The 60948-nt window shown below is 44.0% G+C and overlaps 1 protein-coding gene across 3 annotated transcripts; it reads left to right on the forward strand.

Annotated features, from left to right (window-relative positions):
• The first annotated feature begins 28420 nt into the window (after positions 1-28420).
• Positions 28421-58504, forward strand: SIAH1 (siah E3 ubiquitin protein ligase 1). 3 transcript variants are annotated; one of them, XM_069456585.1, is made up of 2 exons: positions 28421-28657; positions 56746-58504. In XM_069456585.1, exon 2 carries the CDS (start codon positions 56748-56750, stop codon positions 57594-57596), a length of 849 nt encoding a protein of 282 aa, XP_069312686.1. In that variant the 5' UTR covers positions 28421-28657; positions 56746-56747; the 3' UTR covers positions 57597-58504. The 3 variants fall into 3 exon arrangements, with proteins under 3 accessions (XP_069312686.1, XP_069312688.1, XP_069312689.1); XM_069456587.1 differs by lacking the exon at positions 28421-28657 and adding an exon at positions 40328-40358; XM_069456588.1 differs by lacking the exon at positions 28421-28657 and adding an exon at positions 53969-54062.
• The last annotated feature ends 2444 nt before the right edge of the window (positions 58505-60948 follow it).

Raw genomic sequence — 60948 nt, forward strand, 5'->3', positions numbered from 1 at the left:
CTGTGGTTGGGGAAGATTCTGGAGATGTGTAGCGCCGCCCCTCACCAGCTGGACACAGAGGCAGAACCAGAGTGCAGCCTCCGGAACATGGTTCCCACAGAGGTAGGTTAATGCAAGGGGGATGCATCTGGCATTATCGTGAGATCTTGGTGAAGAGGAAGCCTGAGAAGACTACAATAAGAATTCTGAGGCTGTTACACTCAAGAAACATTTGTGGAATGCAGGGGACGGGCACCAGTCTGAACCCATGCTTTGTGCTGGATACCATGTAAAGGAGGCATCATCTCACTCAGTCCCCAAGAGAATCTCTTCCCATCGAGGGCACAGGCCCAGAGAGGTGATGGCACTTGTCCCCACCTGCCCTGGCAGAGCAGGCCTTCAAGCCCAGGTCTCACTGCCCGCCCCCCGCCTGCACCTGGGTGTCTCCCACGGCACTTGGCCAGTGCTCTCCACAGCTTGCTCTTTCCAGAAGGACGTCCATGGGTCTTTTGCTGTTCTTGGTTTCTCTTTAGTTCTCTGAGATTGATTTATTCCCCTGCAGGGGAGAAGTCCTAACCTCTTAACATGAATTAGAAGGTCCTCCAAGAACTGTCCTGTGTTTCCCTCTTCAGTTTTGTCTTCTTGCAGTCTCCCTTCCTGCCCCCGACAGACCTCCACGCCAGCCAAACAAAACCTAAAGATGACAACTAAGGCTTACGGGGTGCTTCCCACGTGCCAGGCACGGTTCTAAGCAATTACATCTATATGGTTTCATTTGAAATTCCATGAAGGGGCGAGCCACCATGCCGCACACCTGTGATCCTAACACTTTGGGAGGTGAAGGCCGGAGGATCACTCGAGGCCAGGAACTTTAAGCCAGGTGTTTGAGACCAGCCTGAGCAACATATCGAGACTCTGTCTCCACAAAAAAAAGAAAAATTAGCCGGGTGTGGTAGCACATGCTTGTTTCCCAGCTACGAGGAGGCTGAGGCAGGAGGATCACTTGAGCCCAGAAGTTTGAGGTTGCTGTGAGCTATCATGACACCACTACTCTCTAGCCCGTATGACAAAGCAAGACACTGGTCTGAAAATAAAAAATACAATACAATAAAATTCTTTGGAGGAGGTAAAATGATCAGTCCTATTTTATAGATCAAGAAGCTGAACCCAGAGAGATCGAGTAATTTGCCTGAAGTCACACCAGCCAGCAAGTGGTATAGAATTTGAACCCAGGCAGTTTGACTTGAGAAACCATTAACCAATATGTTTCTCACCTCTTACGAATACCATTTCTTTTAGTTTCGTCAGTGGGCCATCCTCCATCTGCCTTCCAGTCTTTGCACGTACAGTTCCCTCTTCCTAGTCCTCTCTTCGCCTTGCCAGACTAACTCTACTCATTCTTCAGCGCTCGGCTAAAATATCAGCTCCTCTGGGAAGCCTTCCTGCATCGCCTGGTCTGTTTGTTGCTCAAGTGTCACTCCACAGCACCCTCTGCTTCCCTCCATAGCACCTGCCACCCTTGCTGGACAGAGCTGTTTACTAACCGGCCTGCCGTCACGGCTGTGGGCCCCATGAAGCCAGGGGACATGTAAACTGTGTCCCTGCTCTGACACTCAACTTGACCCAAACCAGATTGTTTTCCTTTTTTCTTTTCAGCTTAGTTTTTTCTTTTTCTTTCTTTTTATTTTGAAACAGACTCTCACTCTGTCACCCTGGCCAGAGTACAGTGGTGTCATCATAGCTCACGGCAACCTCAAACTCCTGGGCTCAAGCCATCCTTCTCCTGAGTAGCTGGGACTGCAGGTGCACACCACCACACCTGGCTAATTTTTCTATTTTTAGTAGAGATGGGGTCTCACTCTTGCTCAGGCTGGTCTTGAGCTCCTGAGCTCAAGCGATCCTCCCACCTCAGCCTCCCAGAGTGCTAGGATTACAGGTGTGAGCCAACATGCCCAACAATTGTATCTGGCTTTTTTTTTTTTTTTTTGCTTTTTTTAAGTGCAAAGTTAGTCTCTTCAATAAACCAAAGTAGATTCTTAATATGTAGTTGTGGAATGAATGGATTTGGCAATGAACTTCTCCATAAAACCTCCACTATGGGTCAGCCTAGAAAACAAAACTCGAATCAGGTTTGCATGCCACTAGCTGCAAGATCCATGTGCGTGGGGGCAGGGGAGGAGAGGGAGGGAGAGCAGGAACCCTGTATGGCTGGCAGCGCTCACGGGCCTGCTCTCTCCCCCACTCTCATCCATCACCAAGAATTCATTGTATCAAATTTGTATGTTTTCAGCACTGATCTACATTACTGGTCCTCAACTACCACAACAAGCTGACAGCTCCAGGAGCCGGTCCATACAGGCTTTTAGTCAACAACACCATGTCATCAGAGCTGCCAAGCAGCCTGGGTGCTCCTTGAGGCTAATGCCACGTGCAGTAGGTGGCTTTGGACGGAACCGCACATGAGGGGTGAGGAGGTACAGGACAGCATGAATGACACGGCACCATTACTGCAAAAAGGGAGGGGCAAGATATATCCATACAGCTTGTGTTTCCAGAAACAAACAGGACATTGGGTAACAGTGGTTGTCGAGAGACGGCGGGACAGGGATGGGTGGGAGAATTCCTTTATCCTATAGGCCCTTTTGAAATGTTGGGATTTTATTCTTTGTACTATGGGTGTGTGTTGTTTATTTAAAAATAATTGAAATGTTGATTTTTAAAAATGAAAGTAAGTAGCTGAAATAGTTGCAGACTTCCTAACTGGCTCAGGGGTCCCGAGGCTTCGGCCCCAGCCGCTGGCCCTGGGCAGGGGCTGGGAAATGGGACCCAGCAGACTTGCAGCCTTCCCCCTCCTGACGCTGCAGTTCCTTCCTGCGCCTTCCTGGGGTTTCAGGCCCTCCCAGCTTTCCCCAATGACTCACGGAGGGTGTTTCCCAGCACAAGGCAACCCACGCGCCGCCTTCAGCCCAGCCGGCTCGGGACACCACCTTGTCAGGAACCAGTAGGGCGTGAGAGGGCTGGGTGGGACTCTCACTTTCTGTTTTCTTGGGGTTTGGGGGGAGGTGTTTTGTTTTGTTTTGTTTTCACATTTCTGTATTATTTGAATTTTTACAATGTGTATACCTTGCTTTCACAGGCAGAAAAATTTAAAGATATAAATAGTACCTGAAAAACTCCCAGGTGCAGCCGGTCCTCCCAGGGCCAATGCTGTGTCCCCTATAAGAGGCCCAGCCCTTAAGATAAGAAAGAGGGCCGGCGTGTGATTCAGAAGCACTGCCAGGTTAAAACCTGTGCTTTCAGCTGGAGGGAACCACAGAAGGTTTTGAGCTGGGGGGTGCGTGCCTGGTCCCTGCAGTGAGCGCTGTGTTCTTGCATTTCCCCTAGGCTGGCCCCTGGGCATGTGGTGAGCCTCTTGTAAACTTCTTGTAAACATTCCAGGCTTAACTTTTGATTTTTTCCAACTTTATCCTGAATACATGCCTCACCCCCAGTCTTTACATCTGTCTTAGTTTGGGCCGCTAAGACCAAATATCATAGACTGAGTGGCTTATAAACCACAGAAATGTCTTCCTCACAGTCCGAGCTCAGGGTGCCAGCACGGTCCGCTTCTGGTGAGAGCCTTCGTCCGGGCTGCAGACTGCTGGCTTCTCACTGTGTTCTCACGTGGTGGAGAGTGGGCTGGAGTCTCTTTTAGGAGGGCGCCGATCCCACTCATGGAGGCTCTACCTGCCCACGTCTGGATTCCTTCTCCAAGGCCCCACATCCTAATACGGTATCGTCATACTGGGGATTAGGGCTTCAACATGCGAATTTGGGGAGGGATGAACACAAACATTCAGTTCATGGTACCATCTTCCTAGGGCTCAAGCAAGACACTGACGTGTTGTGAGTCTTCCTTCTCTTTCACCACCCGCACACAGTGGATAGCTAGGCCTGTGCATCTCACCTCTGGAACGTACCTGCAGGTCACACTCTTCTCTCCACACACCCAATCCCAGCCCATCTCTCTGCTGGGTCACTGTGACAGCCGCTTTCTGGTCTCCCTGATGTCCCTGTTGCCCCTCTTCAACCCCTCTTGACTTAGCAGCCAGCATGCTCGTGCCCAGACACAAGTCTGCTCATTTGCTTAAACTCTTGGATGGCTCCCAACACCCATAAGATGCAATGGGAACTCTGTAGCGCAGTCCACGGGACTGTCCCCAGAACCATCCCCAGTTCCCCTCCCACTGTTTCCCCGCGTGCCTCCGCATGCCCTCTGCGCAAGGACTTCTATTGGCACTTCACACTCCACATCTCTGCACGCGCTTGTTCCCTTGGGACCCAGATTTCAGCTCCTTTTTCTGTCCCCTTGTGTTCTCCTAAAATTGTATCCACCTGAGCCTGTCTGTAGTTACTTGTAGAAAAATTAAGTATTGGTTCCTCATCAAACCCTCTCCTACTCATTGATCAAACTGATCAGTTCCTCCTAAACCTGATGAATCATCTGGCTGGTATTTTTAAAAAATTAAATCAAATTAAGGTCAGAACTCACCGAACTGGGGGATATGTTTTGATGACTCTCAGAGGATTCTAGGAAACAGTGCCACGCGGAGCGGGGTGCCTTGGTGAGGCACCGGATGAAGCATAGCTTAGAAAGGCAGTTCCAGCCTGACCTCCACTCTCTGACGGCCAGCCACCCGCTACTCCTGCGGGCCCCGTGCTGGGCAGTGGGAGAGGCATTCTTCCTGAGGCGTCTGCTCATTCTGATCAGCAGCCCTCATGATTAGAAGTGTATAGGGCTAGGAAACTAGTAATGCTAACTAACTAACTCTCAAAACATCACGTCTACCACCCCACCTTCTCTGAACCAGCTAATTTCGTTAGCCATAAAGAAATTCTTTTTTTTTTTTGAGACAGAGTCTCACTCTGTTGTCCGGGCTAGAGTGAGTGCCATGGCGTCAGCCTAGCTCACAGCAACCTCAAACTCCTGGGCTTAAGCGATCCTACTGCCTCAGCCTCCCGAGTGGCTGGGACTACAGACATGTGCCACCATGCCCGGCTAATTTTTTGTATATATATATTTTAGTTGTCCATATAATTTCTCTCTATTTTTAGTAGAGATGGGGTCTCACTCTTGCTCAGGCTAGTCTCGAACTCCTGACCTCGAGCGATCCACCCGCCTCGGCCTCCCAGAGTGCTAGGATTACAGGCGTGAGCCACCGCGCCCGGCCCATAAATAAATTCTTAAGCCATGTATTCCCTAATCCAACTCTTGCATCAATTCATGAACAAATGCACGCCTTGCTGAGTGCTAAGGAGCCTGCATTGGAAGATGGGTGGTCACAGACTGTTTTGGTATACCCTTTGGGGGTGGGTAATTTTCTGAGCCGGGCCAAGTTGCTTTGGTTGCTAAGTACCAATCCATTTTTAGTGGGAAAATTGGCCAAGGCAAGGATTGTGCAATTGTGTCCTCGACTTGACTGAGGAACACCACCGGCAGAGACTGCATAGCTTGCTGGGGCAGTCACGTGTGTAGACACGCATCTGTAATTAGAGTTCAGGAGGTGAGAGGGACGTCGCAGAACTCTTGCCTGAGTGCCAAGGAAGAGGCAGAACTAGAGAGAATAGACTCTGTGTTAGCTCAAGTGCAGAACCCACTTCCTGGAGGTCCCCACCCTTGAGCTCTGAAACCACCTCGCTGTGGATTAAGGGATGGATGAGACAGCATTGCTGAGGGAGGAGAATGCCTGCAGCTCTTGGCAGCCTCTTTCTGAGTGTTGCTCAAGTGAGCACACCATAACCCTCGGCCTCCTTCTGAACTGCTTTTGCACGTCAGGTAATTGGCTTGTGGGGCAGCCTCCCTGGCTCACCAAAGGGACTGATGAGCCCTCTCTCTCTCTGCAGGGAGTGCAGCCTCTGGGTTTGAGTCCACTGGGGAAGAATGTGTGTGTGAGGTCAGCTTAGAGTATTCTAGGCCATCTCAAAGGTCTCTCTTGACAGAGGTCTTATAAACTCCATTTAACAAACAGGTTTGTCTATTTGTTTTTGTTAAAAGAAAGACAGAAGGAGAGAAAGAAAAAAAGCTCTTACTTTTTCCTCCTAGGATTATAAGAACTGTAGCCCCAATCTTAAAGGACTTCAAATGCAAAATTTAAAAGTTAGATATTAAATAAAGGTGTGTAGAGTTTAGACCCTATAAACATGGAAGTTTCTCCAGCTCTAACATTTTAAAATTCTATGAATCTCAGCCTTGTGCCAGTCGAATATGTTCAGTAAAGCAGAATGAAGTCGGACTTCAGAAATCACCAAAATGAAAAGACTGAAGCTGTGACTCTGCCAAAGCGACGTTGGGCAGCAGGCAGGCGGTGAAGGCCCGCGGGGAACCCTCCTTCGGTGAACACAGGCGTCCAGCAGCGCCTCCCAGGTCGGCAAAGGGCGTGGGTGTCCTGGGCAGTTCCTGGGCGCTCACCGCGGCCTCCGCCCTGTTCCCTTTCTCCTCCGCAGTCGCCTTCCCTTCCTCGTGCTGCCGGTCCTCGGACGCTTGGCCATTCTTCCAGCTGTCACCCGTGGATGGCCTTCCTTCTCCAGTTAGCCCCTGACCCCCCACAGCCCCGCGCACACACACACCCATAATCAGTTAGTCCACACTTCTCGGGGACTCAGGACCCCTCCGACTCCAAGGCACGTGTCCCCCCCTCAGCCCCCTGCCCGTCTGTGCGACTCCGCCTCCCCACCTGCTCCCGGTGTTCAGCGCCGCCTTCTCCCTTGAGCTGTGCCCCCGTGAGTCCCCACGTGTGCCTCACCTCCGCTTCCATTCGGAGAAGTGTGCGCAGGTCACCTCCCTGGTGAGATGGCAGAGTCCTTAAGGTAGGGGACAGAGCTCATAGGTGAGTCTAGTCCCCAGGGGACTTAGGACAGGCAGGAAAACAATATATTTTTTTAAATGAGTGAATGGATTTTTAAGTAACTTCTCTTTGTTCTTTTTTCAGTCTAATGATTGATTCCCCCCTGGCAGAACAAAAAAAACGAACCTCTTTATAAAATAGGGGGAGGAAGAGACCAATGTGTGAAATGTTTACCAGGCCCTGAAATTTTCTTTCCTTTTATTTGCTATCAGAACTTATTTTTGCCATTATGATGAATTATATTTTACTGTTAGTATTTAAAAGTCTTTTCATTACGAAGTCGCACAGCTAATTGTAAACAAACGACAGCGACATACAAGCGTGTGTCCTGGGAGCAGAACCCCCGCCCCAGGCTGCTCTGTCAGGAGCATGAAAGAAAAGCCCAGGGCACGGAGGGGCAGCGATGTCACCCAACACCAATGCACCGAAAGACAGTTTGAGGCACCCGATAAGCCTCACCCTATTTCTTTTCTTTTCTCTCTTTTTTTTTTCTTTTTTTGAAGATGTTGCAAAATTGGCAACATCTTTGTATGGCAAAGCTTGTAAACATTGCAATGCTTTTGAGGCTCTTTTGTGCCACTGTATAGTGTTATGACAACTTCTATTATTTAATTTATTTATTTAGAGACAGGGTCCTGCTGGTCTTGAGCCCAGGCTGGTCTTGAACTCCTGGGCTCAAGCCATCCTCCCACCTCAGCCTCCCAAGTAGCTAGGACTACAGGCACGTGCCTCCATGCTTGGCTGACAGCTTCTGAAGAAACTTCCTGGAATTTTATATCCCAGAAATAGCATAGACTTCTGGGTCACTGTACCTCTGTGCTGTCCCTGGGTGCTGGAGCATAAGTGAAAGGAAGCTGCATCCCCTGAAGCAAACTTGGCTGTGGCTGTCAACAACTGTGAAAGGGGCCGGCGAGGTGGCTCACGCCTGTAATCCTAGCACTCTGGGAGGCCGAGGCAGAAGGATCGTTTGAGCTCAGGAGTTCGAGACCAGCCTGAGCAAGAGCGAGACCCCATCTCTACTAAAAATAGAAAGAAATTATATGGACAGCTAAAAATATATATAGAAAAAATTAGCCGGGCATGGTGGTGCATGCCTGTAGTCCCAGCTACTCGGGAGGCTGAGACAGGAGGATCACTTAAGCCGAGGAGTCTGAGGTTTCTGTGAGCTAGGCTAACGCCACGGCACTCACTCTAGCCTGGGCAACAGAGTGAGACTCTGCCTCAAAAAAAAAAAAAAAAAAATTAAAAAAAAAAAAAAAAAAAAAGAACTGTGAAAGGTTTGGGACTGTACCTTACTTGCAAACTAACTAGTCATCCTGCCACAATTTGGTAGATGCCAGCAGATGTGAGACTCCTGGGTCAGAGACAGGATTCTGTTACTCACAGCGGTAGCAACAGCAGAGTGTTAACGTGGCTGGTTCTCCAAGCCCCAGTTCCCACAGGGTTATCTGAAGAGGGCACTGCCGGGTCGCATTACGGAGGAGGAGCCCTGAGCCTGAGGGACCCAGATCTTTACACTTTCTCTCTCTTCCAAAGCTGGTAAGACTTGGTCTTTGTTCTGGAGGGAGGCACCATCTTTATCTTCATTTTTTTCTTTTTCACTCCCCCCCAACAAAATCATCTTTATCTTCAAAGGCTGCTCTTTATACAAATATCTTGAAAAGAGTCTGGAACCAAGGCAGTTAGTACCTCTGTGCTATTAGGAGACCCAGGGAGAGCTCTCTCCCAAAAGCAGGATTCTACTTCTGCTGATGCTTTGGGTTAATCGACGAGGGTCAGAAACAGTAAATGGGAGCAAATTTAAGCCAATCATGTGTGCTTCTTGGTGGGGTAGTCAGAAAATAAATTAATAGATAAACTAAAAGTCCTCTTTGAAGAGGTGACAAATAAAGTGAGGTCAGATTATTCAGTCATGTGAACATCAGGGGTAAGAGGTAGACAAGGGTCAGACAGGTAGAGCAGAAGTTCGGATTTTATTCTAGCGTGGTAAGAATTCACTGGAAGGCTTAAGGCAGGGTTTCGGTTTACATGAAAAAAATGGAAATATAACTGCTTAAAGGGACACATCCTTGTTCTAGGGTCCAAGAGGAGTCTCATCCCTGAGTAACTGGAACGTTCAGCCAAAGTAAGCGAAGAACCTAGTTTCTAGAGAGTTTTCTAGTTTCTAGAGGCAGAAGCAGATGATGTCACTGCATTCACAGAATGGGCATTCGGAAAGCGACCTTGGAACGGAATGAGTTGAGCCGACATTACATTCTCAGCTCCTGGAGTGTGGGGTTCTTCATGGCTGATCCTGTCTGGATGATGGGGCGTGCACAGTCCTGGGGGAAGACCCTTTGCTTCAATATATGAGACTGGGCTCCTATCTGAACCTACTCGTGCAGCTTCTGACAAGTCACTTAACCTCTCCAGGTCAGTTCCATCCTCTGGGAAGTGGGGATAACAAGGGTGACTATTTCACAGAGTTGTAAGGAGCTCACAGGCGCATGGGAGTTACTTAGCGCAGTGCCTGGCCCAAGACAAGGATTCAACCATGTTTTCAGTCAAGGGGTGGAGGGGCCTAAGGAACAAGGTTGCTGGAGAGCAGAGACTGTGAAATGTCAGTACCAGATGGAGACTCTGAAGGCCTCAGGGCTTCAGCTGCTGTTTCCAGCAGGTGTGTCGGAGTCAGTGACTTATAACTGAAAGTGCTAAAGAGCTAGGGCCATAGGAAGGCAGAGTGGCAGAAGGAGATGGACTTTGGACCCAGACAGACCTTAGCGTGAAGGCCGGCTATGTGACCGCCTATTGGCAATGACCTTGGTTGGGCAAGTCCCATTTCCTGAACGCTCTTTCCTCATTTATGAAATGGGGAAAACAATATATACCTGCTAGGTTGTGAGGATCAAGTGAGTTAGGACTGGCACGTGGTAGATGTCCAGTAAGTGTTAGTCTTCCTGGAGCTTTCTTTCAGTTGTTGGCAACGTTTGCCTGCGCACACAGAGTCAGGGTGTGCTGGGCCAATACCTTCACTTCACAGAAAGGTTCCTGACTTTTCCAGCTCCCAGGCCATGGCTTGGGAGCCGCTGTGACCCAGTTTCCCTGAGATGGAGGGGAGACCATTTGCAGTCCTCACCTAGGGGAGGAGTTGGAGAAACCTAACTCTGCTGGGAGTTTTGTCAGCTTCCCAGCAGGGCCTGCATTGTTAGTTTAATGGACTCTATTGTTGGGGGTAGGGGACGTCCCAGCCAGGGAGCAGAAAGGGACAGTATTTATTTGTTTTTTCCTTTCACTGCCTGAGTTTCACAAATGCGCATCTTTATATTGACTTTGAGGCCCTGTGTGTCAGGAGATCTATGCTTGCCCATCCCTGTTGTCATAACAACAAGGTCCTGAAGGGTGCCAGGTACACAATGTCCTGCCTTGTTCCTTGATACTCAGGGGAAAAAAATGTGACCACTCAGATTTCATACTCTTTCCAAGAAAAAAAAAATACTGTAATTAACAGAGTTTAAAAAAATCACACAAAAATTATTTGAAAGCTGCTGAATTAAAGACTTGCTTAACAACATGCCTGCCTACCCTGGGCTTTTGCTTCAAGCCCCAGCCCCGGGCACTCTCTCTCATGGCCTTCCGGTCTTTCAGTACTCAGTAAGCTGGCAAAGGATTTCTTGAAATCTGACAGACCTGCCTGCAATTCATTCTCTGATCCTCCCCTCCCCCAGCCCCTGGTACCCGGTGTCCAGGTTCAGCAGCGAGGGCTTAGTTCCTCACTGCATGAATGTCTCCTTCTCTTGGGCCCAGCATCTTGCAGGGGATTGAACACCCCAAATCTACTTTCACGTAAATATCCTGTGCTTTTCCACTAAATTTTATTCTATCAGGCGAGGATGAACAGACTAATTAAGAGAAGGAAACACTTAAACTGGGCAGAGGAACCCAACATTTTTTCCCTTAGTGTTTAGAAAACTGTTTTGGTTGACATATTCAGCCAGCAAGAACGAGAGGAACAAGGAATTATCTTCAAATAGGAGCCTTTTAAAATTCTGGAATCTCTTCAAGCTATCCCCAACACAATGACCTCTGGTTTTCTATCTCTAATCTGTTTTCATCCTATGACTTCCCTTCAAGGACTCCAAAAACTGTGAACTCAAAGCCACAAGAAATGAATACGTACTCTAAGGGCGCTGACCGGGATAACATGAAGGACATTTCTCGGGAGGTGTGTGAAGGTGCTAGACAGGTAGTTGTCCCCACACATGGCCCTGGTCACACAGTTGCTTCCTAAACATCCCTGCTTTAACCCCAGCCACAGCACAAACAAAACAGACACGTTTTGCACACCACCAATCAGTCTGAGAGAACCTTTTGGACTCTGCAGTTCCGTCCTATGCCCTTCTATTCCCCACCATGCCTGCCTGCCTTCTTTTCTTCACCGAAAACTCCTCAGGCACCTTTGCCATCTGCAGTGCGGACACCAAACACAGAGAAGTCACAGTCCCTATGCAATTTAGTCATGGCACAAGGCATGTAGACACTTAACAGAGGACACAAATGAGGGAATGCTAGCCAAACTGAGTTCCTCGTGCCTGTCTAAAAGTAGAGGGAAGTTAGTGTTAGGTCTGTTGCAAAGAAACAGGGAAGAGTTTCTGCAGGGTCTTCTTTGGATCGGCTCTGGAAAGAAATGAGGATGTGGACTGGCAGAAAGATGGCCTTCCTGGCAAGGTAGGCAACAACATATGAAGGAAGGAATACTAAAGTGAGAGGAGAATTTGGGGTACATCCAAGCTGTTTTAAAATGGAGTCTGCATTTGGGGATTAGAGTGGTCCGAGGTTTTAAAAGAGCGTTTTCTGATGCTAAAAGCGCATGATTGGTCTGTGATCCTATGGTGGGTCAGGAATACAGATGTGTCGGGCCTTTGTTCCTGGTGTGTGTGACAACCTTCTGCACCCCAGTGGGATTATGTCAGTGGGACTGGACCTTGGCGTGTTCCCTTTCCTCTGCCTAGAACTCATTTCCTCTAAATCCAGCTCTGTTCAGTGGAACCTTCTGGGATGATGGAAATGCTCTATCAACCTGTGCTGTCCAATACAGTAACCACCAGCCAACTGTGAATACTGCATACTTGAAATGTGGCTAGTGTGACTACGGAATGAATTTTTAATTGCATTTAAGTTTAATTTATTGAAATTTATATAGTCACAGGTGGCTAGTGGCCCCTGTATTGGGTAGCATGGCTCATGGCCTACTGCTTTGCAGTGTTCACGTCTCAGCTTTCAATCACCTTCTCAGAGGTGGCAGCCTGGGGTGGGCAGAAGAATGACCCCCAAAGATGTCCACATCTTAATCCCTGGAACCTGTAAATATGTTATCTTACATGGCAAAAGGGGATTAAGGTTGCAGATGGTATTAAATTGCTAATCAGCTGACCTTAAAATGGGGTGGTTATCCTGGATTTTCTGTATGGGCTCAGTATAATCTTATAAGTTCTTAAAAGTAGAAAAAGGCAAGGCACAGTGGCTCACGCCTGTACTCCCAGCACTTTGGGAGGCTGAGGTGGGAGGATGGCTTGAGGCCAGGAGTTTGAGACCAGCCTGGGCAACATAACAAGACCCTCCCCCTAAAATAAATAAATTAATTAAATAAAACAAAATTAGCCATGCATGCTGGTGCTCACCTGTAGTCCTAGCTATTTAGGAGGCTGAGGCAGGAAGATCGCTTGTGCTTAGGAGTTGGAGGCTGCAGTGAGCTATGATTGCACCACTGCACTCCAGCCTGGGTGAGAGAGCCAGACCCTGGGGGAGGAGGGAAAGGGTGAGAGCCATCTCATATCCTTATAGAACTCAAGCAGGCAAGATATAAATAAACACCATTACAGATATATTTGAAAAAAAAAAAAAACACAGATGTATAAGAAAATGGTCTGGGAGAAAATTCCCTGAAAAGCCTACAAAAGTTGTGTTGGGGCATGGGATTAAAAAAAAAGAGTAGAACAAGAAGTAGGTAGAGAAGTAGTATGGGCTGGAGATGAGATGGATGGAAAAGGAGGAAAGACTGGAAGTGGGAGAGGGAATCACCCGCCACTGCTGGCTCGGGAGTTGGAGGCGGAGCCGCCAGTCAGGCAGTGCAAGTGGCCTGGGCGAGGGGCAGGGCCCTCAGCTCGGGTGTGAGGTCCTGGGAACCTCCGTGCTGCAGCCGCAGGGACTGAACTGTGCCACAGCTGGAATGAGTGCGGGAGGGACGCTCCCGGGAGCCTCCACAAAGGAACACAGTCTGCCACCACCTCGATTTTCGTCCTGTAGGACAGGCGCTAGACTTCTGACGAACTATACGATAATAAATTTGTGTATTGTAAATTGTGTATACAATAAATACACTTTTTAAGCCAAGTTTGTAGTAATTTGTTTCAGCAGCAATAGGGAACTAATATACCACCTAGACCAGCTCTGGCCGTCCTCAGGCAGTGCCCTTAAGAAGTGAGGAGTCTAAGTGTCCAAGGAGAAGTGTCCACCTGGGGGCTCCTTCTAGATCGCGGCTCAGCAACCTGGGCCCCTGGGATCCCTGTTCACGGCCTGGGCCTGCTCTCAGGGCCCAGGTGCACCTCCTGCCTCGTTCTGCCTCCAGCAGGTGGACAGGCCTCGGGCGAACACCCCCTTAGCCCCAATGGGAAACTCAACAAGGGACATCGGTTTGGGGGTGGTGGTGAGGCCAGAGCTGGGACACTGGGCGTCAGTGCCAGAAGGAGGGCTAAGGTTTGGGCTGGCCCTGGCCTTCTCAGTGCTGCCAGGTTCCAGATGGACCTCTGGGAAGTCTGAGGATTTTAGATTCAAACCTGATCTCCCAGGTCTTTATGAGGATGCTATTTGCCAAGGTAGGAGAATAGAACGTATTTTCTGTAGTAGTCTATTGGCTTCATTTGTACTTTCAAAATATTTAGGCCTGGGTCCAGGCCTCCATCTGTGCTCTTTTGGGCCCTCACAGTGTTGGGGACAGACCTGTTGCTTACTCCCTCCCTGCGGTCTTACTCCTGCAGTCAGTCTCCTCAGCACCTTGTTTTATTTTCTCCAAAACACTTACTGTTGCCTGAGATTATCTTATTTATATGCTTACTTATATCATCACCACCTTTCCCCGTTAAAATGTAAACTCCGGAGAACAGAGCTGTCTTACTCAATGCTGCTAGCCAGGGCCTAGACAAAGTAGGTGCTGAATTGTATTTGCTGGATAAATGGGTGAGCAAATGCAAAGGAGTCCCTGAGGTCTCTTTAGGTTTTAAATTTCCAGGAAAAGGGGAAGCCCTAGTGGTTCCCGGCCAGGAGCCATTGATGTATATCAAGATATCCCAAAACTTATCAGATTACATAACAACACACATTTATTATCTCACAGTTTCGGTGGGTCAGGAATTTGAGAGTGGCTTAGCTGGGAGTTTCTGGGTAGGGTCTTATAAGGTTGTGGTCAAACTGTCAGCCAGCCCTGCAGTCACCTGAAGGCTCGACTTGGGCAGGAGGATCCACTTCCAAGATGGCACACGCATGGCTGCTGGCAGGAGGCCTCAGTTCCTTGCTGGCTGTTGGTGACAGGCCTTGGTTGCTCACCACATGGACTCCTCTGTAGGGTAACGGGATGGCAAGGGGGGCTGGATCCCCTAGGGCGAGTCACCCAAAAGAGAGAGAGATTGAGAAAAGGAGGAGGAAGCCACATGCCTTTTTTTCAACTGCCTCAAAAGTGACACACCATCACTTTTGTGTTATTTTATTTGTTAGAAGTGAGTCACTAAGTCCAAACCACACTCAAAGGCCAAGGAATTAAGCTCCACTGTTTGAAGGGAGAAGTTTTTAAGGAATTTGTGGGCATATTTTAAATGGTCCCACAGATCAAGATGATCAGCACCCAGCTCTTTTTACCACCACCTCCTGCTACCCTGGGACTTGGAGCTTTGAGTCTTCCACCATTCTCTCACTCTACCTTGCCTCTCCCATTTTCTCTGGCCCTGGGAGCACACAGATCCCAGCATTCTTAAAAGTTCCTCTTGCCTCCTAGTTGTCCCTCTGGTTCTGTGATCTGCTCCCCTTGGGAACTCGTCCTCTGCGGACTCTGCATCCTCCTTAATCTCCCAGAACACAGAGATTCCTTGAGGCCCTTTCCTTGCTCCATACGCTCTTGCCCTTGAAAATCTCATTGACTCCTATAATTTTTTTTAAGTTAACAATTTTTATTAATCTTGGATGTTTCAAACTCACGCATGGATTTCAGGTTTAGGTTTGGGATTATTACTTTTCTTTACAGTCCTCTCTGTCAGGTAATCTCCAGCCATATTTCTTCCAAGCCAAGCTTTTTCCAATTATATAAAATATTGTTAATTTTTTTAATTACCTTTTTTTTAATTTCAAAATACTAAGGGATGGCTCCTATGATTTTAACCACCCCCGAAGGAAGATGATACCCCAAAGATTACTATTTTCTCAAGTCCCATCCCCAAATTTCCTCCTTCCTGCTACACTTCTCCATCGGATACCCCAGAGACCACTCAGCATGTCACGTCTAAATTTAACCCTCCCTCAATCTGCTCACCATTCCCTGGTCTCTGAGCTCCGAAACCTTGGGCACTCGGACCCTTTCTCCCCTCTCCCTTACTTCAAATATCCATTTCGCCAGTGAGCCCTTTGGATTTTATCACCACCAGTTTCACTAATCTACTCTGAGTCTCCTAATAGTTCTTTCTGTCTCCAGGGCACCGTCCACCCTTCCTGCTTAACACGTCCAGATCCATCCTATTATAGCCAGGCTGAGTCTGTTATCCTCCCTGCTCAGAAACTTTCAGTGGCTCCTCCTGGAGACAGACTCAGGAATGGACTTTTCAGCTTGGCACCCCAGGGCTCAGTGTGTGAGACGATGGTGGTTTAATGTCTAAACTGCAACTGGCTTGAAATCCCAAGACCTGAAATGAAATCTTGGGTGTGTCCCTTGCTATCAGTGTGACCCCAGGCAAGTTGCTTCATCTCTATGAGTCTCTGTTTTCCTATTTCCAAAAGGGCATTATCTCCAATCAAATGTCTTGAGGATGGAATGAGATAACACATGTAAAGCACATATCCGTGTTCACATGAAGCTCTGAACTACATTGTGGCTGCTATCACTATTATCCCATATTAAGGTGCTTAGCAGAAAGTGCCTGCTGCTAAGGTACTCAACAAATCAGTGCTTTCCCACAGTGTTACTTGTGTGTGTTCCTCTGGGATTACTTGTATTTTAAAGTTATTTTTCCAGGACCTTTTCATTTATGATAAATGACAGGATTTCCAAATGCACATGCTAATATATTTGCTCTATATCCTAGGTTGGCAGACTTTTCTGTAAAGGGCCAGATGGTAACTATGCCAGCCGCGGCAGGCCACACGGCCTGCGACACACCGTTCAGCTCTGCTGTCAGCAGCCAGACGATACACAAGTGAATGCGCACAGCTGTGTCCCAGCAAAACTTCATTAATGAACACTAAAATTTGAATTTCATATACTTTTCATGTGTCATGAAATACTATTCTTCTGATTTTTTCAAATCATTTAAAAATGTAAAGCTCTTTGTAGCTGGTAGGCCATATGAAAGCATATGGTGGCTGAATTTCGCCAGTGGGACCATTTGCTGATCCCTACTATCAAGTGTTGTTGCAATTTAAATATAAAACAGTGAATTGATTTGAGAAGAATATGAAGTAGAGTACAGGTGATTTATGGGTCTCTATAACATTATTCTGTGCCCGTGTGTGTATGTGGTATCTGTAGAATATTCTAAAATATTTTTTTTATTTTTTTGAGACAGAGTCTCACTCTGTTGCCCGGGCTAGAGTGCTGTGGTGTCAGCCTAGCTCACAGCAACCTCAAACTCCTGGGCTCAAGAAATCCTTCTGCCTCAGCCTCCCGAGTAGCTGGGACTACAGGCATGCACCACCATGCCCAGCTAATTATATATATATATATATATATATATTTAGTTGTCCATATAATTTCTTTCTATTTTTAGTAGAGACGGGGTCTCACTCTTGCTCAGGCTGGTCTCAAACTCCTGAGCTCAAACGATCCTCCCCCCTCGGCCTCCCAGAGTGCTGGGATCACAGGCGTGAGCCACCGCGCCCGGCCCTGCAGAATGTTCTGACAGTGGTACAACAATAACCTAAGTTCGGGCAAACCAGCAATAATGTTCACTGTGCATAAACCTCTACAGTCTGGTCCAGCCCAGCTGTCCAGCTGTGTCTCCTGGGGCCCAAACTGGCTTCTCTCTCCCCCACAGGGCTTCACATTCCCTCGTTCCTTGCTCTACAGTATTCCCTCCCATCACACTCAGCACATCCTTCAAGGGCCACATTAACTGCCACCCCTGTTAAAAACTTTCCAGCGATTCTTCCTTACTGCTCACAGATGCTCTTTCTTCTCTGTCCCTTTTCCTCGTGCCCTGTCCTCTCATTTGGTGCCTTTTTGGCCCTCCATAAATGCACTCATATTATACCTATCTGGTCATTTATCTTACTTAAAACTAAGCTTCTTGAGGTCTGAGGCCTCATGTCACTCAGAATCCCACAGTGCCTAGCACATAGTAAGCGCTCAGAAAGCAGCTCTCACATTTTATTTCCTGGAATCAAAAGTGGGCTTTCTGCTATTCTGGCCACTGTGTAACTGGCGTAATGGAGTAGGGTGAGATCAGCTAGTTGAAATTGCCGTTAATGGAGCAGATCTGGAAGGAGGGGGAGCCCAGCTGGGGGAGAATCTGGTTTGGTTCTCCAGGTGGCATGGCTGATCTATCTTGGTTATACTTTCTGCAGGAAGCAGGTCTGATCAGAGAGAAAAGTAGGGCTTCCTAGAGCCCACGCACAGGAGAGGCTGAGCAAAGAACACGGTGAAATTCAACTGCTGATTCTCTCTGGGCCTCAGGAGAGCAGGGTTCTGAGAAAGGCCTCACGATACGCATCGCGCCCCAGTTCCACGGAGAGAATCAGGCGCTGACGCAGCTGGCAACAGGCCTTAAACACTAGCCCCATCTCGCAGGTTTGGTACAGACTGGCTTTGTCATTTTCTCTGAGGGAATCACTGCCATGTCTCTCCCAGGCTCAAAGCAGCTCCCCCTGCCCCATCTAAGCCCTGATGAGATGGCAGTTTAAACGGCTCCGATTCCCAGGTTTCCTTGGGTAAGGAGGACTGATTAGCAACGGTGGCCCATATAACCTCAGTGGTACAGACACTGGTTTCCAAAGCCAGCGGAAGTCTTGCCAAATTAAAGGATGTCAGGATGAGATACTTGGAATATCAGTTTCCTTCTCTGGCAGCAGAGAGGATTAATTAAATGCTTGTGAAGTGCTTCGAAAATTTAAGCTGTTAAGAATTATTGTTCTGTGTAATAAGGAAAAAATAGAATTCTTGGCTCATTAAAGCCGTGATGTTGTAAGCCTGAGGACTATTTTCAGAACATCTTTGAGAGCTACATTTTTATAAAGAGAAAGAAAGAAAGAGAAAAATGTGTCTGTGAATACATACATACAGTACACATACTGGAAAGTTTGTTGAAATACTGTGTTTCTCTTGAGTGAGAAATGGACTGGGAGAAGCTATTTCTTATTGACTACCAAAGTGTCAGTTATTAAGAATCAGGCCAGGTGCTGTGACTCACGCCTGTAATCCTAGCACTCTGGGAGGCCGAGATGGGAGGATCGCTTGAGGTCAGGAGTTTGAGACCAGCTTGAGCAAGAGCAAGACCCCGTCTCTACTAAAAAAAAATAAATAAATAAAAAAATAAAAAGAAATTAGCTGGACAACTAAAAATATATAGAAAAAATTAGCCAGGCATGGTGGCGCATGCCTGTAGTCCCAGCTACTCGGGAGGCTGAGGCAGGAGGATCGCTTGAGCCCAGGAGTTTGAGGTTGCTGTGAGCTAGGCTGACGCCACGGCACTCACTCTAGCCTGGGCAACATAGTGAAACTCTGTGCCCCTCCAAAAAAAAGAAAGAAAGAAAGAAAAGAAAAAAGAAAGATAAAGAATGAACAGGCCGGGCGCAGTGGCTCACGCCTGTAATCCTAGCACTCTGGAAGGCGGAGGTGGGAGCATTGTTTGAGTTCAGGAGTTCGAGACCAGCCTGAGCAAGAGCGAGACCCCACCTCTACTAAAAATAGAAAGAAATTATATGGACAGCTAAAAATATATATAGAAAAAATTAGCCATGCATGGTGGCGCATGCCTGCAGTCCCAGCTACTTGGGAGGCTGAGTCAAAAGGATTGCTTGAGCCCAGGAGTTTGAGGTTGCTGTGAGCGAGGCTGACGCCACGGCATTCTAGCCAGAGCAACAGAGCGAGACTCTGTCTCAAAAAAAAAAAAAAAAAAAGAATCAGTTGCTTAACTGTGTAGGGACAGTTTCACTAAAATACTAGCAGACATGCATTTGCTTTCTTTTCAATAGGATCGAGGGTCTAAAAGACAGTGAGGTTGTGTGCATGTAAACATGGAGTTCAGTGAGTTTTGATGGCCTCTTCTGTCTTAATAAAGCTAAAAGATGCAGACAGACACTTGAGCCTCCACTTTGTTGACAGATTTACCCGGGGACATTTTTGCTTTATTTCCAAATGTTCTGTGATATTTGAAAGTGTGCCATCCACAGTGACCCTCACCTCTCTCAACCCACATCGCCTGAGGACTTACACTTTCTTTCGTGTCTGTCTGGACTAGTTTCCTGTTACTGCTGTAACAAAGTACTGCAGATTTAGTGGCTTAAAACAACATAACTTATTATATTACAGTTCTGGAGCTCCGAAGTCTAAAACCAGCCTTGTAGGGCTAACGTTCAAGGTGTCAGCAGGGCAGGCTCCTGGATATTCCAGGGAGGAATCTGTTTCCTTGCCTTTTCCTCTTTCTAGAGGCTGCCTGTATTCCTGGGCTCGTGTCCCCTTCCTGATCTTGCTGAACTCTGTTTTAGTTGTCACATCTCCTTTGATTTCTCTGACGCTCCTGCCTCCCTCTGTCCCTTATAAAGACCCTTGTGATTACGTTGGGCCCACTGAGACAGTTCAGGATAATATCTTCATCTCAAGATCTTTAACTCAATCACATCTACAAAATCCATTTGCCATGTCAGGTAACTTATTCTCAGGCCCTGGGGATTAGGTTGTGGACATTTTGGGACGGGGGCATTATCATATATTTTCCAGCCCTCTTCTCTTTTATTCTGTCTACTCAAGCTGTCCAGTGCAGTTAATATCTGCCCCACTCCCACCTGGGCCCTATTCTAAATGTTTTATGTGTACTAACTCATTTAATCTTCACAACCAGCCTGTGAATCTGTTACTATAGGTGAGGAAACTGAGACAGGAAGTGTTAAATGACTTGCCTAGGGTGGCTAATTTTGTAGTCAAGCCTAGAGCTTACAGCTCTGAACCTGCATTCTTATTCAAAGATCACGCTGACTTTGCCTCTGCCCTTGAAGACTTTTTATTGTCCTTATTTTTAATTATAAAAGTAACAGAATGTATGTGGTTAAAAATAATTCGAATAAAATCATTCTCCTTTTCCTCCACTCTGTCTCCACCTAGATCCCCTCCCTAGCACCCTTGGCCAGAAACAACCCTTTTAGCCATTGCAGATTTAGTATTTCCGGTGGTCACCGCCGTACTCTGTATAATACTTATACGTTGATTTTTAAATTAACATAGTGAGCTGTAGGTAGTTGTTCAGATAATGTAAAATATATTTTTATTCATGCTTCTAAAATTATTAAAATGAAAAACCCAAATTTAAAAATTCTCATAAAGGACTTGAAGGCACTAGAGAATTCATGTGTAAACGCTCATAGATCAGTGTTCCTTAAGTGGAAGACATGGGCACTGAGCAGAGAGCACACACTGTAGAGCCAGGCCTGGATGTTAGCTTCCACGCCGCTGTTTCTCAGTATGCGCCCTTGGGAAACTCACTTATCCTTTCCATCAGCTTCTGTAAAATGGGATACCAATGCTCACCTCATCTATTTGTTAGTATTAAATTAACTAACCTGTAAACTTGAGCGTGTGTTAGGAGTTCAATAAATGCTAGTTTCTTCAAGATACTTTGGAAAAAAGGGCACATACATCCCAACGGTGAATGAAAACATGTAAAAGAGTTCAGCCCCATGGATAAAAAAAAAAATTTAAAAAAGCTTGCAAAAAAGGCCGGGCGCGGTGGCTCACGCCTGTAATCCTAGCACTCTGGGAGGCCGAGGCGGGTGGATCGCTCAAGGTCAGGAGTTCGAGACCAGCCTGAGCAAGAGCGAGACCCCGTCTTTACTAAAAATAGAAAGAAATTATCTGGCCAACTAAAATATATATAGAAAAAATTAGGTGGGCATGGTGGCGCATGCCTGTAGTCCCAGCTACTCAGGAGGCTGAGGCAGTAGGATTGCTTAAGCCCAGGAGTTTGAGGTTGCTGTGAGCTAGGCTGACGCCACGGCACTCACTCTAGCCTGGGCAACAAAGCGACACTCTGTCTCAAAAAAAAAAAAAAAAAAAACCATGCAAAAAAGAAGTTATAAAGAGATTCTAGAAATGGTCATAATTTTTCAGGGCATGGTCCTGATGTAATAGTTTTCCATCTGATCAACAAAAATTCTGAAGGCTCTGTATGTGTCAGGCACTATACTAGGCCTAGGTAGAAATATACCAGTGCATGTGACATGCCCCTGCCTTCAAGGGGCTTAGCCTACTTGTTGGCGTGTAGCAGAAGTTCAACAAATACTTAATTTTAAAAAAGGCTTAATTTTGACAGCTATAAATGAAATGAGTATGTGTTGGGGTGGGGCAGATATTAACTGCACTGGACAGATGATACCTCCATTCCAATTGACTCAACACTGACATTTGGAAAGTAATCATTGTCAATATCACCTACCTCCACAGACCACCAGGTACATAAAAATATAAATGATTTCCTAACTTTTTGCAAAATGTGGTTCCCAGCACATAACCTTTTTTCTTGAAGAAACATGATTATATTGAAGGAAAACTACAGTTATGGGCTAATGAATTTCCTGATCGTTTGTGCTTTCAGGAACTTCCTGCAGTTAATTCCAGTTTCATTCGTGGATGCTCACATTGTATTTCTAACTTTTCCACCATGTTTGGGAGAATTTGTTTTGGATGCTGTTAACACTTGCTAACCCCAGACAGTGAATGACTAGCAGCAGGCGTGTCTGATAAAGAAAACATTGTTTCTGCTCTGCTCTCAGCATGGCTGATATGTTGGGGACCTGCTTTCTTTTGGGAAGCTGATAAGAATCTATTTGGGAGGGAGCAGTGCCTCCCAGTTTCAGGCCAAGAAAGGCTCTCTGTTTGGCTAGCAGCAGAGCTAAGCTTGGAAGGGAATGCTAATATGTCTCCAGAACTATCCACCTAAGCTAAAGGATAAATGGGTATCAATGATTGAACATAAGAGGAGGTAGCAGTAGTTTCCTGGGCAAGAGACATCTATGATTGCCTGGAAACACAGCCCATCAGTGATTCAAGAGATGAGTTTGGTTTTGTGAACTGGTCTGCTATAAAATAATTGTATTGACATTAAGACACTTGGAAATCACCTGTACCGTCTTAACTGGTTTAGCCAACTCTAACAGTGTTATCTGGGATTGCTTTTTAATCCATGCAAAGAGAACTTGCTTTGACTATGCAGAGGACAGCCAGAGTGACTTGAAAGGCAGTAATATGTTCATTAAGTGAGTCAGCCAACTAATAGAGGTTTGATGGAGGAGACATTTGACAGACAGGCTTTCCAAAAATTCAGGATTGCAGAGACTCACACAGAAAGCTACTAATGAGGCCGGGCTCGGTGGCTCACACCTGTAATCCTAGCACTCTCGGAGGCCGAAGCGGGTGGATTGTTTGAACTCAGGAGTTCGAGACCAGCCTGAGCAAGAGTGAGACCCCATCTCTACTAAAAATAGAAAGAAATCATATGGACAGCTAAAAATATATATAGAAAAATAAGCCAGGCATTGTAGGGAATGCCTGTAGTCCCAGCTGCTCGGGAGGCTGAGGCAGAAGGATCACTTGAGCCCAGGAGTTTGAGGTTGCTGTGAGCTAGGCTGATGCCACGGCACTCTAGCCTGAGCAACAGAGTGAGACTCTGTCTCAATAAAAAAGAAAGCTACCAAGAGCAGCAGCAAGTAAAGGACTTAACAAAGGCAGGATTTGTTCTTTGGGAAAAGGGCACAGTTGACTGGGAGAAGGGAAAGGTCATACTATATAAGGCAAAGGCTTGAGCTTTGGGGAGCATTTGGAGAGTTACTACAGTGTTGTATTGGAGAGTTTAGAGTTCAGAATTTCACGTATCTGAGATGTATATATACAACATTTGAATTCATGTTTCTTAAATTAAGTACTCTGGGGTATCCCAAAAGCTGGCTAGATAGGCATGTCCCAGTGCTCTTCATGTACTGAATAACGGAAACATAATCATATGAGAGAACATGGAAGAGGGAAGGAATGTGTGCATGTATGGGTATTTTTAATGAATCCCCATGTAGAAGATAGTTATATCTAATTTTGAAAACATGGTTTGATTGTTAAAAATCATGGACCATTGCAAAACACTTTCTATTTATTCCACTTGTTCTTACTTCATCTCTTAATAAAATCTGACCAGGTGTGATGGAATGAATAGTTGCTTTTGAGAAGAGGCCAATAAGTTGGTATCTGACCTGTGTTAAATATCAAGTTAATATAAATTCATATAAAACCCCAAAGTAAAGATACTATTATCAGTGCCTGCTTCAGTCATAAGGGGAAAGTGAAGTCATTTACTGTCACTGGTGCATTTGCCATGGGTCAGCTACAGGACTAGTACTTTATGTTCCACCAGAGTAGATGGAATTACCACCTGATGTGACTTGAGGGGACCAGGAAGACTCCCTACCTCCATGCAGGAGAATATCTGTCTGAGATATTCTCCTGAGATACCTACCAGCCTGAGAATATCTGTCACTCGTCTTGAAATCCCATCAATTAGAGTATTATTTGGGTTGGCTTCACATTTTGCAAAATACTTTTCTACAGATTAACTGTCATGGAAGCAGAGTTGCCTCTCTATTCAGAAAAGGATGAACAGTTACCTCACAGGGGGGCTATTTTCCTTCAAATGGAAGGTAAGATGAATTTAGGGCGGTGATGTTCATGTCCCACCCGTATCTATCAGCCAGAATTAACCAAATCAGATTGAGCCCCTCCTAAAACTAGTTAAGATTTGCTGAGATGAAATTAATCCGATTAGATTAGTTTTGTATAAAAAGGAAGTGAGAAAAGGAAGAAGTAACTTTGACTCTTCTAGAGGAGAGGAGGCACAAACCAAGCCAAGAAAAGCAAGTGCGAGAATTCCAGAGGCAGAAGTCGCTTCTGGGTGGCCGATGTAAAAGCTCCAACGCTTTGAGACCTGCGTGCAGGCGTCCTCTGGCAACATGCTGTCCTGGGTACTGTGAAGTTTACAAGAATCTACTAGTTTATAAGGTAATTTCTTGTCTGTCTGCTGTGAGCCAGAGAGATACTGTCGTTTTCACAGGGACAACATACTGTTGGGAAGAAGAAGGGATGGGGGTCTGCGGGGACAAAATCTGACTTTGGCAAAGCAGAGTGTCTAGAACTTGGCTTGCCACGTTGGCAAGTTTTCTTTAGTCTACGTCCATTACGCTGTTGCAGAGAGGCCCAGAGGTTCTGGGGGGCAGGCAACACCACATCTCACCCCAGAGCTGCTCCTCCCCGAGAGCCTCACAGGGCCAAGATGGGACTCCCTTGTCCTTCACAGCCCAGGTCAAGGCTGCATGGCTATTCCCTGTGCATTGCCTGTGAAAATAGAAAATTTACCTCTCAGTTGGAGTGAACAGAACTCTACTGACCTTCTCATATGCGGAGAAGTTATAACTCCCTCCCAAAAATGTGAGAGGAAAATTGCAGTTTAAGTAGTTTAATTAGGAATACTGTTAACTTGTGTTTTGCATACATAAACTTCTACACTTTTTTGTGTGTCATGTGTTTGCTTCATGTCAGCCTGTTGTGTTTTATTTTGTTTTTGAGACAGGGTCTCACTCAGTGGACCAGGCTGGAGAGCAGTGGCATCATAGCTCACTGCAGCCGCAAACTCCTGGCCTCAAGCGATCCTCCCACCCTGGCCTCCTAAAGTGCAAGGATTACGGTTGTAAGCCACCGTGCCCAGCAATATCAAGCTTTTTTGTTTAGCCTAGCAGTTTGTTCAGATCAGAGTTAATCTTATTGCTTAAAATTATGTCCCATAATTCCATTTTGTAATCTCTAATTATGCCTTAATTGAATTGAAATAGACAAAGCTCAAAATGCCTGCTCTAAAAAGAAGCCTTCTTGGTTTTTCTCAGGGCATGTTCACCTATCAGGCACCTATGTTCCTTGTGATGCTGGAAAACCTGCCTGCATGGAACACTCAGCCGAACCCCGAAGGGCACTGATCTGTGACCTCCTTCCTGAGCTGGGGATCCTGCTTCCCTTGCTTCCTGCATGTGCCCCACACACCTCACACTAATCCTCCAAAATAAGAATTTACCTTTTCTCCTGCTGTGCTCTCTGTCACCATTTGCCATCTGACTGATGAGACGATGCACAGTGCCTGGCACAGAGTAGGTGCTTTAAAATGGTAGTTAATACTATTTCTACTGTATCTTTGTCATTGTCATCAGCCCTGGCTCTTCACTCTACCTCTGACCATCCCGAAATCCAAGTGATTCTACCCCAGATCCATCTGTCTCTCCAAGATCCTCCTCTGCATTTCCATTGCCACCTCTTGGATTCTGGCCTCATTTCTTTCCTAGACAGGTGTCCTCCCTGGCCGGCTCCCCATTAGTCTTTCCTCCCTACCATCCCTATTCAGTCTTGGAGACACTATTCTCTTTTGCGATCATCCTTTCTGCGTGGACAGCCTTTCCATCTTCATCTGGGAAACTCCCACACCCTAGGCAAGGTCCAGTTCAAACGTGACTGCCTGAATGAATCCTTTCTTGATTTCACCAGCCTAAAGTATGTTGTCCATTCTCTAATGTGCCCACAAAGCCCACAAATCCCAGCACTCTCAGAACCCCACTGGCATCCTTGTTTACACCACATCCCAGTGCCTGCTCTCCCAATCTCTCCCCTAAACTTTCCTTCCCCAAGAAAAAAACCCCACAATGGTGAGTTTTTGGTTTGTTTTTTTTTTTTCCAGCTCCTGGAATTTGGCAGGCTCCTTATCATGCTAAATTTTCCTATGAAAGGCTTTTCCCCTTATTCAGGTTCTCCACTTTCTACCCCAACCCAGTTAATTCCTTCTAATCTTTCAGTTCTTTTTTTTTTTTTTTTTTTTTTTTTTGTTTTTGTTTTTTTGAGACAGAGTCTCACTCTGTTGCCCAGGCTAGAGTGAGTGCCGTGGCATCAGCCTAGCTCACAGCAACCTCAAACTCCTGAGCTTAAGCGATCCTCCTGTCTCAGCCTCCCTAGTAGCTGGGACTACAGGCATGCACCACCATGCCCGGCTAATTTTTTCTATATATATTTTTAGCTGTCCATATAATTTCTTTCTATTCTTAGTAGAGATGGGGTCTCGCTCTTGCTCAGGCTGGTCTCAAACTCCTGAGCTCAAACGATCCGCCCACCTCGGCCTCCCAGAGTGCTAGGATCCTTCAGTTCTTTATTCAGTCACCTGTACTATTACCTACTTGTCCTATTACACACTGAGGTACCAGGCACCGTTTCTTTTGCAATTTTTTTTTTTTTTTTTTTTCATACAGAGTCTAGCTCTGTTGCTTAGACTAGAGTGCTGTGGCATCAGCTTAGCTCACAGCAACCTCAAACTCCTGGGCTCAAGCGATCCTCCGGCCTCAGCCTCCCGAGCAGCTGGGACTACAGGTGTGCGCCACTACACCCAGCTAATTTTTCATATTTTTAGTTGCCCGACTAATTTCTCTATTTTTAGTAGAGACTGGGTCTCGCTCTTGCTGAGGCTGGTCTCGAACTCCTGACCTCAAGTGATCCTTCCCCTTGGCCTCCTAGAGTGCTAGGATTATAGGGGGGAGCCACCACGCCTGACCCTTTTGCAATTTTTTCACAGCTGTTGTGATACATTTATTTATGAAATAGATTAATGTTTGTGTTCTCCAGAAGGCTGTACTGCATATATTTTTATGAGTGCACGTCCAGAGGCTGTGTATTCCCAGAACCTAGCACGATGCCTTGGCATTTGTTGAATAAATGAATACATAAATGTCTTCCTCATTTGGTAAGCTCCATGACCAAGCACAGTGTATGACAGAACATCTTAGAATCCCTCTGTAAATATCTGTTGAAGAAATGAATGATAGCACCATCGATAACTGCGTGGACATATATAACTCACCCAAGTTCTTTGACTTTTGGGCTTTGGGAATCAGCCTATTGGTAGCATATGATGCCTGTGGCTAAGAACACGTGGGTTTTTTTTTGTTGTTGTTTTGTTTTTAACTTTCTCAACCTCAAAAAACACTGTTTGGATCTGCCGATGGTCCCAGAGGAAAAGAGCAGACACAGTAAACAAAGTGTTAGGTTGAATACAGAAGTATCAACACATGAGAAATTTGCTGAGGGAAGCCGGAAATTAACCGTTTGTGTTAGTACCTAAGACAACTTTCTCTGCCTTCGGCTTGTGAGGAGAAATTTGTGTTCTCAGTGGAGTGCTTGCTTAAAAACTTCCCACGGTAAGAGATACGTTGATGGTGGGGAGGCTGGAGATGGTGGGGCGAAAACTATTCCCTGGCTTCTAAAATCCCATATAAAAAGTACCATCTTGCTTTCACATACACTATTTTTATAGATCTTCCATGGAAAGGTCCGCAAATGTCTCAGACACTAGCATTTGCTCATTGCACCCACCAAATAATTATATATGTCGCTTTCTTTATCCTAAAAGGGGACTTTGTGGATGAGTGAAGAGAAAAGGGAATGCTTCCCACCATCCACTTTTCAGCTAAAGTAAGCTTCTGAAACTCTTCCCGCTTTTGCTGAAGAGCGGCTCAGACCCACAAGGAGGTTTGGCCCGCGTCTCCTTCAGGGGTGCGGCCCCGGCGGCGGCCGCAGCCGGTTTCTTTCTCTTCGGAAGGAACCGAGCTGGGAAGGGCCGGTGCAGGCGACGAGCGGCGCCAGCGAGCGAGGCAGGAGGGGCCGTGCAGAGCAGCGGGCAGCCCTCGGGGCGGCGGCCAGCGCAGGCGCGCGTCCCCTCCGGCCGGGCCAGGGGTGGTGGTCGCGCGGCGGGAACAAAGCCCCGCGGGGGCCGTGGGATGAGCGCCTCTGACCCGGCAAGCAAGCGCCGGTGTCCCGCGGGCCGCCGGAAACAGCGTGACGCCAGCGTTTGCTGGGCGTAGGGCGTGCGGGCTCAGCAACGATAACCGCGGAACCGGAGCGCCAGCAGCCGCCGCTGGAGCCTAGCCGCGCGATGCCCGCGCGAGCCGCCGCCGGCCGGACCGGGGCCTCTGCGCCTGCGCGCCCGCAGGAAGCCCCGCCCCCTCGGGGGCTCCCGGCGCGCGGGGCCGCGCCTCCTCATGGCCGCCGCCGCAGTGTGTGGTATTTAGCGGGAGCGCGCGACGGGCTCGAGGACGCGCGAAACGGCGGCGGCCAGGGGGGAGCCGGGGCGGCCGTTGCGGGGCGCGCTCTCGAGCGGCGGCGGCGGCCCAGGGTGTCCCGTCGGTCTCGGTGCGGAGAAGAGGCCGTGGCACTGCCCACGGTGGCGGCGGTTGGCTACGGGGCGCGTTTGAGCCAGGACCGGGGTCCGAGGCGCGCTCACCGCCCACAGGTAAGGGGGGCCCGGCCTGGAGGGAGGAGCGGCGGTGAGGGCGCTCCGAGAGGAGGGCGCCGGCCCCGGTAATGGCGGCTGGCGGGAGTGCGGCCGGCCGGGTCGCGCCGCCGGGGCCCGGCGCGGGCAGCCCCGGCGCGGCGGCTCCTTTGTCTCGGCCGGAGCCCCGCCGCCGGCCGAGCGCCGCCCCCGCCCTCCCTTGCCGCCGCCGCCGCGAGCTGGCGCGCCCCTGCCCCTGGCGCCCCGGGCCGGCGGGGGGCGGCGGGCGGCGGGGGCCGGCCCCGCACCACCGGGCCGGGGGCGGGGGAAGGGGTCAGCGGCGGTCGGCGCCGCGCACCCGGGAGGCGGGCCTGGCCGGGGGAGGCGCCCGGCGCGCCCGGCGCCCTCCTGCCGGCCTTTGTTGTGGAGGGTCCCGGGGTGTGCGGCCAACATGGCGGAGGTCAGCTGAGTGCGGGCCGCGGCCGGCCCTGCCCCCGCTCCGCGCCCGCCCCGCGCCGCGCCGGCCGCGCAGTCCTTGGCCTGCGCTCCCGGCCGACCCCGGCAGGAGCCGCCCGCGACGGTGCTGCGTTCCCCTCCTGCTCCGGCCTGCGGCTTCATTGTGCGGTGGGAAGAATGCAGCCGCCTCCCTTGTTTATGTCGTTAGCGAGGAGCGCGCGTGAACGGCTTGCCAGGGAAGCTCCGGCTTTCTGTAACAAACCTTGCACTTCCGAGGCTACATTTGCTAGGTAGTTTGGGGTCCTTTCTGGACTCTCCCGGATTTATAACTTAGGAATGTGGATAATCTGGGCCACAGCGATGCGTAGGCTTTTCTTTGCCGCCTGTGTGTTCCTGGAGAGATGAAACATTTGTTTGCTCTGGCATTCAGAAAAGTCCAGTTTGTGTGTTCGGACAAGCAGGTTGTGTGTAGCTGTTTTGTCAGAGTCATAGAAGCTGCGGACATGGATGTAGGACAGCGATCTGACTGCCTGTTCCTAGCAGTTGAACATTTACTTTTTCTTGATAAGCGGCTGTCAAGGGTAAATTGTTAACTCCTTTAAGCAGTTGAATGTTTATAGAGTATGTGCTCTGACGTGAGACTGTCCCCTTTGGGTCAAATCCTTCCCTACTAGTTTGTGACCTTGGACAAGACACTTAACCTCTCTCTGCTTCATTTTCCTTATCTGCAAAATGGGTGTAATGACAGGACCTACGTCAAGCACTGTTGAGAGAATTGATGAGATGATTGTAGTTGAAGAGCTTAGAGCAGTGGCAGCCCGTAGTAAGTGCTTAGTAAATGCGTGCTGTTAGGGCTGTTGTTTAATCCCTAAATTTTACGGTGTTATTTTGGCTTGATGGATATGTTGGAAGTGCATAGGCCAGAATTTGTGAACTCAACGTTATAAATCTTTAGTACTGGAGTTTTCCTTTTAGTGCATTTTGTTGTTAAAAAGGAAAAGGGTTTATATGATAAATTGACGGGCTTTTTGAGGTGATGGCATTTTGGAAATTTCTGTAATAGGGGATTTGAATGGATAGATCTTAATGTGGTCTGGAACTTAAAAAACCAAATTGGTTAAAATGACGTCGTCTTTTAGTCAGTTTAGATTTATGGATCAGTTCACTTTCTTTTTTCTTATTTATTTCTTGGAGACAGGGTCTCACTCTGTCACCCACACTAGAATGCCCAATCATAGCTCACTGTAACCTGGAACTACTGGGCTCAAGCGATCCTCCTGTGTCAGCCTCCCAAGCAGGTGGGACCACAGGCACGCACCACCATCCCTGGCTAGTTTTTCTATTTTTTGTACAGTGTCGCCACGCTGGTCTCAAACTGCTGGCCTCAAGTCATTCTCCTGCTTCAGCCTCCCAAATTGCTGGGATTAAAGGCATGAGCAACTGGGCTCAGGCGATCAGTTCACTTTCAAGGACTTGAGTTAACTAACTGGGAAAGGGGAGGACAGTGAATACCTTTAATCGAGTGTTAGGTATCTATGGTGTCACCATCTCTTTTAGAATTACTGAAGAGCAGAGTGTAGTGTGATAGCAGAAGTGGTGATCTGGTGATTTTATCTGGGAGATACTCGCTCTGTTAGGAGAACTTTGTGACTGGTAGAATTTGAGACAAAAATTGGTTGTGTAATTTTTCATTCTGGAAATTAAATAATTTGTAATCTGGAATGATTAGTTGCAATTCTATCCAGAATTTTTCCCTTGTTTTGCCAAACAGTTCTTTATGTTATAGAATTGGTTTAAGCGACTCCTTTTGGCATCTTCCCAGCATAATTTATTAACATTTGACATTTTAAACTGAAATATAGTTTAATTAGTAGATATGGAACTATTAACTTTTCAGAATAAGTATTCCACACAGTACAAATTCTGAAACAAATGTAATTCAGTTTACATCTTTATGTCTGTTTCCTCTAAACTTTGGGAAATGCTTACAGAATTGCAGTATTTTTAATATTTGTAATTAAAAGAATATTATATTTAGGTTAGAATTAATCAGAGTTACAAAGGAATTATCTAGCTATGTCGATGACAATATGAAGAATAGGATTTTATTTTCAATGAGTATGGTGTTTTGAAAACAGTTCTTAACAAAATGAGGGTAATAGTAAATTTAGTAACTTTAGATTTAGTGACTTCACAAAGTCTTAGGTGACTGCTTAATTGTATTTCAAAGCAGTTGATTTACACAATTTTAAAGATTGGAGTTGCTTTGCTTAAAGAGATCTATTATAGACTTTTATGGAATTTCTGTATTCACCTTGTAAAAATGTTGTAAATTCTGGATATTTTTGGTACAGACTTCACTTTCAACAAAATCTGTATGAAAACCTCAGGACTCCCTTCCCCATCCCCCCGCCCCCCACAAAAAAGGAATGAAATTTTCCTCTTTACAATATGTATCCTTAATGGTAATGCACTTTATTTTTTTTTTTTTCTTTTTTTCTTTTTTTTTTTTTTTAGCTGTCTATATAATTTCTTTCTATTTTTAGTAGAGATGGGGTCTCGCTCTTGCTCAGGCTGGTCTCGAACTCCTGAGCTCAAACGATCCGCCCACCTCGGCCTCCCAGAGTGCTAGGATTACAGGCGTGAGCCACCACGCCCGGCCGGTAATGCACTTTAAATGATTTGGCTTCCATGTTCCATGGCTATAGTTACTAGAACATCTACTGCATAAGAGCAGGAATTGTGGGGTGGTTTTGTTTTTTTTTTTTTTTTTTTTTTTTGAGTCTTGCTCTGTCCAGGGCTCACTACAACCTCAAATGCCTGGGACTCAGTGATCCTCCTGCCTCAGCCTCCTGAGTAGCTGGAACTACAGGCATGCACCATCCACTTGGCTAATTTTTTATTTTTTGTAGAGACAGGGTCTTTCTGTGTTGCTCAGGCTGGTCTCAAACTCCTGGCCTCAAGTGATTCTCCTGCCTCACCCTTCCAAGGTGCTAGGATTATAGGCGTGAACCACTGTGCCCAGCCTGTGTGTGTGTGTATGTGTGTGTATGTGTATGTGTGAAGGGGTAGTTATACCTATATCCTCAATATCTAGTGCTCAGTACATATTTGTTAACTCACCTACTACTGTCTGTATGCTAGTGAAACTCGCATATATTCTCTTAGCAGATTTTTTCAATAGACTTAACTTTTTAGACTTAACTTTTTAGAAGCAACTGTAGGTTCACAGCAAAATTGAGTGGAAGGTAGAGATTTCTCATACCGCCCTTGCCTCTACACATGCATAACCTTCCACATCATCAACATCCCCCACCAAAGTGGTACATTTGTTACAATTGATGAACATAAACGTTGACACATCATTATCACCCAGTGTCCGTAGTTTATTTTGTTTATTCTTGGTGTTGGACATTTTATGGGTTTGGACAAAAGTATAATGATGTATATGAAAACATGAATAAGTAGTTCATTGCTCTAAAAATCCTCTGTACTCCATGTATTCATCCTGTCACCCCCCAACCATGGATCTTTTTACTGTCTTGATAGTTTTGCTTTTTCAGATGTCATATATGTAGGTGGACCCATACAGTTATGTAGCCTTTTCAGATTGGCTTCTTTAACCTAGTAATATGCATGTAAGTTTCTTGCATGTTTTTTCGTGGCTTTATCTCATTTCTTTTTAGTGTTGAATAATATTCTGTTGTCTAGATACACCATAACTGGTTTATCCATTCACTTGCTGAAGGACGTCTTGGTTGCTTTCAAGTTTTGGCAATTGTAAATAAAGCTGCTTGAACATCTATGTGTAGATTTTTGTGTGGACATAAGTTTTTAACTCCTTTGGGTAAATACCAAGGAGTGTGATTGCTAGATCATATGGTAAGAGTGTGTTTAGTTTTGTAAGAGTCTGCCAGGCTGTCTTTCAAAGTGGCTGTACCATTTTGTATTCCCACCAGCAACGAATGAGAGTTCCTGTTGCTCTACACCCTTGCCAGAATTTGCTGTTGTCAGTGTTCTGGATTTTGACTATTCTTAATAGGCGAGTAATAGTATCTTATTTTTAATTTGTATTTCCCTGATGACATATGATGTGTAGCGCTGTTTCATATGCTATTTGCCATTTGTATGTGTATCTTTGGTGAGGAGTCTGTTAAGGTCTTTGGCTCATTTTTTAAGTCAGGTTGGTAGTTTTCTTGAGTTTTAAGAGTTCTTTGTGTATTTTGGATAACAGTTCTTTATCAGATATGTCTGTTGCAAATATTTTTTTTTTCTACTGTCTAGCTATCTTGAAGCTGGCATTGCTTTTCTCTCTTCAACATTTTAATTTTTGAGATGGAATCTGAGCCTGGGCTAGAGTGCAGTGGCGTCGTCATAGCTCACTGTAACCTCCAACTCCTGGGCTTAAGCAATCTGCCTGGCTCAGTCTCTCCGGTAGTTGGGCTACAGGCAGGCAACACCATGCCTGGCTGATTTTTAAATTTTTGTAGAGATGGAGTCTTGCTATGGTTGCTCAGGCTGGTCTTGAACTCTTGGCCTCAAGTGGTTCTTCTGCCTTGCCCTCCCAAGGTGCTAGGGTTATAAGTATGAGCCACTGCGCCCGGCCTAAGTGAGCTTTCTAATAGGTGAACCTGACCTAAAAAGCCTTCAGTATAAAGACCTAAGTTCCTTCACATGGTTAGTAAGTACAGAGCCCCTCCTGAGCTGGCCCCTCTTGTTAATCCCCTGCCATTTTGGGCGATGTACTTGAAAGTCCCTTTCTTCCTGTTAAGCTCTGTTATCTCAGCCTAGATAGGTGTCTGAGAAGCTCTTTTTAAACTCCCCACCTTGAATTGGGTGTCATCTCTGCTTCCCCAAAGCACTCTGCTTGGCCCTGCTGTAACATGTATCTTCCTGAATTGTAATTTTTCTTGACTTCTTTGCCTCCCCAAATAGACTGTAATCTCTATGAGAACTTGGTCTTGGTCACCACTGTTTGTCTAGAGTTTAGCCCTCTTTCTGGCACATGGTTAGTACTCAGTTAATATTTAGTATCTTTATACTCTCCTTTTCCAGCCTTATCTCCAGCATTTCTTTGCCCTACCTGGTCAAACTGTATTCCTTTGTTCCTTGAACACTGTATTTCAATATCTCCGTGCTTTTGTTCATGATTGTATTTAATCTCTGAAATATTTGTCTGTGCTACTTTGGGTAGATTACTTAACCTGTCTAAGCCTTAGTTTCTATTAGCACGTGAACAGCTGTTAAGTATATTGCTGCCTCCCTCTTGCCCCACCCGCCATGTCCCAATGCTAGAGTGGCAGTATAATTGAGTGGTCGAGAGGACAGGCCCTTAAGAGTCAGACCTGGATGTCTCTTGACTCTATCACTCATTAGTTGTGTTTGTGACCTTAAGATCCATGAGGGCAGGAATACTGCCTACTTTTGCATCCAAAAGCACATGCCTGATACTTAGAAAGTGCTTAAATAATTTAAAAAATTAGTTGTTGAATAAGTTACTTCTCTAAATACTACCATTTATGTTCTAGTGAGGAAAGAAATAAACAGAAGTGCAAACTGGTATGCATTATAAAGGAATCAAAAGTGCTGAAGTAGAGAATGGGGGCAGGAGGGAGACCTGCTGTCTGAGGTGGAGGTAAAAGGATAAGGAGCTAGCCTTTTGAAGGGTGGAAGGGAGTGCTGCTCTGGAAGGAGCAGCCAGGTGTAAAGACCTGGAGGCAGGCTAGAACTTGGACTCCAGCTGAGAGGAGAGTGTTGCTGAAGCAAATGGATGAGGGGGATGTAAGGTTTTTGGATGGTCGGCGCCAGAGAAAGACTAGCCAAGTGGAAAGGGGCAAGCAAGGAGGCTTTATTTGAGTGCTCCCGGGCGAGGATAACGGGTCCCAAGAGAGGGGCCTGGGTGAGGTTCACGGGTCCCGGGAGAGGGGCCGGAGAAGTTGCGCTGCCCAGAAGTTTTGTGTGGGCTTATATATGTTTTAGAGCTGGGGGATGGGGGTTTTTTGGCGTGAAGAGTTTTGGCGCGCCAAGAGTTAGGAATTTTCCGTTATGGTTTTAGGGTGGGTATTGAGAACTAGGAGGGGCTGGTGGTATGTATGGATTCCAGGAACCAGACCCGTATCAGGGTAACCATCCAGGTGTGGCTATTCTTTAACTTAGCTGGGCGTTGCAGGCATTGTTTTCAGCAGGTCTTGTGGACTTCTTCTTTTTCATTAGGGAGGGAGGGTTGCCCACCAGCCTTACAGGGGAGAGATAGGCAAAGATCAGATCCCTCAGAGTCAAAGCAAGGAATGTTAATTTTAAGAGTGCTAGGAAACTACCAAAAGGTTTTAATTAAAGGGGTAATGTAAAATACACTAACTTAAGATTGCTTTAGCTTTTTGGAGATGGGTTAGAAGGCCGTTTCTTTAATTAGGCAATAGTTGATTATGACCTGGACCTGGATTAAGGTGGTGGGGGTGAAGATGAAAAGTGAATGGATGTGAGATATGTTTTGGACACAGAATGAATAGGCCTTGCTGATGATTAGACATGAGAGGTGAGGGAAGTAAGGAATTAGGTTTCTGGCTTGAGCAACTGTGTGGATCATGGTGCCATTTACCAAGATGGAAAAGACTGGAAGGGGCAATGGGAGAGATTAGGGGTAAAATTGAGTGTTCTGCTGTGTTGGACTTGAGGTGTCTGTGAGATACCTGACATGATCTGGTGAGGTGAGAAGGAAAATCTGGGGGGTGTGGTGTTGCAGAAGCCAGGTGGGAGACACTAGAGCATGTTTGGGTGCCAGAGGGCCAAGAGAAAGAGGGAGAGATTGATGCAAGAAAGAAGTGTTAATGGAAGGAGTATGAAGTCTGAGAAAGTGAGAGGACAGTGCAGGGTCACTTCTAGGCTTGCCGGTAGGAAGACAAGGTAGCTTGTATCGGTGGCTTCTGCTGTCTTTTCTAAAGAATGCATAGGTGAAGCCATCAGTTGAGAGTGCTTAGTCAGTGAATACTATACTGTGACAGGTCGGGGGTGTAGTGGAGAAAGGTTGAGGAACTGAGCAGGGGAAAGAGGAAAGCTGCTGTCAAGTGTTAGCTGATAACACCTGATTGCTGTTGTCAGAGGAGATTCTAGGAGAATTCCTAGAACAACGTGATTTTTTTCCTAAATGTAAAATAAACTATTTTATGTGCATTTAGTATAAATACATGCAGAAAAGTGCTCAAATCATGTTGTGTTTTTATTAATACAAAGGGAGCACACTATTGTAACCAGCTATTGGATCAAGAAACGCAACATTACCAGAACAAGAGGCCCCTATCCTTCTTTCCCCATCTAATTACTGCCCCCTCCCCCAAAACACCTCTTGATTTTTAACACTATAGATTGATTCTGCCTGATTTTGAGTTTTATATGAACGGAACAATACATTATGTCCTCATTTCTGTTTGACTTCTTTCACTCAACATTGTGAGATTCAGAGGTATCACTTAGTTTGTCCCTGACAAAGTTACCAGCTGGGTAGCCATGTTTCCCAGTACTTCTATGTAGATTTTTTTTCTTAAGTCTTCAGGAACTCTAAGCTTAATGATATAGACAAGTTATGACCAGAATAAATACAGGCAAAGACCTTTTGTTATGTTCAATCGTGTTGAACTTACTTGTGGTTTTTGTTTCTTTTTTTTAAGGTAGTCAAATTTAGCAGTGGGGGGATTGTATACTAACTTTAGTGACACTAATGTTAATAAATTCTGATAACCCACTACCATCAGACCAGCAGTTTACTTTCTTTTGAACAGGGAACATACGGAAGAAACTAGGAAGAGAAAAACCTTTGAAGAACTGAACTAATTATTTTATAAAAGCAGATCTTGCCAGTGAGAAATATTTTCCTAAAAATTTAGAAGAATTTAACGCCAGTCTTGAGTTTTATAGAAAGTATTACACTGTACTTGTTATAATTACTTCTTATTGTTACGTTGACAAGCTTAGCTAATGATGTTGATGTAGTGAAATACAGTGAATGTAAGGGTACACTAGCTTCTCTGCAAAGACTCTTCTTTGGAAAGATTACTTTAATAATTGGTTTAACTAAATGAAGTAATCTAATTATTAAAAACTTCTTGATAGTTTCCCTCTTTTTTTTTTTTTTTTTGAGACACAGTCTCACTCTGCCCAAGCTGGAATGCAGTGGTATGATTATAGCTCACTGCAGCCTCCAACTCTTGGGCGCAAGAGATCCTCCCACCTCAGCCTCCCGAGTAGCTGGGACTACAGGTGTACAACATCATGCATTTTATTACTATTACTATTATTTTTAAAGGTAGTACGGTATTCTGTTGTATAGATTATAATTTAACTCTCTTAAGATAGGGCTCTTTTCATTTTATTTGCTATTACAAACATGACTGCTATGCGCATCTGTATACGTAAACATATACTTTTGCCAACATGTGTGAATTTAGAGGATAGATTCTTGAAGGAAAAACTGCTGGTTCAGAGTATACATTAAGTTTTGATAGAAACTGCCAAATTGTATGAGAGGCTTTCACAGTGGACATTCCCAAAGGTGTAGGAGAATCAGTTTCTTTGCCAATACTTGGAATCAAATCTTTGGAAACAAATTTATATGTCATTTCCTTACTAAAGCATGCATGCTGACATTTCTCATACCATATTTTTGAAATTTTTTCCTTTTTTCTGAAGAGTTTTATATCCACATATAGTTCAGAATCAAACAGTTCTGCAAGGTTTGTTTAAAAACAAAACAAAACTCCCTGCCCGTACTCCTCTCCAGATGCCTCTCTTTTCCAGAGGCAACTACTTTTACCTCTTTTAGTTGATTATTTTTGCATTTACTTTTAGATTTCAGTTTTTGGCTTCCTTTATTGAAATTCTGGTACGAACTTAACTCTTCTTCCTGCCCCATGGCATGTGCTTACCTTGCTCATTCCTACACTCTTCTAATTTAGTAACATTGCAATTTTGTGTTTGCATTATTATGACTATAAAGGTTATTCACAATTTGAGCCATGTGCTGAGATTACTTTTTTCCTGCGTCATTTAATTTCTATTCCTTGTAGCTAACACCTTTTTTTTTTTTTTTTGGCTTTGTTTTCTATGTGCTTATTGCTAATGCTACCCCACCTTCTTTGCCACTTGTCTAAAAGTTCAATCAAGTTGCTTGGATGCCTTAAGTTGCCTTCTTCTTCTAGTGTAAAGTTGTCATTATCCTTAGTATTGCCTTTACCTTTCTCCTGGATTTAGTTTTTTGTTTATTGTAATTCCTGTTCTGTTCTTTCTTGGTTTGTTCCCTTGTATTTGAAGAGCTTGTCCCACCAGGAGCTTCCTGAGAACATATCCAGGGGAGACAATGTTTTGAAATCTTGCATCATTATTGTGCCCTCAATACTTTTAGGATAATTTGGTTGGGTATAGAATTCTTGGATATAATCATTTTCTTTGAGAATTTTAAAAGCATTGCTCTGTTGCTTTCTAACTTTGGATGTTGCTGCTCAAAGTCCAAAGCTCTTTTGCTTTCTAATTTATTTATTTTTATTTATTCATCTAACATATTGAGCCTGTACTATGTGTCAGGCATTGTTTTTTTAAGCATTTAGGATACTTCATTGAGCCAGACAAAAATCCTATCTTCCAGGTGAGGGTGCGGGGACCTATAACAACAAAACAAAAAGTAGTAAGTGAATTGTATAGCCTGTTAGAAGACACTACATTCTATGGAGAAAAAAGTAGAGATTGGGAGGACAGGAGGAAAGGGATGAGGAAGAGCAGTGGGCTAAGATTTCAGAGTACATAGTGGAAGAATCACTGGGTAGGGTGCTAATTGCTATTTGAAATAGAGGGAACAGGGTGGGCCTCGTTGAGAAAGTAACATTTCAGCAAAGATTTGAAGGTTAAGGAGTTAGCTATGTGGCTATGAGGGAGAAAAGTGTTTTAAGGTAGAGAACCACAGGAGCGACCTAGCATTGTCATGAAACAAGGAAATCAGTGCAGCTGAGTGAGGGGGAAAGAAGTGGGAGATAAAGTCAAGGAGTAATGGGAACACATCAGCATACTGTATAGGGCCGGGTGGGCTAGTTTTAGGATTTTAGCTTTTACTCTAATCTGGGTAGCCAGTGGAGGGTACAGAACAGAGATTTACATTATCTGATATTAAATTTTTTTTTTTTTTTTTGAGACAGAATCTCACTCTGTTGCCTGGGCTAGAGTGCCATGGCGTCAGCCTAGCTCACAGCAACCTCAAACTACTGGGCTCAAGCGATCCTTCTGCCTCAGCCTCCCAAGTAGCTGGGACTACGGGCTCTCGCCACCATGCCCTGTTAATTTTTTCTGTTTTTAGTAGAGAACAACCTTGCTTAGACTGGTCTTGAACTCCTGACCCCGAGTGATCCTCCTGCATTGACCTCCCAGAGTGCTAGGATTACAGGCATGAGCCACCACGCCCGGCCTATGTGATATAAAATTGAACTGCATCCATCTGGCTGTTGTGTTTAGAAACATATTAAGGGATAAGGGTGGGAGACAAGGATGGAAACGGAGGATGGTTAGGAGGCTATCACAATAATCCAGATGAGAGATAATGGTGGCTTGGACTAGATGGTAGTGGTAAAGGTGATGAAGAATGGTTGGATTCTGACTGTATTTTGAATGGAGGGACAGTAAGATATCCTAGTTATTTTAGATATATGGTGTAGAAGAGAAGAATCAAGGATGACTTTATGTCCTGCCTGGTCTAAAAAAAGAAGAAAGAGAAAAAAAATATATTTTAAAAAAGGATGACTTTAAGGCTTTTAACCTGAGTAACCGGAAGGATAGAGTTGTCATCAATTGAAAAAGGGAGGGCTGGGTACGGTGGCTCATGCCTGTAATCCTAGCACTCTGGGAGGCTGAGACAAGAGGATCGCTTGAGGTCAGGAGTTTGAGACCAGCCTAAGCAAGAGTGAGACCCCCATCTCTACAAATAATAGAAAAAATTAGCCGGTCATGGTGGCATGCACCTGTAGTCCCACATACTTGAGAGGCTGAGACCAGAGGATCGTTGAGGTTGAGGTTGCAGTGAGCTATGATGATGCTACTGTACCCTAGCCTGGGTAACAGGGCAAGACGCTGTCTCAAAAAAAAAATTTTTTTTTTTTTTTGAAAAGGGAAAAATCTCTGGGTAGAATGTCTTTGGAAGATGATAAGCAGTTCAGCTTTGGTCATCATGCCCCGTAGAGATGTCTACATGGCAGATGGATGTGCAAATCTGGGGTTTAGGACAAAACTGGAGGTTGGTTCGTTTTTTTTTTTTTTTCTTCTCTTTTCTTTTCTTTCCTTCCCTCCTTCCTTCCTTTCTTCTTTTTCTTCCTTCCTTCCTTTCTTCCTCCCCTCTCCATTCCTCCCTTCCTCTCTACCTTCCTTTTCCCTTTTTCTTCCTCTTTCTTCCTTCCCTTCCTTTTCTTCCTTTTCTTTCTTTTTTGAGACAGGGTCTTGTTCTGTTGCCTAGGTTAGAGTGCAGTGGCACGAGGGATCATAGCTCACCGTAACCTTGAACTCCTGGCCTCCAGTGATCCTCCCACCTTGGCCTCCCAAAGCTGGGATTATGGAGAGTTGTTGTTGTTGTTTTTAAACTTGGTAGACATTTGGATGGATTTTAAAACTATGAGACTGATTGGGATCACCAAAGTCACCAGTGTAGATGAGTAAGTAACATAGTAGTGGGTGAGGGTGGGAGACAGGGATGGAAACAGGGAAGCTGGTTGGTTAGGAGGATATTGCAATAATGCATAGGCAAGTTCAATTTCAAGAGTTTGAGGAAAAGAGCAGGAATCAGAGGAAGCTGAGAAGGGGTGACTGGTGAGATAGAAAAGCCAAGGTGTGCAAAGTCAGTGAACAAAGTTTATTAAGCAGGAGCCAGTGACCTACCAACTCTGTCAGATGTTGCTGACAGTTCAAAAGTTGCAAATTAAATATAAACAAAACTGCAAAACCATTGAAATTTAAACGACTAGCTCACTAGAATGTTGGATACTGTTTGCTAAATTCAGGTTCTAGAAACAGCACTTAGGGAGTTGACTGTTACCATGCAGGTTCTTTTTGAGTTAAGCTTACTTAATTGCCTTGTCATGTGGTCACCATATGATGTATTTTTTTTTACTGACATACATAAGTGCTTACACAGATGCATCATTTGTGTGTTAGATCCACCTCAGCTTTTCTTTCTAGCCTGCCATAATTTGAGTGCTGTAAGTACCAGCTTGGAGCCAATGTGACCGTAAATGTGAACGGAACATTTAATTACATGGCTAACAGTAGATTCAGAATGTGCTAATATTGTCTTTTAGATTATTAAAAGATGAAACATTAAATTCTTGTTAAGAAATGTGAACTCCTTGTGAATAGAATCTTAATTTGACGAAAATGGAAAATGAGTGTAAGTTAATTCATGTGGGTTTTTTGTTTTGTTTTTTTTAAAGAGACAGTGTCTTGCTCTGTCGTCCAAGAGTGCACTGGCACAATCATGGCTCATTGCAGCCTCAAATTCTTGGGCTCAAGTGATCCTCCTACCTCAGCCTCCTAAGTAGCTGAGACTACAGGTGTGTGCCACCATGCCCAGCCAATTTTTACTTTTTTTTTTTCCTCTAAGATATGGGGTCTTGCTACATTGCCCAGGCTGGTCTCAAACTCCTGGCGTCAAGGGATCCTCTGTGATTCTCACACCTCAGCCTCCCAAAGTTCTGGGATTGCAGTTGTATGCTGCTGTGCCTTGCTTCCTTTGTTGAAATAACTAAAATGGTTTGGCTAGAGTTTTAGATGTAATGCTTATGTAGACAGATCATAACTATTTCAGCTGAATATAATTTTATTTTACTTATTCACCACTGTACAAATGAGGAATAATTTAGTTTTAATAAGGCTCCGTTAATTTTTTTAATATGGCATTTCTTTCCCGTAAATTCCATTAGTTTTACTAGTAAAAAGCCATCAGTCAGAAAATATATTAGACTCTCTGAAGTGACTTTTTACCCAGTTTCTTTAATTTCTTCTGTTTTCCTAGCAGTATACTCTTTTATGTTTAGCTTAACTAACTCTTTATAGGTTACTGCCGACTTGGATCTGCTGTAAGATTTAGGTTCTGAGTATTTGTGTGTGTGTGTGTGTGTGTGTGTGTGTGTATGTATCTACCTACCTAGCTACGGTGGAAAGTGTAGTTGAGTGCGTTGTATGTTACAGGGTAGAACTAGGTACAGTGTATTTCCTAAGGTTTAAAGAAGCATAATTTAATGCTAAGATGGAGTAAACGAGCAAGCTTGTATTGGAATGTTTGAGAATTTTGTATCCTGAGAGAATATGAAACATAATTAAGGCAGTAAACAGTCGTGTTCAAACGTGGACAAAAATAACTGTTTGGATGCTGTTACTTGGACAGAGACTTGGTAATGTCACAGTAGTGATTGATTGTGTTGTAATCATGACTGACATAGTTTAAATAATTTCAAGTGTGTTGCTAAGAAATTTTAACACTGTTTTAAAAATGTAGTAATGTGCGGTATGAAATAAAAAGGTTGAAAAAGCCTGTTTGACTTTCCACCTGGTTCTGTTGCTCTTAATTTTTCTGCTCTTACAACTTCTTGGTACTTTGCTTTGATTTCATGTCTAATGGTGTAATGACAAACTTATTGATATCAGAATCTACCACTTTGATAGAAAATAAAGGTTTAATTTAAAGAATTTAAGGGAATTTTGGATTTTCTGGACAAATTTTTATAAACATTGAAAAGATGTGTTGGATGCTAAATTAAATATTCTGTACCAGGTTGAGGAGAGTGTTTTTTAGGGTTATTTAAGAGAAGATGAGTGTTAGAGACAAAACAGACAATCTAATCTGGCTCTGCTCTTATTCTTAATTTTTCTGATCTTCAGTGTCCTCATCTGTAAAATGGGGATAAAACCCACTTGAGGATTAGTGTGTATGCTGTTGCTGGCACAGTGCCTTGCAGTGTTGGAAGGTGCCCAGTTAATTGAGCTGCTTTCACAGCAAACCCTGTGACCTTTATCAGTTTTCAGAGGAAATCCCAAATGAAGATTATAAAAATGAGCACAACAGGTAGAAACAACAGTTTTCAGTTTGGTCCTAACGTGTAATCCAGGTTTTTTATTTAGCGATTTGGTGCAGGGTTTCTGGTGTGGCTCCTAAACACCACTAAAGTCACTTTTCAGCAATATACTGAATGTTCCCATTACTTGATTTCAGTTAAGGTCCAAAAATCTGTTGTTGGTGGTCATTCTGATGTTTCACAAATGAGAAGGTTGAGATCTAGGAGATTGTAATTTTGCCTAGGATAAAAATAATAAGAACTAAAGTAGGAATTCAGGTTTGAGCCTCTAGCCAAATTCAGTATATACATAGCTACATTCTCGAGGTATGTTACTAGCAAATGAAATTACTATCCAGGAGTTGGTGGGTTATGGAACTCTGTCAGAAACATAAGAAGTATTTTGAAAGCTTAGAGAATTGGCCTGGAAATAGATCCACTTTTTAGAAGTTATGATGTTTATGTTGATAAAATGATTTACTTTACCAGAGTGCTATTTTAAAGGGAATTTTAAGTTTCATTTGTGAGTTTTTTAAGGTCATACCAAGCAACAAATGTATTCTACTTGTAGGGATTATCAGGGATGAGTGAGTTCTAGTTGTGTGCAAGCTGTTCATCTACTTGGAATCCTTCATGCTGTTGTACTTGATTTATTTGTTCCTTCCAGAAATTGTTTAGTACCTGGTCTGTGCTAGATACTATCCTAGGTGCTGGGTTTACAAGGGTGAGTGAAACAGGGTCTATTCTCATTAAATTTAAATTCTAGAGCAGCAGTTCTCAAAGTGTGGTTCAGGGATCCCTGGTGTTCTCAAGATGTTTGAGGGTCAAAACTTTTTCATAATGGGACATGAGAATACAGTGGGGTTTCACAGAGGCTATGTGACATGTGGTATTGCAACAGATTAAATGCAGAAGCAGATAATGAGAATCCAACTGTATTTTCTTAAATCAGACATCAAAGAGATTAGCAAAAATGTAAAATACTGACACTGTGTTATGGAAAATAGTTATTTTCATAAACATTTAACAAGTAATGGGTTTGTTCTACATGTTATGTAAAATGTACTGGTAATTTAAAAAGTTTTTAATTCCTTGGCTTGAGTTTCTAATATGGTAAATATCAATACATATAAATCACATAAATAAAAACTCAGAGGGTTCCCAATAATTTTTAAAAGTGTTAACCAATAAAGGCAAACTTTCTTAAAGGGCCAAGTAGACTTAAAGGGTTTGGAAGTCATAAGGTCAACTAACCAGCTTCTGCCCTTGTAGCTTGAAAGCAGAGACAATATGTAAATATGAACAGGCTTAACTGTGTTTCAGTAATACTATTAAGAAAAACAGGCAGCTGGCCTGTGGGCTATAGTTTGCCCACCACTGGTGTGTAGAGTTTCTGATACCCAAAAGTTTGAGAACTGATGTTTTAGTGAAAAGTTGGTGTGGTGTGGGAGCCAGGAAGAGGAGAAAACAGATAATAAGTTAGTAGTCAACAAGAGAATTTCAAATGGTAAGAGATAATACGATGACAGTAAGAAGGGTGGCCTGGTCTTTAGGTAAAGTTTGTGGTTAGGACAGGACTCTTACTTGTTCAGGACTTAAACAGGGGTCATCCTCCTCCTTTTTTGATCTCCCTTGGCTACGTTAGTGATCTCTCTGGTCAGGGAAAGAGAGGTGTTGGGAGGGAAAAGCAAAAGATAGTTTAATTAAAAATGTTCATTTTTGTTTATTTTGAATCTTACTAGATTTAAATCCAGAAAAAAATTTAGTTTTTTGAGTTAAATTAGAAACTGCTTTAAAAGGATCTAGGCAATAACAAAACCTAGATTAGTGCCGATAAAAGGCTGATAAAAAATAATACTGATTTAAGTTATCTGACATCTAGCAAGTTCTCTTTATTTTTTTTCTTCTGAAAATGAGAGAGTTGGTTAAGATCTTGGATCCAAGTCTAAAATTTCTGATATGTTTGTTTGCTTTGCCTAGGATAGGGTGCCTTTTGCTACCCCCCACTCCTTATAAGTAAGTCTTCCCTGATCAGATAGCTCCAACTTCCATTTCTTATCAGTTCTGTGATCTGAAATGTTTAGTTTATCTTTGAAATCTATTTTCTTATCTGTAAGGTGGGGATAAATGCTAACTTGCATGGTCATTGAGAAGGTTAAATGAGAGCATATGTAAACCATTGAGGACAATACCTGGCATATATTAGGTGCTTAATAAATGTTTAGGGCAGCTGTTTATTAGTGAGAATGGAGGAAAGTCTCTACTTTGACTCAGTATTTAGCTTGCTGACCCTAGAATCCATTGAAACTATGGCAGCAAGAACAAAACCAACAACCAGTAGTCAGGCTGCAATGAGAGACTTGAAAATTAAACATGAAAACTTACAGAGGGGTTAAGGAATTACAAGAGTAATGCAGTTGCCCCATCCCTGTTCCCAGGACTGCTCCAAACCTTGAGGCTGCATGGGGCATAAATAATTGTTTTTTAAAAAAGTAATGCAATCAGAATTTAGGTGGCCATTCCAACTTAAGGGAAAGGAAAGGGAAGCAGCCATTCTTGTCATCAGTCTCTCTCTTATTGAAGATTGAGGATATCTGTGTATTTTGAAAAGTGCTTTAGTGTACATCAAAAGGTAACCTGCAAAGGATTAAGAATAAAAATGGAATTAGACTTTTCACCAGCATCACTAAATAGCAGAAGATAGTGAGCAGAGTTTACATAATTCTTAGGGGAAAACGTGGTGATTAAATTCTAAGCTTGTGTAATCTATGCAAGAGCTTCAGACTGCTAAGATGGAAAGCTAATCACTTATACCCTTTCTGAAAACTTCCTGTGGTTGTACCAAAAAATTAAGGATTCAAGGGAAAAAAAGATGTGGTATGTATCTTAGATAGTTGGGGGAGAAATGAAACAAGAACGGTTATAGTTAGGTTTAAATGATTGTTTTGATGAAGTTACGTAGTTTAGGACAGACTTTATCCCGGCAGGTGAGAAAGGAAAATTTTACCATTAATATTTAAATGGCTGGCACTGTTTTGGGGGATTTAATACTTTCATTCTTTTTTTAAAAATTGAATTAAATCAAATTAATTAATTTGGTTATTTGAGACAGAGTCTCTCTCTGTTACCCAGGCTAAAGTGCCGTGGCGTCAGCCTGGCTCACAGCAACCTCAAACTCCTGAGCTCAAGCAATCCTTCTGCCTCAGCCTCCCGAGTACCTGGGACAACAGGTGTGTGCCACCATGCTGGGCTAGTTTTTTCTATTTTTAGTTTCCTGGCTAATTTTTTTTTCTTTTTTTTTTTTTTTAGTAGAGACAGGGTCTTGTTCTTGCTCAGGCTGGTCTCAAACTCTTGACCTCAGGCGATCCTCCTGTCTCAGCCTCCCAGAGTGCTAGGATTACAGGCCTGAGCCACCTCGCCTGGCCACTACTTTTCATTCTTGATGTTAACAAAAAGTTATAGATTTAATGTGTAATAAAAATACAAGGAAATAGCTAGTAAAATAAAATTAGGATATAGAACACTGTTGTCCAACAGAACTTTCTACAGTGATGAAAATGTGGTTGTGCCATTTTGCTTTCTTACCAAAAAAGTATGAGAGTTGCGGGGTTCCAGTGTTCTGCATTTGGCATTGCCTGTTAAATTTAGCCATTCTAGTAGGTTCAGGAATACTAATACCGAAGTTCAGAGAACGTATTAGGTTAATGGCGATTACTTCTTCTGTGGCTTAAGAAAGGCAGTGTGGAGTTTTGGGGGATCTAAGATTATGACTTACACATATTTTTCTCACCATCCTATTTCACATATGTGTGAAAATATATGTGCACATATTTGACTCTTCTGAGTGTTCTATTGACACGGCCCAACAATAAAAAATACTCTGCCGTGGCTTGATACTTAGAAGGTATCCATCCCTTAAACCTATGACATCTTCCCCTCCTTATCCCCCTTCCCTAAAAGAATGAAGATGACTGTGCCTCCTTTACAAACAAAAGGAAAAACACTTTGATGGATGCTTTCTTAACCTTCTACAGCCAAAGCAGTACAAATTCTGTCTTCTCTGTTTCTGCCATGGAGGGATTATTCCTTTTAACAAAGTCTATTCCCTCTTAGTTTTAAAGTCTTCCTTCACCTTACCAAGAACTTTATTTTACCACATTGCTCAGTTTCTTGGGTAATTTTAATCTCTCCCTGTTTCTGGACTCCATTAGCATTCACTATATTCTGGTCTCCCATTTAAAGAAGAAAAAAGCTTCTCTGAGCCTTCCAGTCCCCACCTAACTCGCTTCTCTTCTTCACAGTCTTTTGCTTCTCAAGTGTTAGCTCCACACAACATCCCCATCAGCCTTCTGTAGTGTGACTTTTTTTTTTTTTTTTTTTGAGACAGAATCTCATTCTGTTTCCCTGGCTAGAGTGCAGTGGCATCATCATAGCTCACTGCAGCCTCAAATCCCTGGGCTCCAGGGATCTTCCTTCTTCAGTCTCCGTGTAGCTGGGACTACGGGCATGCATCACCATACCTGGCTGACTTTTTCTATTTTTTGTAGAGACAGGGTCTTGCTCCTGCTTAGGCTGGTCTTGAGAACTCCTGGAGCTCAAGTGATCCGATCCCCCCGCCTCGGCCTCCCAGAGTGCTAGGATTATAGGAATGAGCCAGGAGCCATGGGCCCAGACCTTTAGTGTGACTTCTGCCCCAGCCACATTTCCAGAGTTAGATTACCAGTCACCTCTATACTGCCAGTCCAGGGGACTGCACCATCACTTCTGCTACTTCTTACCATATGATTATTTTACTGTTCATATAGTTATTTGCACCTTGCTGTATATGGTAGGAAAAAGCAGTTTTCTCCTACCCTACCCTCAACACAACACAGAATACTTCTGACATCAAATGTGTGGAGATTATACACACACACACACACACACACACACCCCCCCCACTCACCCATGCCACCCCTTCCCCATCCCCACCAAGCAATTCTCTAGCTGTCACCAACTGGGTATCTGTAATTCAATTCTGACACTTATCTCCCTGGAGTTGGATCCCACAGGTTAAGGGCTCCGTGCCACAAGATGGCCCCCTAATTCAGATGCCAAATAGCAAGATCCAGGTTATAACCTGTACTTCTGACCGACAGGCTATAAATTTGGATTCCCGGAATCCCCTCCTCAGGTTCAGTAATTTGCTAGGAAGGCTCACAGAACTCAGGGCAACACTTTACTTACTTTACTCATGCATGCTAAAGGATATTACAAAGGATACAGATAACAACTGATGGAAGAGGGGGATGGGGCGAGGCATATGGGAAGGGGCGTGAGCTTCTTTCTGTGCCCTCTCTGGGCCTATATGCTCCAAGCACCTCCACATAATCTGTAGTCTAGAAACTCTCTGAATTCTGTCTTTCTGGGGTTTTATGGAGGTTATGTAAGTATGGTTGATTAAATCATTGGCCTTTGGTGATCAGCTCAACCGTGAGCCCCTCCTCCCTCCCTGGAGGTAGGGGTGGCACTGAAGGTTCCAACCCTTCAATGACTAGGTTGGGTCCCCTGACAACCAGCTCCCATCCTGAGGCTGTCCAGGATCCTCCAACCCTCATTCATCTCACTGGCATTCAGAAGACACTGGGTTTGGGAGCTGTGTGCCAGGAGGTAAATATTATTAAAGTAATAGTATCACATTTTGCCAAGGTTTATGGCATTTATTGTAATTTGTGATTATGCCCACAGTATAGTATTAGTTCTATATTTAAATGGATTCACAAACTTCAATCCTTTGACATTTCCAAATGACTTATTTTTATTTATCATTTGATTTCTTCATTAAACTCTTAAGAAGGGTTCGTGAGTACTGTATTGCGTGGTTAAGCATGTCTGGTTGTTGCCTTTTTCTTCACTACTTTTTTTCCTAATTACAGAAATGATACATATTCCCTGAAGAATATAATAAAAATAAAACTCATTCTAACATTGATGTACATGTGTGTTTTTGTATGCAGTTGGCCCTCCGTATCCATATGTGTACTGCCAGCTGCACTGCTCCATTTTATATAGGGGACTTGAGAGGATAAACACCTGCGGATTTTGTCATCCGTAGTAGGAGGAACCAGTCCCCTGCAGATACCAAGGATCATCCCTTGAGATGCTACGTGCCCCTGGTTTTCTCTCACCTTGTTCTTTCTCAGCTCTCTGGGCCTTGTTACCCCGTGTGGGCCTTGGTATGAACCAGCACCATTAGCCAACACCTGGGAGCTTGTTAAAAATGGGGAATCTCAGGCCTGGGTTTAGACCTACAAAATCAGAATCTGCATTTTAACAAGCTCCCTAGATGATTAGTGAGCACAGTAAAGTTTTTGAGAACTATTGCAGTCTAGGGGCTACTGCCTCTTACTTTAATGAAACCATAAATCTTTAAATGTTCAGATTTCTTTTTCTCTTATTTTAGGCAAGCTCTTCTGTGACTCCAAATGGCATACTGGTTTCAAAATCCAATCCTAACTCTTATTTATCAGCTGCTTTCCTAAAAATAAATTTTTTTTGCTCTGTTGTCCTGACCAGAATGCAGTGATGTCATCACAGCTCACTGCAGCCTCCAACTCCTGGGCTCAAGCGATCCTCCTGCGGCAGCCTCCCAGGTAGCTGGGACTACAGGCATGCACCACCACACCCGGCTACATTTTTTGTTTTTAGTAGAGATGGGATCTTGCTCTTGCTCAGGGCTCAGGCTGGTCTTGACTGAGCTCAAGAGATCCTCACAGGCCGGGCACAGTGGCTCACGCCGGTAGTCCTAGCACTCTGGGAGGCGGAGGCAGGCGGATCATTCGAGCTCAGGAGTTTGAGACCAGCCTGAGCAAGAGTGAGACCCCATCTCTACTAAAAAAATAGAAAGAAATTAGCTGGACAATTGAAAATATATATATATATATATATATATATATATATAAAAAAAAATGAGCCGAGCATGGTGGTGCATGCCTGTAGTCCCAGCTACTTGGGAGGCTGAGGCAGGAGTATTGCTTGAGCCCAGGAGTTTGAGGTTGCTGTGAGCTAGGCTGACGCCATGGCACTCCAGCCCGGACAACAGAGTGAGACTCTGTCTCAAAAAAAAAAAAAAAAGAGATCCTCACGCCTCGGCCTCCCAGAGCGCTAGGACTGCAGGCGTGAGCCCCCTCCATCATGCATGGCCTCCAGCTGCTGTTTTTGATGGCTCCTCTAGACATCTCATTCCTACTTTACATTTTATTAATCATATTTTAGTGCCTACCATAGTTCCTGATAGGTTCTGATTCATTATATGCTAATTTTTAGCTGGAGTGGAAGCCTCAAAATACAGTGAGTTAGCAAGTAAAAAAGCAACTGTACTTTCCTTTTTACACATTTAAGATTTGCTTTTAATCTACATTTACTGTGTCATCATCTTTGTAACTTCTATTTTTTTTCAGTCCCCCACCCCAGGACTGGAATCTGTCACACAGATTCTAGGAACAGAGGCCACTTTGGGCAAGTCTCTTACGCATTAGGAGAGCCTTCCCCACCCAACTCCCCCGCCCCCGCCCCCCCCCCAAAATGCTCATTCTGTTTTTACAGCAGCTTTCTGTCAGGTCCCTTTCCTGGGTTTTCCCTACTTCAGATAATCAGTCTTACTAGACCTGTAACTTCTGTGGCTACAAAGTTTTCAGAATTATCTTTACAAAAAATGGAATTTTTAGGAAGAACATACAATTTGAAAAATCCTTTTAACTCCTTGCTGCAGTTTGGTAAACTAAAAATAGGTTGTTTAATTTGTCCTAATTTATTGTTTTATAACATTTGATTTTTAACTTTTGGCATTTTCAGCTGTTGAATTTGTGAGAGATTTGCCTTAATTTTTTTTTTTTGTCAGTGTGTGAGAAGCCAGTACATCTTAAAATAGAAGCAATGTTTGACATCCTAACTTATTCATCAAAATGTCAAAAAAATGTAGAAACTTCCTTGAATGAGAAAACCCTAAATGTTTTGAATGGAGTTTTATTTAACTCACATTCCTAATGCTGCAAAGAGCAAATTTGTAACCTGATACCTGTGATTTTATTTTATATTACATATTTTCTAAGAATAATTTTTGGGCAAGTAAAGGAGGGGTAGTGATAACTGCATCCTATCTTTTGCAAATCTTTTGCTTTTTTTCTCATTTTGACTGTTTTCAGAGTTCTTAATTATACTAATCTTTATAAAGCAGTTTCTTTACTGTCCCTTTAAAAAGAAATACAACTAAAAATCACCAGTATCCTAACACAGATAGTTGTTAATTCATTGGTGTTTTTTCACTACATAGTCTTTCCTATGTCTCATCTCCCCTCCCTCATCTATGTTTTGTTTGTAACTTGCTTTACAATATATTGTCATCCTTTCCCCATATCTGACTACATTTCTCTATTTTAAACTTTGATTTTTGTAAGTATTTATAGAAGGAAGCAAAGGTTGCCACGTGAATTAAGAATGAAATTTTGTCCCTCTCCTTCTTTCTACTATAAGTATGTTAATGTGGTAAAGCAGTGGTTAAATGCTATGAAATTACTAACACAGCATTAAAGGCTGATTCTAAAATGTTTTGATGTAGCCAGGTGCAGTGGTTTGTGCCTGTAGTCCCAGCTACTTGGGAGGCTGAGGCAGGAGGATGGCTTGAGCCTAGGAGTTCGAGACCAGCTTGGGCAGCATACTGAGACCCCATCTCTAAAGAAAAAAAGGTTTTTATTTAGATTAACATCTGTTTAAACTTTATACCAAACTGCGATTGAGATAATCGGCTTTAGAAAGTGTAATAGTGCACTGTTGCTAAGTTTTGGATTTTTGCTAATCTTGGATTCTATTTGTCTTAATGTAGTTTTTGTGAAATTTTCATCTTTGTAAAACCAGTGTAAATAAATATTCTACCTAGGAAAAAATTAAGATTTATTGTGCTAAAAATTAGTTAAATGGCAGACATGTTTGATCACCGTTACAAGTCTCCAGTTGATGACTTCAGGCTGTTAACTCAGGTCTCAGGTAAATACTTAAATATTCTTGAATATGTACCACCTATGATATACATAAGTTACCCATCTCACTTAATCCAGACAAAAACCATTTAAGGCTCGACATAGTCCAGTTTTACAGCCAAGCAAGTAGTAGAGCCTGAGTTTAAATCCCAAGTCTAGATGACTCCAGAAAGCTTCCAGTTTTACTGTCGTGACTCAGTTGTTAAGTAGAGGGGCCTGTCCATAGATCCCGTGGTTTTCAGACTGTGCTGTAAAGCTCTGTACAGGGCCTTTTGGAGTTTGGCAGACAGATATCTTTTGCTTGAAAATAATCAGCCATCCCCTTTACTTGTTTTATGCGTTTTTTTTTTCCTCTCAATTTTGTTTGGAAGAGTTTCTCTGCTTAAAATACTTGAAGTCTCCTGCTCTAGAAACCTAGGACCTGTCTAGAATGAGTAGATGCTAGAAAATAAAAATGCAGGTAATAATCATTTATATTTGTCTGTGGGGTAGACTGTATCTGTTTTCAGTTATATTTCTGTTCCTAGTGCTGTTTTGTATTGCCTAACATTAAAATGAGGTTGAGGTGGTTGAAAATAGAGTTAAAATTTGCTGCTGAAAGTGGATAATCTACAATCTACTGTACTGGATTCATTCCTCATTACCAGCTCTTGCTGTGTTTAAAGGTTGCACTAAGTATGATGTAATGACAGGTTATACTTCTGTAGCTGATGCAATGCAAATCTGAGGCCCAGGACTTTATTGGGGCAAGGGTAATGCTTGTTTAAAAGCAAAACAAGCTACTCTAAGTTTAATGAGGCCATTTAAGAAGGCTTTCCCAGAGTAGGAAAAGAATATAGTCTTATAGGAGCTTGAAGTAGGAGTTTAATGTGGCTTAAGTGTGTTTATTACTCTTACTGCAAAGCCTTTTTGCAGGGGGAGGGGAAGTTTACAATCTGTAGCTGAAAGGATAGAAATGGAGAAGTTAGAATTGAGGAAATATGGCAGTTTACTCCCGGTAGTTACTGAATGAATTAGGGAGAATGCTTTTACTCCAAAAATTTAAAGAGTTCGCACGACTAACCCAGAGAGTATAATGCACGCTCAGAAGAGCACTTGTCTTTCAGATTGAAACAAAGAGAATTGCCGATATTCTACTGTTTTGACCTACAAAAAACTGGCATGGTTCCACCTAACTTTAAACTGGAAATGCTGAGAGGGAAGATGTCGCGGGGGTGGGTGGGGTCCACAGCAGGGTGGCGCCGGTCACAGCTGCCGGGTCCTGCCGCCAGCGGCCGTGCCGCCTGGGGCCTGGGTGGGTGGGGCTTGTGGGCGCGACCCCGCCCCGCGGGCCTCGCCCGTGAGGCCCCGCCCCCGCGAGCGGCTCGGCCCCGCCCCCGCGAGGGAGGCGGCCGGGAGCCCTGGCCGGCCGGGCGCTGCGGGGTGGGGAGGGCTGCCAGGCTGCGGCCCCGGCTCTCCGGAGGGCGGGCCCCAGCTGCAGCTCCAGGGCTGGCTCCCGGACGCACCTCCTCCCCCAGCGCCCGCACCGCCGCCGGCCTCGCCTAGGTGGCAGTGGTCCCGCCGGGGTGTCCGGAGGGTCTTAGCTCAGCTGTGGCCCCTATTTTCGGAGACGCGGCCGAATTCGAGCTCACGGGGAGGTGCAGTTGCCTCCTGGGTACGGAAAGGCTTCGTTTCCCGTCTGGTGACGTGTGGAGCCTGACCTGAGGCGCGAATTTGCGTCCTCTGTGCTTAGCGGCGGGGCCTGTCTCCGGCCGTCCCGCTGCCCGGACGAGACGATGCGCTGCCCGACTTCCCGGGCCGGGGAGGCCCGCCCCGCCCTCGCCGTGCTCCTGGAGGGCGCCCTGCGCACGTGTTTGCCGGCCGCTAGGGCGGGGAAGAGAAAAGGTATCGACGTCACGAGACTGGGTGGCTGGAATGAAGCTTGAGTGCTTTAAATCAGTGCCATCTGGCTCACGGAATGGCTGCGGCATAATTTAGGTCCTCGTCAGGTTTGCGTGATGTTTTGAGCTGCTGTACTTTTTCTCTGTTAAATCAAACTTCAAGTTCTGTCGTGACTTATACAGGGTTGTCCTGGGTGCTTACTGCAGGACGGCTGTATGGTTGGGATTCCGTTTCTCTTTCAAAATGGACCCGAGTTCCACCTTGGGAGATTTTAGAGGTTTTAGCAGTTGCTAACCTATAATATAACCATTCATAAGAAATAGCCACATTTCACTTGTTTTTAACACTCTGAATAGGAGTTAAAATGTGCTTTCTACAGAGTTTGGAAAATAAAGATATATTGTAATGTTAGCCTGAACTATTGATAATAAATGTGGAACTAAAACATTTTGCTAGGTCAAGAAATTGAACAACAGTGTTTTTCTTGCTCAGTAGCTATATTATGTTAAATACAAACTGCCCTTTGATGTGATTAGCTGTTTTGGTTTAGTAATTCGAAAGGCATTGGTTTTTTTTAGACTATTTTGTGCTCAAGGAACCACTTTCTAATTATGTTGGTCACTTAAGTGAGCAGTATAAACTGGACTGTGAAGCGGGCATACAGCATACAGACAGGGTGTTCTTGGCAATGCTAACCTGTTGCTTTACAAGTGATCTAAAACGGATGGCTCATCCTGTGCACAAAGAATCTACTCAGGGGGAAACGGGATTGCAGGAGAACTCCTTTACCGTCCTTTTGTCAGGGGACAGAACACCTAAGTTACACAGGGCTTCAGATGATGAGAGTTGCTTCATGTTCTTCTAAGTCCATACGATCAGCCACATTATGATGGATTCTGTCACATTGTCCTTTTTTTGCACCCTCAACCCCCATTTAAGGTGTCTGTTGGTAACCACTTGAATAATCTAGAACCCAGATTGAATTTACTTGGTCATATTTGCAACCAACATTGTTTTTAAAAAGTTATTTGCAACAGAGTAATGGCTACAGTTGAGAGAAACTTTAAATTTGAAGCTATAATTTTGTAGAAATATGGTTTAGTATAGTCACTAGAAGTACACTCTTAGGATATCAACAGACTGACTAATCTTTTGTCACCCCCAAGATAAGTAGTGGCCTGTGACATCCCAGCAAAGGTAGCTTCCTGGGAAAAGGTGCTTGTTTTGTTTATTCAGCCTGACTTGTTAGTTACGTTTATTGTTCTGGTGACTGTTTCAGCAACACTGGTGAACCTCAGGGTGCACGGAATTCTTTGCCTGCTGACTCCATCCCCCTCCCCAGTATTGTACTTGCGTTTTTATTGTCTGCGTTTTTATCTTTATTCTCTTTGCCTTATCTTTCTCACTCTTTTGTACATTATATCTGATTTATATTGTGGAATGGAAGTAAAATAGAATGATATGCTTTCCCAAAATACCAGACTAAAAAGTTTTATTTGAGGATGGGCCTCCATTTCTCCCATCTTCCCTTACTTTTGAGGTGAGCACTGATCAGTAGAAAACAAGATTAATACTTAACTGATGAAAACTTTTTTGGGGGAGACTTGTTAGATAAAGATGGATGATGGCAGTAGGACTTTCTCCTTGTTAGCCTCTCCCCCACGTTCCCAAAATATACCTAGAGCAGCTATTGTTCACTATTAGGAAAGATTAATTCAAGTTAATACTCTCTCACGGTCCATTGGCATTTGAACTACACTTGTCCATTCATATCCTTGGGAGATTTGTCCCAGGATCCCCCTCCACCACAGCTCAGGTACCAAAATCTGAGGATGCTCAAGTCCCCTACGTAAAGTGGCATAGTATTTGCATATAACCTACAAACATCCTCCTGTGTACTTTAAATCAGCAGTCTGCAACCTTTTTGGCACCCAGGGACCAGCTTCACGGAAGACGGCTTTTCCACGGATGCGGTGGGGGTGGGGGTGGGGGCGGTGTACAGAGGGCAGGCGGTGATGCGCAGACTGGTCCCGGGCGGTAGCCTGGGGGTGGGGACTGCAGCTTTGAGTCATCTCTAGGTCACCTGTAGTAACCTAATAAAATGTAAATGCTATGTAAACAGTTATTATACTGTATTGTATTATTTTTTATTTTTTTAGTCCATGATTGGCTAAATCTTTGGGTGCAGAACCTTACGGATATGGAGGGCCCACTGTGTGTAGGACTCACCTGTGACTTCCTGTAGCTCTCAGCAGCTGACTTGGAATCAGGGGACAGATAGTAAGGGAATCTGAGAGAGGGAGCAGAGGCCAGTCAAAACTGTGTCTTAGTTGTTCATGGTGCAGTTTCTGTTAGCATTTCTTAATCCAGGTAGTCCATCCAAAGATGGTCTTTAGCACTTTTTTTTTTTTTTTTTTAAAAAGGACCCTAAATGTGTTCTGGAACATTTAGAAAAGAAGGCTTACCCAGTGTACAGCTTCTAATCAAAATGCCCATTTAGTGTACGTAATACTTATTTTTTGTATGCTGTTTTTTAATGCTATTTTCCTTTATCTTTTGCTCACTGTAAATGTTGTATGAAACTTACACAGTATTTCTGGCATGTAAACATTATAATAAAATAAGTTATAGTTGTAATTGTTTTTCTCCTGCCTCCTTTTATTTTTATGTATTTTTTTTATTGCAGAAATGAGCCGTCAGACTGCTACAGCATTACCTACTGGTACCTCCAAGTGTCCACCGTCCCAGCGGGTGCCTGCCCTGACCGGCACAACTGCATCCAACAATGACTTGGCGAGTCTCTTTGAGTGTCCGGTCTGCTTTGACTATGTGTTGCCACCCATTCTCCAGTGTCAGAGTGGCCATCTTGTTTGTAGCAACTGTCGCCCAAAGCTCACATGTTGTCCAACCTGTCGGGGCCCGTTGGGATCCATTCGCAACTTGGCTATGGAGAAAGTGGCCAATTCAGTACTTTTCCCTTGTAAATACGCCTCTTCTGGATGTGAGATAACTCTGCCACACACAGAAAAAGCAGACCACGAAGAGCTCTGTGAGTTCAGGCCTTATTCCTGTCCGTGCCCTGGTGCTTCCTGTAAATGGCAAGGCTCTTTGGATGCCGTAATGCCTCATCTGATGCATCAGCATAAATCCATTACGACACTACAGGGGGAGGATATAGTTTTCCTTGCTACAGACATTAATCTTCCTGGTGCTGTTGACTGGGTGATGATGCAGTCCTGTTTTGGCTTTCACTTCATGTTAGTTTTGGAGAAACAGGAAAAATACGATGGTCACCAGCAGTTCTTTGCAATTGTACAGCTGATAGGAACACGCAAGCAAGCTGAAAATTTTGCTTACCGACTTGAGTTAAATGGTCATAGGCGGCGATTGACTTGGGAAGCGACTCCTCGATCTATTCACGAGGGAATTGCAACAGCCATTATGAATAGTGACTGCCTAGTCTTTGACACCAGCATTGCACAGCTTTTTGCAGAAAATGGCAATTTAGGCATCAATGTAACTATTTCCATGTGTTGAAATGGCAATCAAACATTTTCTGGCCAGTGTTTAAAACTGTTTCATTCAATTTCACAGAAAATAAGGCACCCATCTGCCTGCCAACCTGAAACTCTTTTGGTAGGTGGAAGCTAGACACATGAAGGTAAATAAAAAGAAAGGCTGTTAAATACAGGAAACAGTTGCATGTAGTAACACTAATATATTTAAAAATAAGTCAACAGTAAACCACTGAAAAAATATATATATACACCCAAGATGGGCACCTTTTGTATTAAGAAAGGAAGCATTGTAAAATAATTCTGAGTTTTGTGTTTGTTGTAGATTGATTGTATTGCTGAAGAATATTGGGTTTTTTTGTTTTGTTTTTTTTTGCGTGTGTGGGCGTGCATGTGTGTGTGGGCGTGCATGTGTGTGTGTGCGCGTGTGTGTGCGTGTGTGTGTGTGTGTTTGAGTGTTTGGTTTTTTTGCCCTTTAACTGACAAGCCATCTTGAGTGGTCTTGGACCACTGCTTTTCCCCTTTGTGAGTCATTACATAGTGCTGCTGTGTGTTTTTTTTGTGTGTATTTGCTAATTTTTATTAATTGTAGTTTTTCATTAAATAAATTTGACTTTTTTCCCTGTAATTCAGGTTTTTCCTCACTTTTTTTGTACCATTTTAAAGTTAGTGTCTTTTGATATGCATAATTGTTTATGGTAAAGTTTATGATATGTGTTCCATACATATTTTCTTTTCCCCAGTAATCGGTTCATTAGAGTTATTTTAAATTCAGCTATTTTGTGAAGATTCGAGTTTAGAAAGGAAAGGTGACATGGGAAAAACTCTCAGAGGCTATTCAAAGCAGCTGTAAGGTGGCCTCACGCTCTCTCTTCTCCGTTTGAGTCATAACTTCAAACTTAATCTTTGAAAGCTTAGGGAATAAATTGAGTTTTATAAATACTGAAAAAAAAATCAGGCCTTTTTTCTTTTTTCAAATCTTGGACAAATCACATGTTTAAAATTTGTTCTTGTATTTATTGGTTTTGCAAAAGAAGGCATCGTCATGCACAGTATTTGTAATTAAAAACAAATCATTTGTTTAAAAAAGGCAGTTTGCAAAAAAAGTATGTTTTTGGTCTTTTATAATTCTCATTAAAAGGATATCTGGCAAATTAAAAAAATCTTAATGTGTCTGCTTTAGCTCTGAGTTTGAAATCTGAAGTTATCTTGCTGTTCCATTCTGTACTTTAATTACGTAGCAGAAAGCAATGTGCCGGCATTTTGAAGTGTGGTAGGGTTTTATTCTGAAGCACAGCAGCAGACTTGGGTACATCACCTCTGGGCTACAGAGTCTTGTTTTTTCCTCCCTCTTGCCCACATTTTGATTCTTACAACTCTGTCAGGAGAGTGACTAATTAAAATGCTGACCACTTTTTCCCCTCTTAAAAAAAAAAGCACAATAAAAATGAAGTTTATTTAGTATTTCATAACTTCCAATCTGTGTGACCTTGGAATCCAGTTCCTAATGTGTAAAGTTGGGTTAAATTACGGACCTCAGAAGGTTAAACGAGGCACAGGTTACCTAGAACAGTGCTTTGTAAATAATGAGTATCCACCAAGTGCTAGCTACTATTATGCCTTTAGCACCATACAGTTAACTGTTGCTAATTACCTTGAGGCACATGTAAAGTTCTAAAACTGCATTCTGAATGGCCAAAGATAATTGTGTGTGGTTTTTATGGGTACATTAAGCTTAGAAAGTCAATGAAAATTTACGTGAACTTCCCCCTTATCCTACCACCAATTCTGGACAACAGAGTTTATTTCTGTTAACCATTTTCAGGAAAGAAGCCTGAGTAGTCCCTTCCCTACATAAGCATAATTTTTTGAATTGGTTATAACTTGTGTGTTCAGCCATATTTATGGTGAAAGAACAGTTCCACCACAAATTTATATCCAGGTCTATTTCTGTTACCAGGTGTGCTGAAAAAAGCAACTTACATTCTTTGTTTTATATACACATTCAGTATATTTGTGGAGATATATCATTTTGTCGTTTTAACACTTTAAAATATTTTTTGATTATGAAATATGTGCATATCATGTAGACTTTGGAAGTTACAAGATGGCACACACAATAGGTCTTCTGTAATCTTACTATCCATTCAGATACACTTAACGTTTTTATTTGCCAGTCTTTCATGTGTACGTACGTGTGCTTTTACAGGTATTACACGGTTATTAAGTATGAAAAGTCCGATTTCCCCAAGTACAGGTTTCACAGTTGGTATCTCTGACATTTCACTCTGACACTCTTGTTTTATTTTTATTGTGAAGGTACATCCTCACTCTTCCACATGTGTGGTTTGGCTTGTGATTATCTTTCACATTTTTTTAAGAGCAATTTTTATGAAACCATGGATAAGTCAAAAATTTTTTAATGTAAGTTCTGTTGTGGAACCAGTGCTGTGCAGACAGCTTGAAATATCAATGAAGTGTTTGGGAAGGATGTGGCTAATCAACGCACAGTACGTCAGTGGTTTGAGAAGTTCCGTTCTGGTGATTTTAATCTTGGAAATGAGCCACGTGGGTGACCAGAGACCAAGGTGGATAACGATGAGCTGAAAGCTGTAGTGGAAGCGAATCCATCTCAACCTACCCGTGAACTAGCAGCAGGGTTGGATGTTACTATTCTAATAATACTGGACCATTCTAAACAAATCGTTAAGGTAAAGAAGCTGGATTAGATGGGTACCGCATGAATTAAATGAGCGTCAGAAGAGAAATCGTCTCGAAGCTTGCCTTTGCTGCCATGATAGAAAGGCGAACTATTTCTATGCTATATTATATATGATGAAAAATGGATTTTTTTTGACAATCGCACGTGTTCAGCACAATGGTTGGATAAAGACGAAGTGCCGAAACACAGTCCAAAACCGAATATTAATCAAAAAAAGCTAATGGTGTCTGTTTGGTGGTCCAGCACTGGTATTACCCACTACAGTTTCATGAAACCCTGGTCAGTCCATTACAGTGGATGTCTACAGCAACTAACTGGATGAAATGATGAGGATGCTTGTGATTAAGCAGCCGAGACTGGTCAACACAGACAGGCCAATCCTCTTGCAAGACCACATGTCACAAAAAAACAACGCTGCTCAAAGTACAGACGCTGGACTTGGAAATTCCCTTTCATCCACCGTACTCACCAGACTTTGACCCAACCGGCTACTATGTCTTCCAGGCTTTGGACCAGTTCTTGCAAGGAAAAATATACAATCCTCAACAGGCTGTGGAAAACACCTTTTGTGTTTTTATCACCACTCACCCTCCAGGCTGCCTCTGCTGGCGTAAACAAGCTACTGTTAACGATGGCAAAACTTTGATTAATA

Source organism: Eulemur rufifrons, chromosome 23 (genome assembly GCF_041146395.1).
Source record: "Eulemur rufifrons isolate Redbay chromosome 23, OSU_ERuf_1, whole genome shotgun sequence".
In the NCBI taxonomy this organism is placed as follows: Eukaryota; Metazoa; Chordata; class Mammalia; order Primates; family Lemuridae; genus Eulemur; species Eulemur rufifrons.

Coding starts and splice junctions, on each gene's coding strand:
- SIAH1 (XM_069456585.1), top strand. CDS start 56,748: ATGAGCCGTCAGACTGCTACAGCATTACCTACTGGTACCTCCAAGTGT.